The sequence below is a fragment of the Leptodactylus fuscus genome, chromosome 6 (genome assembly GCF_031893055.1).
Source record: "Leptodactylus fuscus isolate aLepFus1 chromosome 6, aLepFus1.hap2, whole genome shotgun sequence".
Classification (NCBI taxonomy): domain Eukaryota; kingdom Metazoa; phylum Chordata; class Amphibia; order Anura; family Leptodactylidae; genus Leptodactylus; species Leptodactylus fuscus.
Window position 1 is genome coordinate 105,007,909 of NC_134270.1, and position 72,089 is coordinate 105,079,997.

A 72,089-nucleotide genomic window follows, 5' to 3' on the forward strand; every position below is an offset into this window, starting at 1 on the left:
CTGGATGTGTTGAGAAGGAGAATGTAAAGATTTCCTGCTGATATTGTGGTACTGGGCAATTTACTTGAGCATCTATCTCTGTGTGACATTATTTCCCCTGAGACCTCTAAATGAGCAATCTAAAGCTCCAGCCGCCTGTGATTTATCAGGTAGATATAGAATAGGAAATTCACACAAATTTTCTTTATTATATCTATCACATGTAAAATTGGTTTGTAAACAATGTTGTAATGCAGTTCTCTGTATTAGCATTGAGCGTGCACCTGATATACTGTTTATGCTGGAAGGAGCTTTCCCATTGCTACACTATTGTCCACAGCTCAGTACAGCTCCAGTGCATAGAAACCTTTGTAACACTGCCAGAAGTGCTAGGCCGTATACAAAGCACTAATGTATCTAGAAAACAAAGATAATATGTCCTTATACAAGGCCGGTTTTAGACAAAATGTGGCCCTGGGCAAAATTAAAAGTGGGGCCTCAAATCTTGACATACCAACAACACCGTCATATTTAGTCATTTCAGAAGTCAGGGCTGCACTTCTAGTGGACTGACATAGTCTTTAAAGATTAGGGGAAAAAAAAATAAATTGTAAACATTTATATATTTGTGAAACCACTATGCATGTACCATTATACTGGGGAGAATTATTGCCCCTATACAGACAATTACCAATCAAAATATCATCATATATAGACCACTAATACCGCTATACTAGGCCCAGGTAGAACACCATCTCCACACTGTGACTAAATCCATGAGGTGATTGTGCACTACACATACTTCTATCCTAATGGGTGCCAGATGCTGCTTGTGGACAGGATTTCACACTGCTTCTATTCCAGCAATAGGAGCAACGTTGCAATTACCCAGAACCACCACTATACAGTGGATGGCACTGCTGTGCCACTCCTATTACTTGAAGCGGTGCTGCATTCGGTCCACTACCAATTATCAGTACATGGAGGCCGCTAGAACATTCGGCCCTCAGTTTGTGGCTGGAAAAACCCTTTTAAATAGTCATTTAACAAACCCTTACCTGCCCCCAGTAATAACAAACCCCTTTTTACCCATCTGCAATACAGATAAGTATCTTTGTATCGCCTTATGAGTTATTATAGTGCTCCCTTATAAACCAATCCCCCTTACTAATGATAGTTCCTAAATAATATATCCCCCTTATTAATAATAGTTTATCCAATCCTCATTAATAGTAGTACCTCCTTATTAACAATAGTTCCCCCACTGACCTTATCATTAATTGTTCCCCCTTCGAAATAATAGTTCCCCAAGCCTTCTTAATAATAGTCCTTCCTTTTATATACAGTCCCCTTATGAATAATAGTTCCCCCTGGCCTATAAGGCCCTCTTATTAATAATATTCTCCCACTTGCCTTATTAATAATTGTTCCTCCGAATATATATATAGATTATATGTTACCGGCAATGTATGAAATCCGTCATTCTATAGAATGCCTAAAACTAGCCGGCAATGCATGAAACGATTCGTCATTTCACCATTTCACACATTGCCTAGGCATTCTATACAATGCCGAACGAGAAGCTGGCAAAGTATGAAATGATAGGCGACCTTCGTTCTTGCTTCGCTTCTTCGGGCTCCTCGGCAAGGCACTAGTACTACCCTGTTTCCCCGAAAATAAGACACCCCCCCTCCCCTTCACCTTCTGGATCACATACAACCGACAGTCATGCCGGCGCTCCGCTAAGGAAGCATCAGCATGACTGCCGATTGTTCCCCGCTCCAGCCGCTGCATAAGACATCCCCCGAAAATAAGAAAGGTCATATATTTCGTTAGATAATTAATTATAAGAAACTGTCTTATTTTCGGGGAAACAGGGCAGCAGCAGAAGCAGCATCTCCGAAGCGGTGCTTCGCTTTGTATTAGCATCAGTAAGATTTCACTATGTCTAACTTTCTGGATTACAAATGATGAATCACTAAAGCCGTGTAAATACTTGAACAGGTCCCTATATTGTTATAGCTTATGTGTAGAGCTCTATGGGTGACTTTTCACCAAGTCCCCTCTGATTTGCAGAGCCAATAGGTGAGGAGGTGGAAATCAGCAGGCAAACAGTCAACTGTCAAATTGGCCATATACTTAACAGTTAGCTATTCTTCTCAATGGCTCCATATACATGTATGCTCAGCTCAGATGCAAGGTTAAGCTCCAACCATGTCCCTTTATGCTCCAGCATAATAATAGTGCCCTTCAATGTACAATACACAATAATAATGCCTCTTTAGTTCCTATCACATGTAATAATGTGTTGAACTAATTGGGAACATTATTATGCCCCCTACACAGTATATTGATATAATTATATATGATATAATGGGGAAGCCACTTGATATTATGTCCTCTCATCATATAGTGTTCCATCAAATATTCCCCACATAATACAGTGTCTCCTGAAAAGGACTTCAGAGGATATACACAAATAAAGGGGTGGACAAAGGTATTGGCATTGTTTGAAAAATCATGTGATGCTTCTCTAATTTGTGTAATTAACAGCACCTGTTACTTACGTGAGGCACCTAACAGGTGGTGGCAATAACTAAATCACACTTGCAGCCAGTTGAAATGGAATAAAGTTGACTCAACCTCTATCCTGTGTCCTTGTGTGTACCACATTGAGCATGGAGAAAAGAAAAAAGACCAAAGAACTGTTTGAGGACTTGAGAAGCAAAATTGTGAGGAAGCATGAGCAATCTCAAGGCTACAAGTCCATCTCCAAAGATCTGAATGTTCCTGTGTCTACCGTGCGCAGTGTCACCAAGAAGTTTAAAGCCCATGGCACTGTGGCTAACCTCCCTAGATGTGGACGGAAAAGAAAAATTGACGAGAGATTTCAACGCAAGATTGTACGGATGGTGGATAAAGAACCTCGACTAACATCCAAACAAGTTCAAGCTGCCCTGCAGTCCGAGGGTACAACAGTGTCAACCCGTACTTTCCGTCGGCGGCTGAATGATAAGGGACTGTATGGTAGGATACCCAGGAAGACCCCACTTCTTACCCAGAGACATAAAAAAGCCAGGCTGGAGTTTACTAAAGCTTACCTGAGAAAGCCAAAAACGTTTTGGAAGAATGTTCTCTGGTCAGATGAGACAAAAGTAGAGTTTTTTGGGAAAAGGCATCAACATAGAGTTTACAGGGAAAAAAAAGAGGCCTTCAAAGAAAAGAACACGGTCCCTACAGTCAAACATGGTGGAGGTTCCCTGATGTTTTGGGGTTGCTTTGCTGCCTCTGGCACTGGACTGCTTGACCGTGTGCATGGCATTATGAAGTCTGAAGACTACCAACAAATTTTGCAGCATAATGTAGAGCACAGTGTGAGAAAGCTGGGTCTCCCTCAGAAGTCATGGGTCTTCCAGCAGGACAATGACCCAAAACACACTTCAAAAAGCACTAGAAAATGGTTTGAGAGAAAGCACTGGAGACTTCTAAAGTGGCCAGCAATGAGTCCAGACCTGAATCACATAGAACACCTGTGGAGAGATCTCAAAATAGCAGTTTGGAGAAGGCACCCTTCAAATCTCAGGGACCTGGAGCAGTTTGCCAAAGAAGAATGGTCTAAAATTCCATCAGAGCATTGTAAGAAACTCATTGATGGTTACCGGAAGCGGTTGTTCGCAGTTATTTTGTCTAAAGGTTGTGCTACCAAGTATTAGGCTGATGGTGCCAATACTTTTGTCCGGCCCATTTTTGGAGTTTTGTGTAGAATGATCAATGATTTGACTTTTTTTTCATTCTCTTTTGTGTTTTTTCATTGCAAGCAAAATAAATGAAGACATTAATACCAAAGAGTTTGTGCTTACAATCATTTTCTGGAAGACAATGAGTATTATCTGACAGAATTGCAGGGGTGCCAATACTTTTGGCCAACACTGTAGTGTCCCCTAAAGTGGTCCTCACATAATAAAGTGTCCCAATAAGTGGCCTCCCATCATATAATATCCCCTTAATTGGTCCCCACATCATATATTACCCCTCAAGTGGCTTCCACATAATTTAATGTCCAATATAAAGTGCAAAGTGCAAAGCAATATATACAATGATTATATCAGTAAATTATGCATAATAAATATATAAAGTACATCTGAAATTGCAAAAAGTGCATATAAGTTGTACTCTTGTATGGGATCACAATAGCTATCTCAGCATGTAATACATGTAATTACATTACATACAGTCCTATGAAAAAGTTTGGGCACCCCTATTAATCTTAATCATTTTTAGTTCTAAATATTTTGGTATTTGCAACAGCCATTTCAGTTTGATATATCTAATAACTGATGGGCACAGTAATATTTCAGGATTGAAATGAGGTTTATTGTACTAACAGAAAATGTACAATATGCATTAAACCAAAATTTGACCGGTGCAAAAGTATGGGCACCTCAACAGAAAAGTGACATTAATATTTAGTAGATCCTCCTTTTGCAAAGATAACAGCCTCTAGTCGCTTCCTGTAGCTTTTAATCAGTTCCTGGATCCTGGATAAAGGTATTTTGGACAAACAATTCAAGTTCAGTTAAGTTAGATGGTCGCCGAGCATGGACAGCCCGCTTCAAATCATCCCACAGATGTTCAATGATATTCAGGTCTGGGGACTGGGAAGGCCATTCCAGAACATTGTAATTGTTCCTCTGCATGAATGCCTGAGTTGATTTGGAGCAGTGTTTTGGATCATTGTCTTGCTGAAATATCCATCCCCGGCGTAACTTCAACTTCGTCACTGATTCTTGAACATTATTCTCAAGAATCTGCTGATACTGAGTGGAATTCATGCGACCCTCAACTTTAACAAGATTCCCGGTGCCGGCATTGGCTACACAGCCCCAAAGCATGATGGAACCTCCACCAAATTTTACAGTGGGTAGCAAGTGTTTTTCTTGGAATGCTGTTTCTTTTTGGACGCCATGCATAACGCCTTTTTTTATAACCAAACAACTCAATCTTTGTTTCCAAAATGAAGTTGGCTTCTCCAAATGTGCTTTTGCATACCTCAGGCAACTCTATTTGTGGCGTACGTGCAGAAACGGCTTCTTTCTCATCACTATCCCATACAGCTTCTATTTGTGCAAAGTGCGCTGTATAGTTGACCGATGCACAGTGACACCATCTGCAGCAAGATGATGCTGCAGCTCTTTGGAGGTGGTCTGTGGATTGTCCTTGACTGTTCTCACCATTCTTCTTCTCTGCCTTTCTGATATTTTTCTTGGCCTGCCACTTCTGGGCTTAACACGAACTGTCCCTGTGGGCTTCCATTTCCTTACTATGTTCCTCACAGTGGAAACTGACAGGTTAAATCTCTGAGACAACGTTTTGTATCCTTCCCCTGAACAACTATGTTGAACAATCTTTGTTTTCAGATCATTTGAGAGCGGGCTGTCCATGTTCGGCGACCATCAAACTTAACTGAACTTGAATTGTTTTGTAGAAAGAAATGGTCCAAAATACCTTCATCCAGGATCCAGGAACTGATTAAAAGCTACAGGAAGCGACTAGAGGCTGTTATCTTTGCAAAAGGAGGATGTACTAAATATTAATGTCACTTTTCTGTTGAGGTGCCCATATTTTTGCACCGGTCAAATTTTGGTTTAATGCATATTGCGCATTTTCTGTTAGTACAATAAACCTCATTTCAATCCTGTAATATTACTGTGTCCATCAGTTATTAGATATATCAAACTGAAATGGCTGCTGCAAACACCAAAATATTTAGAACTAAAAATGATTAAGATTAATAGGGGTGCCCAAACTTTTTCATAGGACTGTATATCAGTAAATACTGGCACAAATATAGTAGCACACTGTGTAGATTATATACACAAAGCACATAGTCTTATCGATATCAATAATAGACCCACACCATGGAATGCCGTGACCTCCACCTGCAGCCCCAACGGGCGTTTCGTCCCCGCTTCGTCAGGGGGCTGCATTGTATAATCCTTGTATATATTGCTTTATGCACTTTATAATGTTATAATATGGATGTGATTCATTCTGTGAGCTATACATATGGAATGCCATAACCTTGCCTGATTTGGTTATACATCTTTATAAACAATTAAGTCTTTTTTTTTTTCTTTGTATAATTAATACATGCTAATGTTTGTGGATACAATTGTGGTTATGTTTTGTTTTTTTGGCTATACCATTCCTGTTAGGTTGGAATGATTAGCAGTTACTAATATCTAGTATGTAAAATTTATAGGTTTACTACCAATATAAGACATATTTAAGAAGTTACAAACATCTAACCTCATTCACACAGAGCTGACTGAAGACTGTAGATTTAGTGATGCTCCAACTCCATGCTCTGTGCACCTGTCTTCCACAAACATCATCAACCAAAGCCTCAATGATGAGGATGAAGCTGACAGCTCTGTGCTTCACCATTGTATTCAACTTTATTTGTGTCATAACAAATAGGGACCCCAAAATTCAGGACTGTTCTGCTTGATCTAGGTCCGCTGAGGGAGCCCCCACTATCATAGGTCCCAATGTTGGTGCCCTATGGGTAAAGCAGCTCTGATGATGCAGTGAGTTTTTTTTAACAGTTCCTTACTCTACTAAACTGACATACAATGTTCTGAACTTTTGACTTTCAGGCTCCAGATCTCACATCCACTACAGCTTAGAATGCTAGAACATCATATTTTAGACAATCATCTTGGCTATTGCATACAATAATTTGACTTGAAACTATTTAGCACAGAGGTTCTCAAACTTATTCTGTCTACCGCCCACTTCGAGAATTAATTATTAGCGCCCCCCCCCCCCAAATTTTTTTTACTTTACTACATCTTAAGAATCACAATCGCAGTCATTATGTTAATAATTAAATTATGTGTGTCATGTGAAAATAAGACTTTCTGATGAGGGTAATGTAAAACACCATTTTGTAATATTAGGAAAACTTTTATTCATGTTATTAAAACAAACATTTTAATTTTAAAACTAATAGTGTGATCCTATGGGATGACTGAAGGGCCTGTGATGTCATCAAAAGGTCCTGTAGACTTGGATTTACCTTGTACGGAGTTTCCTAAAGGACCTGGCTCCTCTGCCCACTAGCAGCCTGCTCTATATAATAAAGCTTTATCCTAGTGAACAGAGAGACCGGGTCCTTTAGCCCAGTAGGATTTAGACTACTTTATATAAGAAAGCAGCACTTATTCCACCCCCCCTCTATCTCACAGCAGGGATCTAGGTGATGTGTATGTGATGTGTATGTGTGGTGCAGACACAGGCTGGCTCCGTACACTCAGCCCCCCCCTCTCTCCCCCCACACAGCAGGGAGCTACGTCATGTGGCTCCCTCAGCAATGAGCAGGGGGCCAGGTGCTAGTGTCCATAATGAAGTGAATAAAGTAAGATAGTGGACAAACAAAGCAGTTTTGCTGAAGCAGTGTATTTAGGAAAAGTTTTAAATCCACATTAACAAGCAGTATAGATAGAATCATTGTTATGATACCACCCCTTTAAATTAGTCATCGCCCCCCTAAACCACTTCAACGCCCCCCAATCTTCTCTGAGCCCTTTACTGCCCCCCTATAGGCCTCCAGCGCCCACAAGGGGGCGTTTGAGAAAGACTGATTTAGCATATGATTAGTTATACAGATTCTTGTCATGTAGTTGCATTATTACCGTTTTGCTCCTAAAAATCCTAATTTAAATTTCTAGTATTTTATTAGTATTTTGTAAATCCACCTTTAGCTTTCAACACTGCCAGAATCCTTCTGGGCATGCTCTCCATGAGATTTGGGCATGTCTTGGCCAAAATCTGATCCCAGGTCTCATCTACACATTCCCAATTTTGGTGCATACTGGTCGACTCTTTTGGGTGCAAATACAGCTTTATCTTCAACTCTACCCACAAGTGTTCAATTGAGTTGAAGTCTGGGGACTGTCGGGGCCAGTCCAGCACCTCTACTTCATTGTTATTGAAACATTTCTTTGCTAATCTTTGCTTCAGATCTTTGTCCTGCTGGGACACTATGTCGTCCTTTTCATACCCATAGTACTTGAGTTTACAAAGTAACTTGTCTTGTAGGATACTCCAATATAGTTCAGCATTGATACCACATCCATCCTGTTCAAGTATCCAATGCCCTTGGCTGTGAAACAACTCCATATTAGACTTCCACCATCAAACTTGACAGTTCCTTCAATTTCTTGATCTGTTAGCCCTCTTTTCCTTTGTATCTTCCAGACCCATTTGAACCCATTAAAGCTCAGACTATTGACTTTTCTTTCAATGTTCCAACTCTCTTATTTCCAATCTTCTACTGTCCACTTTTTGTACTTGTTTTGTTAATTGGAGGCAACGCTTCTTATAACAATATTGGGGTTGAGGCTTCTTGAGGCTTTTTTTGGGGGGGGGCAACCATTTCAGCATTGTGTAATGCGATCACACGGTGCCTGCAAGGGCATCTGTGATCTTGCTATTATTTAGCATATGAGCCACCTCCACGGATGTATTTTTCACACCAGAACTGATAGACCTTGTGATGAGCTGACTTGTTGACTCCGATATTTTGTCTGGTTGTCCACTTCTTCGCTTTTGAATGGATGGACGGACTTCATTTTATACTCTACCAACTGTTATGGCACTTAAATGACACAGTTTGGCAATTTTTTTGGCCGAGAGAGATGAGCTGGATGATGCTGTTTCTTTTTTTGGGGGAAATCTTCTTCATGGCTGATCCTCGATTTGAATCAGTGACCTGGGAATCAACCTAACAACACACTGAGCTATTAGGGAATGTGAAAACAGGTTGTAATTTGTAGAATACAAGAAATAAAAGATTTTTCCACCACCAGGATCAAAACTGTAATAATGCAGTTACATGACAAGAATCTGTATAACTAATCATATGCTAAATATATGCAAGTCAAATTTATGTATAAGATCAGGGTCGGACTGGCCCGCCGATGTACCGGGGAATCCCCCGGTGGGCCCCGACTCCCGATGTGCATTTTTTCAGATACATTGGTCAGGGGCCCTGACCAATGCATCTGCATACCTCCCACGCCCACACATCACTCACTAACTGGGAATCCAGTACAGGATTCCTTGTTAGTGAGTGATAGCTGCTTTCAGCGGTATGTACAAATGTACTTACCGCTGAAAGCTGTCAGTCGGGCTGCGGTCGCGCGGACCACAGCCTACACTGACTGCAGAGTGACCTCTGCCCCGACACCCGACACAGACGCTGATGACTGACGTCATCAGCACTTGCAGCCAGAAGATGGAGGAGGACACGCGGCTGCTCTTCGTGGGACGTGAGACTTAAGGTAAGTTTAATACTCGGGGTGTGGGGGGGCCTACTGTGGGGCAAACAATACTGTGTGTGGGGGCCCCTACTGTGGTGCATATAATACTCTGTGGGGGCCCAAAATGTATTATTTAATACTGCATGGGGGGGCCACTGTGAAGCATATAATACTGAAGGTGTGGGGGTATGAAACTGGGGGCAGAGATGGATGGGTACATGAAACTGGGGGAAGAGATGGAGGTCGGCAGATGAAAGGGGGCAGAGATGGAGGGGTATAAAAAACTGGGGAAAGAAATGGAGGGGTACATGAAACTGGGGAAATAGATGGAGGTCGGCGGATGAAAGGGGGCAGAGATGGAGGGGTATATGAAACTGGGGAAAGAGATGGATGGGTACATGAAACTGGGGAAAGAGATGGAGGTCGGCGGATGAAAGGGGGCAGAGATGGAGGGGTATATGAAACTGGGAGCAGAGATGGATGGGTACATGAAACTGGGGGAAGAGATGGAGGTCGGCGGATGAAAGGGGGCAGAGATGGAGGGGTATATGAAACTGGGGAAAGAGATGGAGGGGTACATGAAACTGGGGGAAGAGATGGAGGTGGGCGGATGAAAGGGGGCAGAGATGGAGGGGTATATGAAACTGGGGAAAGAGATGGAGGGGTACATGAAACTGGGGGAAGAGATGGAGGTCGGCGGATGAAAGGGGGCAGAGATGGAGGGGTATATGAAACTGGGAGCAGAGATGGATGGGTACATGAAACTGGGGAAGAGATGGAGGTCGGCGGATGAAAGGGGGCAGAGATGGAGGGGTATATGAAACTGGGGAAAGAAATGGAGGGGTACATGAAACTGGGGGAAGAGATGGAGGTGGGCGGATGAAAGGGGGCAGAGATGGAGGGGTATATGAAACTGGGGAAAGAGATGGAGGGGTACATAAAACTGGGGGAAGAGATGGAGGTCGGCGGATGAAAGGGGGCAGAGATGGAGGGGTATATGAAACTGGGGAAAGAGATGGAGGGGTACATGAAACTGGGGGAAGATATGGAGGTCGGCGGATGAAAGGGGGCAGAGATGGAGGGGTATATGAAACTGGGGAAAGAGATGGAGGGGTACATGAAACTGGGGGAAGAGATGGAGGTCGGCGGATGAAAGGGGGCAGAGATGGAGGGGTATATGAAACTGGGGAAAGATATGGATGGTACATGAAACTGGGGAAAGAGATGGAGGTCGGCGGATGAAAGGGGGCAGAGATGGAAGGGTACATGAAACTGGGGGAAGAGATGAAGGTCAGCGAATGAAAGGGGGCTGAGATGGAGGGGTATATGAAACTGGGGAAAGAGATGGAGGGGTATATGAAACTGGGGAAATAGATGGAGGGGTACATGAAACTGGGGGAAGAGATGGAGGTCCGCGGATGAAAGGGGGCAGAGATGGAGGGGTATATGAAACTGGGCAAAGAGATGGAGGGGTACATGAAACTGGGGGAAGAGATGGAGGTCGGCGGATGAAAGGGGGCAGAGATGGAGTGGTATATGAAACTGGGGAAAGAGATGGAGGGGTACATGAAACTGGGGAAATAGATGGAGGGGTACATGAAACTGGGGGAACTGATGGGTTCACCTCCCTTAGGCTAATTGTAAAAAAAAAAGAAAAAGATTATACTGGACAACCTCTTTAAAGTGTCGCACATTAGCAGGTGTATATTAAAGGGGTTGTCCAGGCATAATTTTTTATGGTGTTTATCCTCAGGATAGGCCAGAGATACCTGATCTGTACAGGGCCGATACCCAGCCCTTGGACTGATAAGCTGTACAGAGCCACTTCTGGCACCAGTCCTATACACAAAATGGGGCCAGAAGCAGAAAGTTCAGTCTACTGTATATCAGCCGACACCTTCTCTGCATCTCAGCATTTATTGAAGTCAGTGGGAGCTGAGCTGCAGTGAAGGCGCTGGGTGACTAAACAGCGGATGGAGTTTTCTGCTTCTAGGCCTGCATTGTGTAAAGAACAGGGGCCAGAAGTGGTTCCATACAGCTGATGGGACCATGTGTCAGCCCCCTACTGATCAGGCATGTATGCCCTATACTGAGCAAAGGACGTAAAAATGATTGACATTGATTTGGACAAATCGCACATTTTAATGTTCAGTCTCATGGCGACGCCTCATTTCTGGAAATCCTGTACCTAATTAGTCTTTACAGTTACATGAGGCGCAGGACTCCCAGCAAGAAGGCGCTGGCACAAGACTGAATGGACATTAGCAGTGGACAACAGTGTGCCGGGGACAGATGAGTATGCTTTTTATTTATTTATTTTACACCTCATGCCTGCCACATTGGTTGCTCCTCTGCAGATCAGCTTTCCAGGAAAGAGCAGCTACATGTAATGGTAACAATTCTAGGAGTCACGCTGTGCACTTGCCATCCAGGGTGTTGCAGTAGGTTTAGGTAGTGCATTGTTCCACATGGTATAATGGGTGAGCAGCATGGCTCCCGACCTGTTATTACCTTTAGCCGCCCTGTCTCGGTACCGCTGGTCAGCAGGGGTCTAGATGGTGGGCCCCTAGAAACAATTCCACTGGTGGGCCCTAGACATCCCAGTCCGACCCTGTATGAGATAGCCAAGAAGATTGTCTATAAAATGATGGTGCAACATTCTACTTCTACCTCTGTAAAGGAATAATTTTTGGCAGCATTTTTTATTTTTTTTTGGAAATCTACTTTTTCTTCATAATTTTTCAACCAAGCACGCTGCCACAAATTTTTCTTCAAATTAACAAGTCCTCAAAAGGGGCTAATATTTCTACAAATATTGCTTTTCTATAAACATTGCTTTTTCTAAGATCACCGCCTTGTGTGTATGAAAAAAAACATGGGCAAGCATCTTCCTCCAAGCTAATCTTTGGAGTGTGTTAAATCTTTAAAAGCATAAAGGAAAGTGGAAGCCATTTGTATCTCCAGCCTACCCTATAGTTTCCCATAGACATACAGTACAGACCAAAAGTTTGGACAGACCTTCTCACTCAAAGAGTTTTCTGTATTTTCATGACTATGAAAATTGTAGATTCACACTGAAGGCATCAAAACTATGAAGTAACACATGTGGAATTATATACTTAACAAAAAAGTGTGAAACAACTGAAAATCTGTCTTATATTTTAGGTTCTTCAAAGAAGCCACCTTTTGCTTTGATTACTGCTTTGAACACTCTTGGCATTCTCTTGATGAGCTTCAAGAGGTAGTCACCGGAAATGGTCTTCCAACAGTCTTGAAGGAGTTCCTAGAGATGTTTAGCACTTGTTGGCCCCTTTTGCCTTCACTCTGCAGTCCAGCTCACCCCATCTCAATTGGGTTCAGGTCTGGTGACTGTGGAGGCCAGGTCATCTGGCGTAGCACCCCATCACTCTCCTTCTTGGTCAAATAGCCCTTACACAGCCTGGAGGTGTGTTTGGGGTCATTGTCCTGTTGAAAAATAAATGACGGTCCAACTAAACGCAAACCGGATGGAATAGCATGCCGCTGCAAGATGCGAGCCATGCTGGTTCAGTATGCCTTCAATTTTGAATAAATCCCCAACAGTGTCACCAGGAAAGCACGCCCACACTATCACACCTCCTCCTCCATGCTTCACAGTGAGAACCAGGCATGTAGAGTCCATCCGTTCACCTTTTCTGCGTTGCACAAAGACACGGTGGTTGGAACCAAAGATCTCAAATTTCGACTCATCAGACCAAAGCACAGATTTCCACTGGTCTAATGTCCATTCCTTGTGTTCTTTATCCCAAACAAGTCTCTTCTGCTTGTTGCCTGTCCTTAGCAGTGGTTTTCTAGCAGCTATTTTACCATGAAGCCCTGCTGCACAAAGTCTCCTCTTAACAGTTGTTATAGAGATGTGTCTGCTGCTAGAACTCTGTGTGGCATTGACCTGGTCTCTAATCTGAGCTGCTGTTAACCAGCATTTTCTGAGGCTGGTGACTCGGATAAACTTATCCTCCGCAGCAGAGGAGTCTTCCTTTCCGGGGACGGTCCTCATGTGAGCCAGTTTTTTTGTAGCGCTTGATGGTTTTTGCAAGTGCATTTGTCAACACTTTCAAAGTTTTCCCAATTTTTCGGACTGACTGACCTTCATTTCTTAAAGTAATGATGGCCACTCGTTTTTCTTTACTTAGCTGCTTTTTTCTTGCCATAATACAAATTCTAACAGTCTATTCAGTACGACTGTCAGCTGTGTGTCCACCTGACTTCTGCACAACACAACTGATGGTCCCAACCCCATTTATAAGGCAAGAAATCCCACTTATTAAACCTGACCGAGCACACCTGTGAAGTGAAAACCATTTCCGGTGACTACCTCTTGAAGCTCATCAAGAGAATGCCAAGAGTGTTCAAAGCAGTAATCAAAGCAAAAGGTTTCTACTTTGAAGAACCTAGAATATAAGACAGATTTTCAGTTGTTTCACACTTTTTGTTAAGTATATAATTCCACATGTGATAATTCGTAGTTTTGATGCCTTCAGTGTGAATCTACAATTTTCATAGTCATGAAAATACAGAAAACTCTTTGAGTGAGAAGGTGTGTCCAAACTTTTGGTCTGTACTGTACATGTTACTGTCACTCTGACGTAAATTCAGTAATGTATGCCTTAAAGAGGTAGAAAGGGGTGAGACAGAATCGGTTATTACCTGGGCTCATATGATTCTATGTATTAAGCCAATGTAATCTCTGATTTGTCATGAACATACTTGAGATGAACTGAATCTTTGGACCAAACTACACAAACAAACCCAAAATGTATTGTGTGTGCGTGGCAAATGTTGCATTCACTTCTGTAAGGCTGTCCTAAAATGCTAAAGACTGGGCCCATCTCATGTTGGAGCCCTTCTTTTGTAAGAGAGTGGCAGACCCATTTTCAACCACCTTAAACACGTTTCTTTGTTAGAGAGCCGAGCAGGCAGCTCATTCAGTATATATAAGGACTAGGAATGGTGGACCCTTCCTAACTCGAGGGCCCAATTGCAATGCCTGTAACTATGCCCCTGTATGAGCCTGTAGCCAAAATAGTTTCACCAGTCATTCAGTCATCTTCCTTCACAGCTGTGTTGTGAATGTATATCTACCTTGAGTCACTGCGGTCTACAAAATAAACATAGTCTATATAATGGAGCATGTGAGCCTGAATGGTCCCCTACTTCTGTTTTACAACACCACCAATAAAAGAAGTGTAAAACATGCCACTTACACCTTACTAGACCATGTAAGATAAAAATAATGTATTTAAATGATCACGACTGCAAATATAATTACAGCATGGAGATTGCTATCAAATTTATGATAATGACAAAGTATACAACAAGGCAATGAGCAAATGAGAAGATTGCACTGAACTCTAGGTAAATATGGTACTAATGGCCAAGGGATCACCAATTCACTCATCAGAACAATGTACCTAACAAATGCATTACCACCAGAAGGAGGTAAATTATGTGACTACGTATCTAAATGATGATGATCATATAGCAAAGTAAGATTAAAATAAAGAATGAACTTTGGAGTAGAGCAGGATCCAAAGTGCAGTCCTAGGCACACTATAGATTAGATTGGACATCCGAGAACTCAAGTACTAGGATGAGCTACAGTGCAGCAAAATATATGCAGATCCAGATAAAAAAAAAAAAGAAATTCTGGCCTCCATTATTTTATAATACTTTACTGAGTAATCCTGATCTCCCATACATAGCTTGGTTTGTACCTACTCATATTGATGTGACAATGTCACCAAGAATTATGGTAGTCATATTCACCGTATGAAAAAAATAATACCTGTGTCTTATAGTGCTATGCATACCGAGCCATCACCACTGGATCAAGAATAAACCAAGGCTCTCCATAATGCTGCACCTCCCTACATTTCCTCCCTCACCTCTGTCTACTGCCCAACCCGTGCTCTCCGTTCACTCAATGACCTAACACTTACATCCTCTATTATCAGAACCTCCCACGCTCGTATACAAAACTTCTCCCGAGCTGCACCACTTCTCTGGAATGCTCTACCCCGGACAATCAGATTAACTCCCAATTTCTAATGTAAACCCTTCCATACTATAATTAGAATCCCCAAAATTTAACCCCCCGCTCCCACATTTCCTCACATTTAACCTCCCGCTCCCACATTTCCCCACATGATATGATGTCATTTCAGGCTAACTTTATATGTCCAAGCTCCATCCACATGTCAAAGGACACGACTGGTGACGGCTCATAAAGTTTTATGTTTGTGTAATGACAGTAACCTCTATTACAACATTGTCTGACCTCTGTATAAGCAATGCCGCCCCTGCTACCTCTTGTGTCACCCCTCTACCTCATAGATTGTAAGCTCTTGCGAGCTGGGCCCTCAGTCCCATTGTGTGAAATGACTTTCTTTGTAATGTATCTTTCTGTCTGTACTTGAACCCTACAAATTGTACAGCGCTGCGGAATATGTTGGCGCTATGTAAATAGAATTTATTTTTATTAATATTATTAAACCAATAAAATGGATATGTCAGTGCAATCGTTTCACCGTGATGACCCCAATGCTTCTCATTTAAGTGTCCACTTAGAGTTACATCTTTAAAAGTATACTGGGGGAAGGGAATTTATTGTTCAGCATTTTATTTCCTACAATAATCTTAATAAAGTCCCAGATTGGCGTGAGCATACCTAAATCATAAGAAGGCACCCCTTATCAAATCTGGTGTACTCCTGGAGCTGGCATAGATTTCATGTATACTGATGCCAGTTTTCTAGACTGAGTAATAATAAATTTATCTAGCTGAAGTATCCCCTGTCCGCCTTGTTCGCTTCCGCGTTCCACCCACTTTCATCAAAAATTATTTCATATATTCTCATGACAGTGTTCTGGTATACGTTATAATGAATTTGTCTGGCTGAGATATTTCCACCCCAGTTCGTCTCACTCTCCGTCATATTCTGCCCAGTTTCACAGTAAGTGATGTGACTGGTGTAAATTTATAATAGTTTTCTGGCACGAGTTATAGCAATTTGTTACCCTCTCCCTGACCTGCCTTGCTCTCTGCTCTGCCCAGTCCACTTTAACAAAAAGTGGAGAGCGAGGGGCAAAAAGTCTGTTGTCGCGACTCTTTGCCACAAGGAAGGGTCATACTCCAAATATGAGCCACAATTACACTCATCTATGCCCAAAAACAGGTGTAGATGGGTTAATAAATCCCCCCCACTATGTTTATCATTGGGAATTAGTCCACTTGATGACAGAAAAATTTAGGATTTGCGTGTTGTCATGTTGGAATATAGACTTCAGTTCTGGTCACCAATTCATAGAAAAGATGTCTTTGAGTTGGAAAAGATACAATGTAGGACCAAAAAGTTAAAGGGGAACATGGGGGACCTAAGTATCAGGAGAGATTAAAGAAATGTATTCATTTAGTCTTGAGAAGAGGCATTTTTAGGCTAGATATAAATCTGTAAAGTCTACAAATTGGCACAGCAACATAGCACTGATGCTTATGGAAGTGTATTGAATACTTATTTCCTTTACTCGGGTCATCAGTCACCACTTTTCCCATTCTGTGGTTCAAATTAACAGACATAAGTATTTTTTTTTTTATCATACTAACTATACTACATTCATTCTCCAGTGTTTTTTAAGTCTTGAAGGCAACTTTAGTCCCAGTCAAGTGAATGTGGCTTCACTTCATTTATGACACGGTGTACACCAAGTCATAGCTGGCATACATTTCCCAAATCATTTACACCAGATTTTTGGCGTGGTGTAAATGATGATAAATCTGGTGGGGAAAAGGCCCTGCCCTTGTCATGTTCCCTTTTTGGAGAAGTGGAAAAAGCAGCACAGAAGTAAAAATGTTGAATTTTGCTTGCGCAATATGCAATCTGTGCAAAAAAATTGAGGCTTTTTAGTCTTTTATGCCAGAAAATATCTGTCCCATTTTCTTAATTTCTCTCCACATGCAAGCAGCGCTTTTCTCTCTGCATTTTTCGCCCTTTTCGGATAGAAACCAAGCAGAAACCCCATAGACTATAATGGGGTATGCGTGTTTCCAAGGGTAACCACTTTTTTAAGTGAATTAGATTTCCGTTTGGGGGGTCTCCAAGCCTAAAACCTTATGAAAGTATGGGTGGGTATCCAAAACAGTGCCATTGACTTTTTAGCACAATCTCTTAAAACTAGTGGAGGTAATCTCTGGGTTCAGTGTGGCTTGTGATCGTAAGAAGTGAAAGACCTGAGAAGTCCTGAAGGCCTCTGAGAGTCGTGGGCAATGAGTAGCATTGAAGTCATCCTGGATAGCGATCCTCCAATCACAGAGGAAGTCATTAAGAAACCTGAACCTTATTTATAAAATAGAGGAAGTAATGGCGAACTTGAACTTTGGAACCTCAAGCTAAACCTAACGCTTCAACATAGTTGGAGCATATAATTAGTCACTTTAGCATTTTCTGGAATAAGGTGAGAGGTTGAATGTAGAGTCCACAAGAGAGCCTGGAGTGAAGTTGGGGTGACCATAGTTGATTCCAAGGCCACCCACTGGGGGCAATCCAGCTCAATATAAATAGAGATGATTTGGGATAACCTGGCAGCAATGTAGTAATTATAGAAATTAGGACCTTATCTGGAATCTATGCACAAAAGAATCATTATCAGCAATGTAATCATCATTTTCCCCACTTTTATCAAACACATTATAATGGCTATTCACACCCTCAGAATTTCCACTTCCATCTCCTAGCTCCCCTACCAGAATGACTACCCCCTATCATGACTACATCTATCACCAATGGTCACCATGTCCTCCTCCACTGCTTGCACATAATGCTGACTGTCATCAAAATAAAGAGGCAGACTAGGAGAAATATATATATATAAAATAAATATTACATATATATATATATATATATATATATATATAGCTCAGCAGGTGAAACATCACTACCAGGGATCTGTGTCAGTGAGAAAAATGAAGGAGACACAGTTGACAGTCCAGAAAGGCTCTGTGGTAAATTATGTGTTATGAAGAAGGAGGAGGAAAACACGGAAACCTGTTCACATCCAACTCATCAATAAGTGGAGGAAGATTTTGACTAGGATAAATATTTTTCTCAGCAGGTGCTCTCCCTCCCTGAACCTGTCCCTTGCTCTGTTTTTTTTTCCACAAGTATTTTATAGCACATTTTATTTTAAAGTGTTTAATTATTAACAAAAAAATCTGAAAAATCTGAGTTTGTTTTTTTAGATGCTGTACTACTGTGAATATGTATATATGTGCACTTGCTCATTCAGAGAAATGCTTTAGAAATAAATATTTTACACTTATTAAAAAATTAGCAATTTCATTCTGGTTGAATCCAGTTTGTTACGAACTGATTCGCTCATCTCTCGATTCTTGGTAACAAACTTTTCAAAATGGGATTGGGTTTCCAGGATCTTAAGCTGCCGCTCCTGAGTGAATCAGTGCAACTCTGCTGCCCCCCCCCCCCCCCATAACTTTGATGGCAGCGCAAGGGGAGCAGGCAGGGAATGGGCAGTTGGGAAGTTGATCCTGGATGGGAGACTGAACGACGAGCTATGCTGTACACTCACACAGGACAATTGGCAAGTCTCCCATCATCAATAGGGCACCAGGATCTGGAGCACCAGACTTTTGAACTGATGACTCAGATCAGAGCTCCACTTATAACTTTATGGGCATGCTCTGAACATTGATACTGTTAAGACCTCTGACACAGCAAGGAGTTGTACAGTCCCTGCTTTGCCATATAAGACAGAGAGTGGCACACAGGCACCCCAGTGTGATGATGTCACTGCATCACGCTACCTGTGTTACACTAGGGGTATTTTCTGAAAAGTAATAGGATGCTGTGGGGGCACTTAGGAAAAGTCACTTGATATATAAAGCCACAGGGGAACCATGACACTAAATTTTTGGGGTTCTATTTAGGATCTATTGTTGAAAAGGCTGAGGAAACTATTATTTATGGGAGGGTATTTATAAGGAGGAACTATTATTAAAAAGGTTGTGAAACTATTATTTATAAGGGGGTGATTTTTAAGGAGGAACTATTAATTGTTACCCCAGCTTTATTATTATTTATGGCTGAGAGAATATTTATAAGGAGGAATTAAAAAGGCAGAAGGAGCTATTCAGAGGTTTGGCTTTCTGGTATGTTTTGGACTGAATTTGTTTGGCACTAACGGGAAATGCTATCTTCTCAGACTCAGAGTATAAGTGAAGGCCCAGAGTACATGACTAAAACGAACAAACTGTGTTATACTTTGTATGCGGTTTTTAATCTTTTGGTTGGTGCTTCAATAGGGTCCCAACCCCAATATGAAGAATAAGGAATTCGAGCACTCTTCTAGTTAAGTTGAAAAGTGCTTCAATAGTATTTTATACCCATGCAGAGTACTTACTGTACACAAAAGTAAATGCTATTAACTCACTTTCCAACTTAACCAGAGGAGTGCTTGAATTTCTTATTCTTAAAACTAACAAACTGTTATACTCACCTTTCCTCAGCTCTCCTAAGCATCTTTAAAGTGTCCAACGGCCCCCATCATTCTCTTACAGCCTTTGGCTGATGTCACGCGATCCAGAGTCACTGCCTGGGTCTCAGTGGTGGCAGTGAAGCCAACACCAAGAGGATTTGAACCAATGGGATGATAGAGGTCTGAAGAGGATGCTGGTGGACCGCCGAACATCCAGGAGAAGTGAGTATAGCAGTTTTTCCATTTTTACTCACCTCCCCTGGGTTTCCACTTATTATAATCTGAGATTTGAGGAGACCCCAAAGTATAATAGTGTTCATAGGTGGCGAACCCAAAAGATTCACGTTCGGGTCGACACTCTTGAAAAATTTGGGTCAAAACCCATTCTATCCAAATCGGTGTGCTCATTTTGCCATTTAAGTCTAGCACTTCTTTTTTTATTTTTTTTATGTACATTGTGAGCCCCATATAGGGATGTATACACACAATGTACTTTTTTTTTTATTCTTTTGCTCATTTATTTTTTTCCAGGCAAACATGGGGAGAACATACAAACTCCTTGCAGATGTCACACAAGCATGTTTTACAACTTTTTGAGAGCAGAATTCTGAAGAGCAGGCCTTGATAAATTGCTCTTACTGTATAAATTCAGCCTAAAAGGTTTCCACATATCTTATGAGACTCTTACCAGCCGCATCTCTGACTCATGACCAAGGGAACAGGTGATAGGTTGACTGGAGGTCTGATATTTTCCCACTTGGGTCAGTGATATGGTTTATGAACATAATTAGTGAACAGCTGAGTTATTAGCTGGGATCGTTGTGGTCTAATAATGGAGATCTTAAGGGAAATGTATTGTTTTGCTCTAAGAAAAAAGTAGAACAAATGAATAAACCACAAGTTTACAGTATACAATCAGAATACGCAGAGATATCACAGCCCCATAGCTGTTCTCATGCTTTAGCAATGCAATATGATCTAACACTGATAGATGCTATTTCCATAGTGTTTACTTTTCTATGGGTTTGCCATCTACTTCTGAGGCATGGCTTGAATCCTTTGCAGAAGAGGTATTTGAGACCTCTATGATCACTTACTGTATTTCAAAGCCCTGTTAATTCCAGGGTCCTGTACATATGAAATCCATTTATATGTACAACATAAAACACAAAAAAGTAGAATAAATGAAAGGTAACAGACGGGTATGGTGGGACCAAGCCAACCAAGGCTTATATTCTACAAGGAAATAGCAATTGAGGGTAGGTGCTGTTCATATGGTAATGAAGTAGCAGCAGGGTATTTTGGAGGTTGTAGGCTTTTGTGATGTTAGTTTTCAAGATTTTTTTGAAGATTTCAATGGGTAGGCTTGATTCTAAATGGGGTTGTTGGTGTAGCACAGAGGTGCTCACTTTTTCAGCATGTGAGCTACTTTTAAAATGACCAAGTCAAAAGATCTACTACACACTTCTTGTGGGCCGGGCCTGGGACGCAGCATTGTCAGATTGACATCGGATCCCGGAGAGGTAAGTAACATTGTTTATTATGTTCTCTCACCTCCCCTGGGGCTCCGATTATTATACTCAAAAGACCCCTGAATATAATAATAGTGGTAGTGAGATCACAGCCTGGCCCGGGCCTATTCACTACCGCCTGCCATGACCTATAGTACAAGGGGAAGCAGGGGCGGCAGTGAACAGGTCCGGGGAGGTTGGTAAATAGGTCGCTACCTGCTGGGAATACTCCAGCAGGTAGCGGCCTATTATAAAACAAACAAACATAAAGTTCTCATACTTACCGACCTCGATGCTGCTGCTGCTCCCTCTGCCGCCGCCACATCCTTTTCTCCTGGCAGACGTCTGCATATCAGCGTAGGCGGCATGATGACGCCGCCTACGCTGAAACGTAGACGTCTGAACCAGCGCAAGGAGAGCGGCAGCTTTCCTGCGCTGCTTCAAACAAAAAAAAGCAAAAAAAATAAATAGATAAAAAATGTCACAGGATCGACCCATACGTCCTTTGCGATCAACCGGTAGATCGCGATTGATGTTTTGGGCACCCCTGGTGTAGCATGTTTTAGTGTTCCCTCACACATGGTAGATTTTATTGCAAAATATTCTGAACTTTATTCATTATTATTATTATTTATTTATTTATACAGCACCATTAATTTCATGGTGCTGTACATTTGAGGGTTTACATATGGTACAAAATATATACAAAACAAGTACAATAATAACAGTGACCAATTGGCACAGTGGGATGGAGGGCTCTGCAAGGGCGTACAATCTATGAGGGAAGAGGGATAGAGACAGAAGCTGAGATGAGAGGCTGTACAGATGGTGGTGTGATGACAGTAGTGTTATTGAGGGTTGTAGGCCTTCCTGAACAGGTAGTCTTTAGGGCCGTCTTGAAGCTTGTGATTGTGTGGGTCAGTCTTATGTGTCATGGTGGTGAGTTCCAGAGAATGTGGGATGCACTGGAGATATCTTGGAGATGGTTGTGTGAAGAGTGGATAAGAGCAGAGTAGGAGGTCTTTGGGGATCGTAGGTTGTGTGTGGGCAGGTATCGGGAGATTAGGTCAGAGATATATAGAGGGGACAGGTTATGGATGGCTTTGTATGTCATTGTTAGTAATTTGAACTCTATTAGCTGGGCGTTGAGTAGCCAGTGAAGGGATTGCCTGAGGGGAGCGGCCGATGAAGAATGAGGGGGGGGGGGGGGGGGAGATAGGTGTATTAAGCGAGCAGTATAGTTTAAAGTGGACTGGAGGGGGGCTAGACTATTTGCAGGGAGGGCATGGAGAAGGGTGTTACAGTAATCTAATCTAAACATTTTTTTTTTTTGCACGGACACAAAGTTGCACATGCAGGACTTGGTGTCCATGCAAAAAAAAAAAAAAGATTTCCAGGCGGAGAGCCTGTATACAGACACTGGCAATTTGCTTTAAAAACCCATTCAAATAAATGGGTTTTAAAGCTGACCGCCGGCAAGCCGTCCCCTGTCCAGTTCCCCCACGGTTTAGAATGTGAATCCTCTGTGTCCAACAGTTCATGCTATCTGCGAAGACAACCTCTTTCTTCCACCAGCCCAGGTACAGATTTAAAAAGTGGTAGCACAAGTGCTCCCCATTATAACTCCACTGAGCTGGTGGAAGATTTTATTGTCAAATACAAAAAAGTTGTGTTCCAATATGAATGCAAGCAGCCCTGTTACCACCCTTTAAGGCTGTGTATTTATTTTTGTTGGTCACTACTTATGTTCCATCCTTGATTTTGTACATCTACCTACAGTGTTGGCCAAAAGTATTGGCACCCCTGCAATTCTGTCAGATAATACTCATTTTCTTCCAGAAAATGATTGCAATCACAAATTCTTTGTTATTATTATCTTCATTTAATTTGTCTTCAATGGAAAACCACAAAAAGAATTGGCAAAAAGCCAAATTGGATATAATTCCACACCAAAAATAAAAAAGGGGGTGGACAAAAGTATTGGCACTGTTTGAAAAATCATGTGATGCTTCTCTAATTTGTGTAATTAACAGCACCTGTTACTTACCTGAGGCACCTAACAGGTGGTGGCAATAACTAAATCATACTTGCAGCCAGTTGAAATGGATTAAAGTTGACTCACCTCTGTCCTGTGTCCTTGTGTGTACCACATTGAGCATGGAGAAAAGAGAGAAGACCAAAGAACTGTCTGAGGACTTGAAAAGCAAAATTGTGAGGAAGCATGAGCAATCTCAAGGCTACAAGTCTATCTCCAAAGGCCTGAATGTTCCTGTGTCTACCATGTGCAGTGTCATCAAGAAGTATAAAGCCCATGGCACTGTGGCTAACCTCCCTAGATGTGGCCGGAAAAGAGTAATTGACGAGAGAATTCAACGCAAGATTGTGTGGATGGTGGATAAAGAACCTCGACTAACATCCAAACAAGTTCAAGCTGCCCTTCAGTCCAAGGGTACAACAGTGTCAACCCGTACCATCCGTCGGCATCTGAATGAAAAGGGACTGTATGGTAGGATACCCAGGAAGACCCCACTTCTTACCCAGAGACATCAAAAAGCCAAGCTGGAGTTTACTAAAGCTTACCTGAGAAAGCCAAAAACGTTTTGGAAGAATGTTCTCTGGTCAGATGAGACAAAAGTAGAGCTTTTTGGGAAAAGGCATCAACATAGAGTTTGCAGGAAAAAAAAGAGGCCTTCAAAGAAAAGAACACGATCCCATGGCGGAGGTTCCCTGATGTTTTGGGGTTGCTTTGCTGCCTCTGGTGCTGGACTGCTTGACCGTGTACATGGCATTATGAAGTCTGAAGACTACCAACAAATTTTGCAGCATAATGTAGGGCCCAGTGTGAGAAAGCTGGGTCTCCCTCAGAGGTCATGGGTCTTCCAGCAGGACAATGACCCAAAACACACCTCAAAAAGCACTAGAAAATGGTTTGAGAGAAAGCACTGGAGACTTCTAAAGTGGCCAGCAATGAGTCCAGACCTGAATCCCATAGAACACCTGTGGAGAGATCTCTTGATGGCAGTTTGGAGAAGGCCCCCTTCACATCTCAGGGACCTGGAGCAGTTTGCCAAAGAAGAATGGTCTAAAATTCCAGCAGAGCATTGTAAGAAACTCATTGATGGTTACCGGTAGCGGTTGTTCGCAGTTATTTTGTCTAAAGGTTGTGCTACCAAGCATTAGTCTGAGGGTGCCAATACTTTTGTCCGGCCCATTTTTGGAGTTTTGTGTAAAATGATCAATGATTTGACTTTTTTTTCATTCTCTTTTGTGTTTTTTCATCGCAAGCAAAATAAATGAAGATATTAATACCAAAGAGTTTGCGATTGCAATCATTTTCTGGGAGAAAACTAGTATTATCTAACAGAATTGCAGGGGTGCCAATACTTTTGGCCAACACTGTGTATATATATATATATATATATATACTATATACTATACTATATACTATACTATATATATATATATATATATATATATATATATATATATATATATATATATATATAGTAATTGTAGCAGCAACAACAACTGGGTATTGTCCCATAAATTGCTCGGCAGAAACTCCTCTTTAGCCAAAAGGGTTCCTAATAGAAAAAAACTATCCGCTCTGCCAGCAACTTGGGTAGATGGAAAATGTCCTTTTATTGGAAAAGCAGTACACTACGTATTGGTTCTTACAGGAACCTTTCTCAAGTGCAAATGAACATTCATTTGCACTTGAGAAAGGTTCCTGTGAGAAATGATACATATTGTACTGCTTTTCTAATGAAAGGACATTTTCCATCTACACAAGCTGCTGGCACATCGGATTGTTTTTTATATATATAAACTTGATGGACTGTTGTCTTCATCCAACCTCATCTACTATGTAACTATGTAATATATACACCAAAACATAGATCTACAATACCACCATCACCTCAGCCCTTGATTCTGTGGCCCCCTACACGAACACCAGAGCCCAACCAATCAATAGATAACCCAGGCACACCGACCTGACTAAAAAACTGAGACGTGCCTCGTGGGTTGCAGAATGCCTCTGGAAGAAAAGCCACTCCAAGGAAGACTTCCTCAGTTACAAAGAGGCAGTTCTCACATTTAAGAATGCACTCACCTCCGCAAAGCAGGTCTACTTCACCACACTCATATCTGCACTGTCTCGCAACCCCAAACAGCTATTCTCCACCTTCAACTCCCTCCTCCGTCCTCCTGCCCCCCTTCCGACATCACTTATCTCAGCTGACGACTTTGCCTCTTACTTCAAAACTAAAACTGATACCATCAGAGACAGTCTCACCCTACACCCCCGACAACCCCTCTACCCAACTACTTGCTGCTCCTCATCCCTGACCTGTTTCCCCACTATCACTGATGAAAAACTCTCCTTCCTAATCTCCAAATCCCACCTCACCTACTGTGCGCTTGACCCCATCCAGTCACGTCTCATCCCCAAGCTCACTGAAGTCATTACTCCAGACCTAACTCATCTCTTCAACCTATCTCTAGCCAATGGATCCTTCCCCTCAGCCTTCAAACATGCCACTATCACTCCTATACTTAAGAAACCGTGCCTCAACCCGTCCTCTCCAGCCAACTATCGTCCCATCTCACTGCTCCCGTTCGCCTCAAAACTGCTTGAGCAACACGTCCACTCTGAACTTTCCTCCTATCCCTCATCCAACCTACTCTTTGACAGACTTCAGTCAGGCCTCAGACCCTGGCACTCCACTGAAACTGCCCTAACAAAAGTCACCAATGACCTTCTAACCGCCAAAGCCAAGCACCATTACTCTATCCTCCTCCTCCTTGACCTCTCCTCTGCCTTTGACCACTCTCTCCTGTTAGAAATTCTCTCATCCCTTGGCATCTCAGACCTGGACCTTTCCTGGATCTCCTCATACCTCACTGACCGCACATTCAGCGTCTCCCACTCACACACCACCTCCTCACCACACCCTCTCTCCGTAGGTGTTCCCCAAGGATCAATCGTCCTAGGACCCCTCCTTTTCTCCATCTACACCCTTGGCCTGAGCCAACTCATAGAATCTCATGGTTTTCAATACCATTGCTATGCCGATGACACCCAAATATACATCTCTGGACCAGATATTACCTCCCTGCTGGCCAGAGTTCCAGTTTGCTTAGCGGCCGTAGCCTCCTTCCTCTCCTCCTGCTTTCTCACCCCTGAAACTACCAAGATGCTCGTCCATACCCTCATAATCTCCTGCTTAGATTACTGCAACACCGTTCTCCATGGACTCCCAGCAAACACTCTCGCCCCCCCCTCCAGTCCACCTTAAACTGCGATGCCCGCTTAATACACCTCACCCCCCGATCTTCATCAGCTGCTCCCCTCTGCCAGTCCCTTCACTGGTTACCCATAGCCGAGCAAATTGAGTTCAAGCTATTAACGTTAACATTCAAAGCGATCCACAACCTGGCCCCTCCATATATCTCTGAACTAATCTCCCGCTACCTGCCCACACGTAACCTCAGATCCTCCAACGACCTCCTACTCCGCTCTGCTCTCATCCGCTCCTCACACAACCGCCTTCAAGATTTCTCCCGTGCATCCCCCATACTCTGGAACTCCTTACCAAGACACATAAGACTGATTCCCACAATCACAGGATTAAAGAAGGCCTTGAAGACTCACCTATTCAGGAAGGCCTACATTCTCCAATAACACTATCACCACACCGCCATCTATACAGTCTCCCCCTCTCCTTCTGTCTCTACCCCCTTCCCCCATAGATCGTAAGCACTCGTGGGCAGGGCCCTCTACCCCACTGTGCCAGTCGGTCATTGTTAGTATTATATCTACTATAAATCTTTATATTTTGTGCATTGTATGTAAACCCCCAAATGTAAAGCACCACGGAATTAATGGTGCTATATAAATAAACAACAACAATAATAATAATAATAACAATAAAAATAATAACATATATATACATACACATATATCTATCTATCTCTATCTATCTATCTATCTATCTATCTATCTATCTATCTATCTATCTATCTATCTATCTATCTATCTATATATCTCCCTATATTATAAAAATGAATTTCTGTCTGTCTGTCTGTCTGTCTGTCTGTCTGTCTGTCTGTGCTCTAATGCGAACCAAACGACTGGACCGATCTTCACCAAATTTGGCACAGAGATACTTCAGATATCCGGGAAGGTTTAAGACGAGACTCCAACTCGCTCGGACGTACCGTTGCTGAGATACAGCATTTCAAACACAGTGCCCCCCCCCTTAGCCAATACAAACCTGCAAGTCTTTCACTCATATTCCAACTGCAATACACACGGTCACTCCACATACACAACCCAACACTGATATCCAAACTGAGATACACGCATCAGAGGATTAGATACACAGATCAGCACACAGTATCACACACCAGAGGATTAGATACATGGGTCTGCACACAGTCCCACAAACCAGAGAATTAAATACGCACTTCTGCACACAGTTCCACACACTGAAGGATTTGATACACGCGTCTGCACACGGTTCCACATACCGAAGGATTAGATACAGGCGTCTACACACAGTTCCACACTCCAAAGGATTAGATACGCGCGTCTGCACACATTTGTACACGCCATAGGATTAGATACACGCGTCTTCACACAGTTCCACACTCCAGAGGATTAGATACGCGCGTCTGCACACAGTTGTACACGCCATAGGATTAGATACACGCGTCTTCACACAGTACCACATGCAGTAGGATTAGATACGTGCGTCTACACACAGTTCCACATGCCGAAGGATTAGATACGCGCCTCTTCACACAATACCACACAGGGAAAGATTAGATACGTGTGTGTGCACACAGTACCACACTTTGGAGGATGAGATACATGCCTCTGCACACAGTACCACAAGCCAGAGAATTAGATACGCGTCTCAGCACACAGTACCACATGGGGGAAGATTAGATACGCGCGTCTACACACAGTACCACATGCCATAGGATTATATACGCGCGTCTGCACACAGTACCACATGCTGGGGGATTGGATACATGCGTCTACACACAGATCCACACACTGTAGGATTAGATACGCACCTCTTCACACAATACCACACAGGGGAGGATTAGATACATGTGTCTTCACACAGTTGTACACGCCATAGGATTAGATACACGCGTCTTCACACAGTACCACATGCAGTAGGATTAGATACGCGCGTCTACACACAGTTCCACACGCCAAAGGATTAGATACGCGCCTCTTCACACAATACCACACAGGGGAGGATTAGATATGTGTGTGTGCACACAGTACCGCACTTTGGAGGATTAGATACATGCCTCTGCACACAGTACCACAAGACAGAGAATTAGATACGCGTCTCAGCACACAGTATCACACGGGGGAGGATTAGATACGCTCATCTACACACAGTACCACATGCCATAGGATTATATACGCACGTCTGCACAGAGTACCACATGCCGGGGGATTGGATACATGCTTCTACACACAGTTCCACACACTGTAGGATTAGATACGCACCTCTTCACATAATACCACACAGGGGAGGATTAGATACACGTGTCTTCACACAGTTGTACACGCCATAGGATTAGATACACGCGTCTGCACACAGTACCACATGCCGTAGGATTAGATATGCGCATCTACACACAGTACCACATGGGGGAGGATTAGATACGCGCATCTGCACACAGTACCACATGCCGTAGAATTAGATACGCGCATCTACACACAGTTCCACACTCCAGAGGATTAGATATGCGCGTCTGCACACAGTTGTACACGCCATAGGATTAGATACAAACGTCTGCACAGAGTACCACATGCCGTAGGATTAGATACACACGTCTACACACAGTTCCACACTCCAGAGGATTAGATACGCGCGTCTGCACACAGTTGTACACGCCATAGAATTAGATACACGCGTCTGCACACAGTACCACATGCAGTAGGATTAGATACGCGTCTCTTCACACAATACCACACAGGGGAGGATTAGATACATGTGTGCACACAGTATCACACTTTGGAGGATTAGATACATGCCTCTGCACACAGTACCACAAGCCAGAGAATTAGATACACGTCTCAGCACACAGTATCACACGGGGGAGGATTAGATACGCGCCTCTTCACACAATACCACACAGGGGAGGATTAGATACAGGCCTCTGCATACAGTACCACATGCCAGAGAATTAGATACGCGTCTCAGCACACAGTTCCACATGGGGGAGGATTAGATACGCGCATCTGCACGCAGTACCACACGCCAGAGTCATTAGATACGCGCGTCTGCACACAGTTTCACTTACTGGAGGATTAGATATGCGCCTCTTCACACAATATCACATGGGGAGGATTAGATATGTGCATCTGCACAAAGTACCACACCAACAAGGATTAGACACTTGCATCTAAACACAGTACTACACGGGGAAGGATTAGATACAGCTTTACTCCAGGTATCCATAACAACTGATCACAGGTTTTTCACTGACATCCAAAATGAGATACACATAATCACATGACGCTTATGGACATACACACAAACCACATACAAAATACACCAGTGCAAAATTGGACAATTCTTATGGGGCCAGTACACAAACATAAAATGTAATATACCCGTGCGAAGCCGGGTCCTCCCTCTAGTATATATATATATCTCCCTATATTATAAAAATGAATTTCTGTCTGTCTGTCTGTCTGTCTGTCTGTGCTCTAATGCGAACCAAACGGCTGGACCGATCTTCACCAAATTTGGTACAGAGATACTTCAGATATCCGGGAAGGTTTAAGACGAGACTCCAACTCACTCGGACGTACCGTTGCTGAGATACAGCATTCCAAACACAGTGCCCCCCCCTTAGCCAATACAAACCTGCAAGTCTTTCACTTATATTCCAACTGCAATACACATGGTCACTCCACATGCACAATACAACACTGATATCCAAACTGAGATACACGCATCAGAGGATTAGATACACAGATCAGCACACAGTGTCACACTCCAGAAGATTAGATACACGCGTCTGCACACAGTCCCACAAACCAGAGGATTAAATACGCACTTCTGCACACAGTTCCACACACTGAAGGATTTGATACGTGCGTCTGCACACAGTTCCACATGCCGAAGGATTAGATACACGCGTCTGCACAAAGTACCACACCCCGGGGGATTGGATACATGCGTCTGCACACAGTACCACATGCCAAAGGATTGGATACACGCATCTGCACACAGTTCCACACACCAGAGCATAAGATATGCACGTCTGCACACAGTGCCACATGTCGTCGGATTAGATACGCGCGTCTACACACAGTTCCACACTCCAGAGGATTAGATACGCGCGTCTGCAGATAGTTGTACACGCCATAGGATTAGATACACGTGTCTACACACAGTTCCACACACCAGAGCATAAGATATGCACATCTGCACACAGTACCACATGCCGCAGGATTAGATATGTGTGTCTACACACAGTTCCCCACGCCGTAGGATTAGATACGCGCCTCTTCACACAATACCACACAGGGGAGGATTAGATACGTGTGTCTGCACACAGTACCACACTTTGGAGGATTAGATACATGCCTCTGCACACAGTACCACAAGTCAGAGAATTAGATGTGCGTCTCAGCACACAGTACCACACGGGGGAGGATTAGATACGCTCATCTGCACATAGTACCACATGCCAGAGGATTAGATACGCGCATCTGCACACAGTACCACACAGGAGAGGATTAGATACGCACATCTGCACACAGTACCACATGCTAGAGGATTAGATACACACATCTGCACACAGTACCACACGCCAGAGGATTAGATACGCGCGTCTGCACACAGTACCACATGCTGTAGGATTAGATATGCGCGTCTACACACAGTTCCACATGCAATAGGATTAGATACACGCCTCTTCACACAATACCGCACTTTGGAGGATTAGATACGTGTGCCTGAATACACTACCACACTTTGGAGGATTAGATACATGCCTCTGCACACAGTACCACAAGCCAGAGAATTAGATACGCGTCTCAGCACACAGTACCACACAGGGAGGATTAGATACGTGCGTCTGCACACAGTACCCCACGCCAGAGGATTAGATATACGCGTCTGCACACAGTAACACATGCCGTAGGATTAGATATGCGCGTCTACACACAGTTCCACACGCCGCAGGATTAGATACTTGCCTCTTAACACAATACCACACAGGTGAGGATTAGATACGTGTGTCTGCACACAGTACCACAAGCCAGAGAATTAGATACGTGTCTAAGCACACAGTACAACACGGGGAGAATTAGATACGCGTCTCAGCACTCAGTACCACACGCCAGAGGATTAGATACGCGCATCTGCACACAGTACCACATGCCGTAGGATTAGATACACGCGTCTACACACAGTTACACACGCCGTAGGGTTAGATACTCGCCTTTTCACACAATAGCACACAAGGGAGGATTAGATACGCACATCTGCACACAGTTCCACACACCAGAGGATTAGATAAGCACGTCTGCACTCAGTACTACATGCCGTAGGATTAGATACACGCGTCTGCTTACAGTTCCACATGCCAGACGATGAGCTATGCACGTCTTCACACAGTTGTACACGCTATAGGATTAGATACACGCGTCTGCATACAGTACCACATGCTGTAGGATTAGATACGCGTGTCTACATACAGTTCCACACGCTGTAGGATTAGATACGCGCCTCTTCACACAGTACCACACTTTGGAGGATTAGATACATGCCTCTGCACACAGTACCACATGCCAGATAATTAGATACGCGTCTCAGCACACATTACCACACTGGGGAGGATTAGATACGCGCATCTGCACAAAGTACCTCACACCAGAGGATTAGATACACCGGTCTGCACACGGTACCACAACGCCAGAAGATTAGATATGCGCATCTGCACATAGTACCACATGCCGTAAGATTAGATATGCACGTCTGCACACAGTTTCACTTACCGGAGGATTAGATACATGCTTCTTCACACAATGCCACACAGGGGAGGATTAGATACACACATCTGCACACAGTACCACACTCCAGAGGATTAGATATGTGCATCTGCAAACAGTACCACACCAACAAGGATTAGATACTTGAGTCTAAACACAGTACTACACGGGGAAGGATTAGATACAGCATTACTCCAGGTATCCATAACAACTGATCATAGGTTTTTTACTGATATCCAAAATGAAATACACACAATCACATGACGCTTATGGACATACACACAAACCACATACAAAATACACCAGTGCAAAATTGGACATTTCTTATGGGGCCACTACACAAACATAAAATGTAATATGCCCGTGCGAAGCCGGGTCCTCCCTCTAGTATATATATATATATATATATATATATATATATATATATATATATATATGTTATAAAAATGAATTTCTGTCTGTCTGTCTGTCTGTGCTCTAATGCGAACCAAACGACTGGACCGATCTTCACCAAATTTGGCACAGAGATACTTCAGGTATCCGGGAAGGTTTAACCCTGCTGTTCTGTTCGCATTTGCTATACACTTGTACTGTTCCCGGGTCAATATGACCCGACCTATTAATTCTTGATTTTTAGCTACTCTAATTGTTTTATTTGAATACTTCTTTCATTGAAATACTGTATGTGAACATGTTTGATCATAAACAAAAGAAAAATTTAAATTCAAACTTAATTTTATTTTATTTTTTCATAAAAAAGGTTATACAGGCTTTTTGCAATTATCTTCGATTGTTGACATTCTGCACACAAATAATAAAGAAGCTTTACGTTACTATTACTAAAACATGAAATTTATCTTTTTGAAAACAAATTTTCTAAATCAACAAATGAAAAATCATAAAAACTTCAACCATTTTAGAAAGAAAAAAGAAAAAACTGAACATGTTCATGCGTTTTTACATTGAGCACAATAATAAGACACATGTCCTTTACACAGATATTTTGAACATCCAGCACATGTCAGATTAGTCTTATTGTCACAGGAGGATGGACAGAAGCTCCATCTCTTCCTTTGTTTGCTGGTAGCTGTGCTGGTGGAGGCCGTGGATGTGGAGTCTCTTTCTTGAGCATGCTGGACACTTTTTACAACGGCTGCTGCTCCCTCACTTCTGGGGGTCACTTTGCTGCTCTCAATATATGGCCTCACCAGGGATTTTCCCAATTCCTCAAGAAATAATCTTCTTTTATGCAGCTTATTCCGGTTCCAATCGGTGTCGATTTCTCTCCGTAAGACAAATGCTTTGTATGCAGAAACGTCCAGTATGTTATAAAATAAAATCATTGGCCACCGATTGGTTTTGCGTTTGCATGTATATGTTGATATTACTTGGTCTAAAGTATCAACTGCTCCCTTTGTGGCATTATAATCCAAAATAATGTCAGGCTTTCTGTCTTCTCTATCACTTACGGCATTGTCATGGTGCATTGTGCTCATGAGAATTACCTGTTTGGTTTTTCGGAACATAAGAAACAACAGTTGTATTTCCAGAAAAATAAAAAGTAGAACTGTACACCTCTCTCTTGCTAAGGATACCTTGCGGTAGTTCAGGTTTGTTTTTTCTCATAGTACCCAGCATGGTAAGTTGTTTTTTCTTCAACATCTGGCCTAGTTGATAGGATGTAAAAAAGTTGTCACATGTGACATTTTGTCCTTTTAGTCCATGAGTCAAATCTAAAACAACACGCATACCCTGATTTTTTTTTTTCAGGTCTTTCATCAGGGGCTTTTCCTGTATACACTTGAACATTTAGAGCATATGAACTTTTTCTGTCGCAAAGTGTCCAGATCTTGATGCCATATTTTGCTGGCTTACTTTGTATATATTGTCTGAATGGGCACCTACCTCGGAATGCCACCAGTTGCTCATCAACAGTTGCATTTTCACCACTGTTATACAATTTTGGTAGACTCTCTACCCATTGATTCCAAACATTTCTAATAGGGGCTAGTTTATCTTTAGCTCTTCTTTCCATTCTATCTGTTTTAGAATCAAACCGCAGTACTCTCGAAATGTCATGAAACCTTTCAAGACACATTGTAGCTGTAAATATGTAGCGACCGGTTTCGCAATTCCACAAACTTTTACCCTTTGAATGATAGACAACCAGTCTCCTCTCTCACAAACAGACTAGATAATTACTTGCTTACTGATAAGAACAGTGAAACCACCACCATTTGGAGATGAAGAACACATAAAAAAACATAACTTTTGCAGTCAGAAATAATCAGAGACCTGTAGAACAGTATAAAATGCTATCGGGTCATATTGACCCGAACAGTACAAGTGTAACAATCAGCGTGTAGCAAAACGTAAACAAAAAAAAAAGACAAAAACAAAAAAAAAATGTAGAGCTCAACAAATGAGGAAAAGTCAAGGAACCACTAGTTTCAAATCCTAATTAAAAAAAATCTGCAGGGTCTCAAAAATCATTTCGGGTCATATTGACCCGAACAGAACAGCAGGGTTTTAAGACGAGACTCCAACTCACTCGGACGTACCGTTGCTGAGATACAGCATTCCAAACACAGTGCCCCCCCTTAGCCAATACAAACCTGCAAGTCTTTCACTCATATTCCAACTGCAATACACACGGTCACTCCACATGCACAATACAACACTGATATACAAACTGAGATACACACATCAGAGGATTAGATACACAGATCAGCACACAGTGTCACACTCCAGAAGATTAGATACACGCGTCTGCACACAGTCCCACAAACCAGAGAATTACATACGCGCTTCTGCACACAGTTCCACACACTGAAGGATTTGATATGTGCGTCTGCACACAATTCCACATGCCGAAGGATTAGATACATGTGTCTGCACAAAGTACCACACCCTGGGGGATTGGATACATGCGTCTGCACACAGTACCACATGCCAAAGGATTGGATACACGCATCTGCACACAGTACCACATGCCAAAGGATTGGATACACGCATCTGCACACAGTTCCACACACCAGAGCATAAGATATGCACATCTGCACACAGTACCACATGCCGCAGGATTAGATATGTGTGTCTACACACAGTTCCCCACGCCGTAGGATTAGATACGCGCCTCTTCACACAATACCACACAGGAGAGGATTAGATACGTGTGTCTGCACACAGTACCACACTTTGGAGGATTAGATACATGCCTCTGCACACAGTACCACAAGTCAGAGAATTAGATGTGCATCTCAGCACACAGTACCACACAGGGGAGGATTAGATACGCTCATCTGCACATAGTACCACATGCCAGAGGATTAGATACGCGCATCTGCACACAGTACCACACAGGAGAGGATTAGATACGCACATCTGCACACAGTACCACATGCCAGAGGATTAGATACACACATCTGCACACAGTACCACACGCCAGAGGATTAGATACGCGCGTCTGCACACAGTACCACATGCCGTAGGATTACATACGCGCGTCTACACACAGTTCCACACGCAATAGGATTAGATACACTCCTCTTCACACAATACCACACAGGGGAGGATTAGATACGTGTGCCTGAATACAGTACCACACTTTGGAGGATTAGATACATGCCTCTGCACACAGTACCACAAGCCAGAGAATTAGATATGCGTCTCAGCACACAGTACCACACAGGGAGGATTAGATACGTGCGTCTGCACACAGTACCCCACGCCAGAGGATTAGATATACGCGTCTGCACACAGTAACACATGCCGTAGGATTAGATACGCGCGTCTACACACAGTTCCACACGCCGCAGGATTAGATACGTGCCTCTTAACACAATACCACACAGGTGAGGACTAGATACGTGTGTCTGCACACAGTACCACAAGCCAGAGAATTAGATACGTGTCTAAGCACACAGTACAACACGGGGAGGATTAGATACACGCGTCTGCACAAAGTACCACATGCCTCAGGATTAGATATGTGCCTCTTCACACAATACCACACAGGGCAGAATTAGATACGTGTGTCTGCACACAGTACCACACTTTGGAGGATTAGATATATGCCTCTGCACACAGTACCACAAGCCAGAGAATTAGATACGCGTCTCAGCACTCAGTACCACACGCCAGAGGATTAGATACACGCATCTGCACACAGTACCACATGCCGTAGGATTAGATACACGCGTCTACACACAGTTACACACGCCGTAGGATTAGATATGCGCCTTTTCACACAATACCACACAAGGGAGGATTAGATACGCACATCTGCACACAGTTCCACACACCAGAGGATTAGATAAGCACGTCTGCACACAGTACCACATGCCGTAGGATTAAATACACGCATCTGCTTACAGTTCCACATGCCAGACGATGAGATACGCACGTCTTCACACAGATGTACATGCTATAGGATTAGATACATGCGTCTGCATACAGTACCACATGCTGTAGGATTAGATACGCGTGTCTACACACAGTTCCACATGCCGTAGGATTAGATACGCGCCTCTTCACACAGTACCACACTTTGGAGGATTAGATACATGCCTCTGCACACAGTACCACATGCCAGATAATTAGATACGCGTCTCAGCACACAGTACCACACTGGGGAGGATTAGATACGCGCATCTGCACACAGTACCTCACGCCAGAGGATTAGATACACCTGTCTTCACACGGTACCACAACGCCAGAAGATTAGATACGCGCATCTGCACATAGTACCACATGCCGTAAGATTAGATATGCACGTCTGCACACAGTTTCACTTACCGGAGGATTAGATACGTGCCTCTTCACACAATGCCACACAGGGGAGGATTAGATACACACATCTGCACACAGTACCACACGCCGGAGAATTAGATATGTACATCTGCAAACAGTACCACACCAACAAGGATTAGATACTTGAGTCTAAACGAAGTACTACATGGGGAAGGATTAGATACAGCTTTACTCCAGGTATCCATAACAACTGATCATAGGTTTTTCACTGATATCTAAAATGAGATACACATAATCACATGATGCTTATGGACATACACACAAACAACATACAAAATACACCAGTGCAAAATTGGACATTTCTTATGGGGCCACTACACAAACATAAAATGTAATATACCCGTGCGAAGCCGGGTCCTCCCTCTAGTATATATATATATATATATATATATCTCCCTATATTATAAAAATGAATTTCTGTCTGTCTGTCTGTCTGTCTGTCTGTGCTCTAATGCGAACCAAACGACTGGACCGATCTTCACCAAATTTGGCACAGAGATACTTCAGGTATCCGGGAAGGTTTAAGATGAGACTCCAACTTGCTCAGACGTACCGTTGCTGAGATACAGCATTCCAAACACAATGCCCCCCCCCCCCTAGCCAATACAAACCTGCAAGTCTTTCACTCATATTCCAACTGCAATACACACAGTCACTCCACATACACAACCCAACACTGATATCCAAACTGAGATACATGCATCAGAGGATTAGATACACAGATCAGCACACAGTATCACACGCCAGAGGATTAGATACACGCATCTGCACACAGTCCCACAAACCAGAGGATTAAATACGCGCTTCTGCACACAGTTCCACATGCCGAAGGATTAGATACACGCGTCTGCACAAAGTACCACACGCCGGGGGATTGGATACATGCGTCTGCACACAGTACCACATGCCAAAGGATTGGATACACACATCTGCACACAGTTCCACACACCAGAGCATAAGATATGCACATCTGCACACAGTACCACATGCCGTAGGATTAGATACGTGCATCTACACACAGTTCCACATGCCGTAGGATTAGATACGCGCCTCTTCACACAATACCACACAGGGGAGGATTAGATATGTGTGTCTGCACACAGTACCACACTTTGGAGGATTAGATACATGCCTTTGCACACAGTAACACAAGCCAGAGAAATACATACACGTCTCAGCACACAGTACCACACAGGGAGGATTAGATACACGCATCTGCACACAGTACCACATGCCGTAGGATTAGATACGCACCTCTTCACACAATACCACACAGGGGAGGATTAGATACATGCCTCTGCACACAGTACCATAAGCCAGAGAATTACATACACGTCTCAGCACACAGTACCACACGGGGGAGGATTAGATACGCGCATCTGCACACAGTACCACATGCCAGAGGATTAGATACGTGCATCTGCACACAGTACCACACGCCAGAGGATTAGATACGCGCGTCTGCACACAGTACCACATGCCGTAGGATTAGATATATGCCTCTTCACACAATACCACACAGGGGAGGATTAGATACATGTGTTTGCATACAGTTCCACACTTTGGAGGATTAGATACATGCCTATGCACACAGTACCACAAGCCAGAGAATTAGATACGCGCATCAGCACACAGTACCGCACAAGGGAGAATTAGATACGCGCATCTGCACACAGTACCACACGCCAAAGGATTAGATACGCGCGTCTACACACAGTTCCACACGCTGTAGGATTAGATATGCGACTCTTCACACAATACCACACAGGGAAGGATTAGATATGTGTGTCTGCATACAGTACCACACTTTGGAGGATTAGATACAAGCCTCTGCACACAGTACCACAAGCCAGAGAATTAGATACGCATCTCAATACACAGTACCACACGCAAGAGGATTAGATACGCGCATCTGCACACAGTACCACATGCCGTAGGATTAGATACGAGCGTCTACACACAGTTCCACTCGCCGTAGGATTAGATACACGCCTCATCACACAATACCACACAGGGAAGGATTAGATACGCGCATCTGCACACAGTTCCACACACCAGAGGATTAGATAAGCACGTCTGCACACAGTACCACATGCCGTAGGATTAGATACGCGCATCTGCTTACAGTTCCACATGTCAGATGATTAGATACGCACATCTTCACACAGTTGTACACGCCATAGGATTAGATACACGCGTCTGCATACAGTACCACATGCTGTAGGATTAGATACGTGCGTCTACACACAGTTCCACATGCCGTAGGATTAGATACGCGCCTCTTCACACAATACCACACAGGGGAGGATTAGATATGTGCGTCTGAACACAGTACCACACTTTGGAGGATTAGATATATGCCTCTGCACACAGTACCACATGCCAGATAATTATGTGTTACGCGTCTCAGCACACAGTACCACACGGGGGAGGATTAGATACGTGCATCTGCACACAGTACCTCACGCCAGAGGATTAGATACACCTGTCTGGACACAGTACCACACGCCAGAGGATTAGATACGCGCGTCTGCACATAGTACCACATGCCGTAAGATTAGATATGCACGTCTGCACACAGTTTCACTTTCCGGAGGATTAGATACGTGCCTCTTCACACAATGCCACACGGGGGAGAATTAGATACACACATCTGCACACAATACCACACCAACAAGGATTAGATACTTGCGTCTAAACACAGTACTACACGGGGAAGGATTAGATACAGCTTTACTCCAGGTATCCATAACAACTGATCACAGGTTTTTCACTGATATCCAAAATGAGATACACATAACCACATGACACTTATGGACATACACACAAACCACATACAAAATACACCAGTGCAAAATTGGACATTTCTTATGGGGCCACTACACAAACATAAAATGTAATATACCCGTGTGAAGCCGGGTCCTCTCTCTAGTATATATATATATATATATATATATATATATATATATATATATATATATGTTAAAACATTGAGAACCCATGAGTCCCAGACAGGTACAGGAGGTTAAACTTCCAGGCTCAGATTCCTGATTGCTTTTAAAAATCTTGACGCTAAGAGACAAGCAGAATATTTACCATCAGTCATATCATTAATTGTTGTCATGTGTACTTTAAGAGTATTAAATTTGAGGCCTTTTTGAAACCCTCACTTGGTATTTCTACTGAATACAATTCTGAATCGCTGAGCCAGGAAGAAAATTTAGATACTATTTTATGATAAGTCTTATTGGTAGAGTCCTTACAGGCTGCAAATACAGTATTTATTACTGATGTAGACTGTATCCAGTGGTGTAACTAGGAATGGCGGGGCCCTGTGGCAAACTTTTGACATGGCCTCCCGACCAATCCCCATTGACCAACCCTCATCCTGCATTCTTGCACGCACTATTATGTACCATAGTGGCCCCTGTACACAGTGCTATGCCCCATAGTGGCCCCTGCACACAGTATTATTCCCCATAGTGGCCCCTGCACACAGTATTATTCCCCATAGTGGCCCCTGCATACAGTATTATGCCCCATAGTGACCTCTGCACACACTATTATGCTCCATTGTGGCCATTGTACACAGTATTATGCCCCATAGTGGCCCCTGCACACAGTATTATGCCCCATAGTGGCCCCTGCACACAGTATTATGTCCCATAGTGGCCCCTGCACACAGTATTATGCCCCATAGTGGCCCCTGCACACGGTATTATTCCCCATAGTGGCCCTGCATACAGTATTATGCCCCATAGTGACCTCTGCACACACTATTATGCTCCATTGTGGCCATTGTACACAGTATTATGCCCCATAGTGGCCCCTGCACACACTATTATGCTCCATTGTGGCCATTGTACACAGTATTATGCCCCATAGTGGCCCCTGCACACAGTATTATGCCCCATAGTGGCCCCCGCACACAGTATTATGCCCCATAGTGGCCCTTGCACACAGTATTATGCCCCATTGTGGCATAATACAATTATTATTATATTCAATTATTAATGCAATTATTACCTCTCCCAGACTCTGGTGCAGTCTCTGCACACGTTGGCCATCTTCAATGACATATGGGGCGTCACTTGATCTGGGCTTGCGTCGCGACGCATAATAACACAAGTCCCAGCCCATGTGACATCAGGGACGTCACACAGGTAGGCCTGAAGCCTGCCCGAAGCCAGGAGAGGTAAGTAACACTGTTTTTTTATGTTCCCTCACCTCTCCTGGGCCTCCGATCATTACACATAATAATATTTATAATAATACTAATAGTGTTTATGGGGCCTGCGGCCTCACATACCGATCCTGGCTCCTGCTCTCAGTGGCCTTCGCAGAAGGAGAAGTGACGTGGCCGTGAGCAGGAGCCAGGATCAGTATGTAAACAGAGCCCGTAACGGCCTAAAAAAAAGGGGTAGTGGCTGTCTCTTGGCCCCCTAATGTCCTGGACCCAGCGCTGCACCTCCCATGAGGCGACCTGAAGCGACCGCTTCAGGCGGCGCTATGCCGGGGCCCCGGGGGAGGGCAGCATTTTTGCTGACCTAAGCCAGTCCAGGACAGCTTAGCGTCACCGTCTCGGCAGCCTGGCACGGGAAGCGAGCGGTGGATTGGGGCGGCCCTGTGGACACACAGCCCCTCACGCTTAGCAGAGAGCAGGTCCTCTCCCCAGGGGTGAACCTGCCCCTCTCGCCGCCCGAAGTGAACGACAAAAAGCCGCCCCCCCCCCGGGAGGAGGGGGCGTGGCGGAGCGGAGGGGCGGGACTTAGCGAAGGGGCGGGGCTTAGCGCAGTTCACAGGCAGAGAGCAGGCACGCTGAAGACCTGCTGAAGACCTGCTCTCTGCCTGAGCGTGAGGGGAGGCTGCCAGAGCAGCGCTGCTTCAGTGGCCTCCCCAATCCACCGCTACGTGCTAAGCCAGTCCAGGACAGCTTGTCCTGGACTGGCTTAGGTAAGAAAAAATGTCGCCCTCCCTGGGGCCCTGCCATAGCGCTGCCTGAAGCGCTCGCTTCAGGTCGCCTCATGGGAGGTTCAGCACTGCCTCTCCCTGCCTGTTAACACCTCCCACTCCACTCGGCCCCACCCCGCTTTCTGACGTCCGCCTCAGGCGGCACAAACCCTAGGTTCACCACTGCCTGGACCCTATGGCAGCCGCTACCGTAGCTACCCCGGTAGCCTGTATCTTTTAATCTTGACCCATAACAAACCAGGCTGAAAGATGGAGTTTGTTCAGTTCTGAATGGAACAAGTCTTTCTAAATTAACAGATCTTGATCTGGGGAAGAGGCCACAATGCTTATTGTTTAAAATTTCCAAAATAGGGGAAACCAGACCCCTGGGGCCAAAATGATGCTATTATTATTACTAATGGTCCGTCCTTCAATATTTCTGAAGAAGTCTCTGGAGGAACAACGTGTCTCCAGCTCATGGAAAATGCATTCACTCCATACGGGTGTTCTTGAATATTTAGAGAATAGAAAGGCCACCAGAGGAACCTCAGACCTAACACTGGAACTTCTGTGGAGTAAAAATGGAGTATAAAAACACCAGGAAGTAGTGAAAAAGGGGGTCCTTACACCATCAATAATGCTAATTAACCGTTTCATTGCTACCTGGAAGACCAGTCCTAAAATGAATTGAAAGAGGGGCTACAGACCCATCTGTGCTGCCGCAGGACAAATAGGAAATTGAGTGAGTATATATATATATATATATATATATATATATATATATATATATATATATATATTTATAAAGGGAATGGTATTGAACAAGAGAAGTTGTACTTTAGGGTCAGTTCACACGTGAACTGCCCGCACGGGTTTTGACACCGAGAGAGACGCGGTGAGCGTCTCTCTCTTGTCAAAACCCGCCTGCCGCGACCATCGCGGTCGCGGCTTTCCCCTCCGCTGTTGGCTCAAATGAATGAGCCGACATAGGAGGGAGCTGCTGGGGGCGGAAGCCGCACGGCTGAGCCTGCACGGCTTCCGCCTGAAGATAGGGCAGGTCGTTTCTTTTCTCCGCTAGAAAAAAAAAAAAAAAAGCTCGGCGGTCTACATAGACCACCATTGTAAAGGGGCGGATTTTGAAGCGAAATCCGCTGTCAAAATCCGCCCCTTTGCCCACGTGTGAACTAGCCCTTACGGTGTCCATACACTTTACACAAAATAAGGTAAATGTAACTGTGCAGTGCCCATGTATACAGGAAAAGATCTGTGCAATGTCTATGTGCAAAAAAAAAAAAAAAAAAAAAGATCAGATTTACATATACAGAGAGAGAGACAAATCCAATGAAACCAAATCTTTTGGAATTTGTTTTAGGCAAGCCAGCTTCACACAGTGACAGAGGAGGAATGCTATGTCTCCTTGATTTCTTAATTACCATTTCTTAGGGTGGCCAGCTACTGTATATATAGCTACTTTAAGGAATGCTTGTTAAGACATAGACAGGTATACAACTATAGTAGTAACTATAGTATATGGTATGTAGTTATGCTGTATATAGTAGCTATAGTAGCCATAACAAATTAGGCCCAGTATACTGAAGCTTAACAATCATTGCTCCCCCTGCTGCCTGTGTTCTTCACCTACACCCGCATATCTTAATATAATGCCGTCCCCTTTGTGGATTCCCATAGGGGGGCACTAAGGTACACGATTTATGGCCCTCAGTAAGAAGTATTTAACCCTACCTGGTTCCTTGGACCTCCTGTATCTACTATTCCATCTCAGCTATGACTGAAGCACCTGTGGGGGTGGGGGAGGGTTATTGTTCGCAGGCATTACTGTTGGGTGTCCGCTGCACAATACTACATGATTAAATAAGTACTATTATGGTGAATGTCGGGAAAAGGTTAAAGTGTATTTATTTTCCTGCTCAGGTTGACAGTGTCAATTACTAAAGTGGGGTTTAGTGTTAGCCTATAAGTAGACTAACTCTAATCTCTCATTATTACCCCGCTAACCACAGCTACCAATGGTTCTACGAAGAGCTGGGTACAGTCCAGTAGAATGGAAAAACCTAAAACAATGGATTTTTCCTGCCTTGGTAGTGCCAGGTTTCTGCTAATTTACTGTATCTGGATGCTATGAAAAATGTATTTTTTTTTCCAATTATTTATTTATTAAAGTAAACAGGATGGGGAGGGGGGAGGGCAGTAACTAGGTTGAAGAATGGCAAAAACGTCAGTGTTTTACAGTCCCTTCAAAGTGGATTCTAGCAAATTCCATCCACACATCGCAGAAAAATACCCACAAAGAAATGCAATCGCATTTTTGGAAATCACAGTATGTCAATTATACCTACAGAAATGTTGGCGGTTTCTCTATAGGTATAATTGAAGCAGAAAGTCCACAGAGGAAAACTCTGCGAACTTTCTATGAAGTGCTGCGGGTACAACCGTGATGCTTTTCCGCTGTGGTTTTTCCTGCAGTAATTTTTGGTTGTGGCCTGCTATGTGGACCTTTGCTGGGTTTTCCCAGGAACATAATTATATTTAATTTTGGAGACAATTAAAAATTAATAATTTTTGCTGATGAGTAATTAAATATTTTGCAGAGTTTTAAAGGTTTTCTCTACTGTCTTAGTAGTGACATTGTTTGATCGGTTGATCAGTTGACAATGGATATGACCATGAGTGCACAAACTTTCTTTGGTCTGGTACATGTCAGAAAACCAGCCATGATTTCCTTATAACGGGGAGGTTATCAGACACTACATGCATACGAAAAATAATCTGGCTACAAAAAAGAAATCAAAATTGGGTTTCTGGCAAATGATTGTAGAAAGCTCCTGCATTCATGGTCGTATCCACTGGCAGCCTATGAAGACAAAAGAATGTGACCACTAAGATTAATTAAGAATAATTTATATTTGTACAAATGTTTAACTTTTAATTGTCTACAAATGTAAACATGGTTATTTTTATGGGTAAACCCTTAATGATTTCAGCCTGTCCTGAAGGCGTAAAATAAAAACTAGGACTTCCATTAGCAGAAGGAGGTTTGTTTGTTTTTTAAATTGTTTATTTATGAAAATTTGTAACAATAAAGAAACACAACATGTCTACCAAGCCAGAGGAGATCACAAAGAACAGTACAATAGAAAATGACGAAATTACAAATGGTAAACTAGGTAGAAACAAAAAGAAAAGGGGAGACAGGGAAGACAAACACAAACCAGACAAGACAAGGCTGGGGAAAGGGAGGGAGAAAAAAACAGAAGTTCCAGAAGGCGGTGGAATCACAGAGGCTGGGTGGCCCAGAACGAGTCCCACAGGTCCCAAACGGCGTGAAACCGCTCCTCCTCATCGTTAAGCACGGCTGTTAGGTATTCCAGGGAGCGTGCATTCCTGATCCTGCAGTATAACTCCTCCAGGGATGGGGGTGCTGACTGACGCCAATATTTAGCAATCAAACACCGGGCAGAAGTGAGAAGAAACAGAAAAAGTCGCAGGGCCGGCTTGCGCAGTTTCAGTGGAGGGAGATTAACCGGTTAAGGACCAGGCCCAAAAGTATGTTAAAGACCAGGCCTCTTTTTTCAAAACTGACATGTGTCACTTTAAATGGCAATAACTTTGAGACGCTTTAACTTACAAAAATGATTTTGAGATTGTTTTTTTCGTAACACATTATACTTCATGTTAGTGGTAAACACTAATCAATATTTTTGCATTTATTTATAAAAAAACTAGGAAATTTGATGGAAATTTGAAAAAAATTGCAATTTTCAAAATGTGAAATTCTCTACTTTTCAAGCAGATAGTCATACCATCCAAATACATGAATAAATATTATCTCCCATATCTCTGCTTTATATTGGCATCATCTTTTGATTGTCTTTTAATTTATTTTGGACGTCACAAGGCTTAAAAGTGTAACAGCGATTTTCCAGATTTACAAGAAAATTCTCCAAACCAATATTTTAGGGACCACTTCAGTTCTGAAAGTAATTATAAAGGCCTGTATAATAGAAACCCCCATAAATTACCCCATTTTCAAAACTGCACCCCTCAAATTATTCAAAACAGCATTTGGGATGTTTGTTAACCCTTTAAGCATTTCATAAGAATAAAAATAATATGGTAGTGAAATTTAGACATTTCATTTTTTTTCACTAATACATTCATTTAGACCTAAAATTAACACAATCACAAAGGGTTAAAGGAGAAAATGCATCTGATAGTTTATTGTGCAATTTCTCCCGTGCACAGAAATACCCCACATGTGGGTATAAACTGACTTTTGGGCACACGACAGTGCATGGAAGGGAAGGAGCGACACTGGGTGTTTGAACAGCAGATTTTGCTGGAATAATTTTCAGGCGCCATGCCTCATTTGCAGAGCCCCTAGAGTACCAAAACAATGGAAACCCCCCAAAAGTGACCCCATTTTAGAATCCACACCCCTCACAGAATTCATCAAGGGGTATAGTCAGCATTTAGACCCTACAGTTGTTTCACAGATTTTACTAACATTGGGATGTGTAAATGAAAAATTACTAAAATGTCACTTTATCTCCAAAGTTTTCATTTTCACAAGGGGTTAAAGGAGTAAAAGCCCCCCACAGTTTGTTAAACAATTTCTCCTGAACACGGCAATACCCCATATGTGGCCATAGTATGCTGTATGGGAACATGGCGGGGCTTGGAATGGAAGGAGCGCTATTTGGCTTTTGGATGGCAGATTTTACTGGAATAATTTTAGGTGCCATGTCTCATTTGCAGAGCCCATAGAGTACCAATACAGTGGAAACCCCCTAAAAGTGACCCCATTTTGGAAACTACACCCCCCACAGAACATATCAAAGGGTAGAGTGAGCATTTTGACCCTACAGCTGTTTCACAGATTTTATTAACATTGGGCCTTGAAAATGAAAAATTACTTTTTTTCCAACAAACTGTCAATTTAGCCCCAAATTTTTCATTTTCACAAGAGGATAAAGGAGAAAAAGCTCCCTAAAGTTCGTTACACAATTTCTCCTGAACACAGAAATGCCCCATATGTGGCCATAATCTGCTGTATGGGAACATGGCGGGGCTCAGAATGGAAAGAGGGCTATTTGGCTTTTGAAGGGCAGATTTTGCTGGAATATTTTTCAGATCCCATGTCGCATTTGCAGAGCCCCTAAAGTATCAATACAGTGGAAACCCCCTAAAAGTGACCCCATTTTGGAAACTACACCCCTCATAGAATTTATCTAGGGGTAGAGTGAGTATTTTGGCCTCACAGGTGTTTCACAGATTTTATTAACATTGGGACGTGAAAATGAAATATTACTTTTTTTCCCAATGAATCGTCCATTTAGCGCCATATTTTTAATTTTGCAAATAGTTTAAGAATTAAAATCCCCCCAAAGTTTGTTACACAATTTCTTCTGAACACGGCAATACCCCATATGTGGCCATAATCTGCTGTATGGGTACATGTTGGGGCTCAGAATGGAAAGAGCGCTATTTGGATTTTGGAGGGCAGATGTTGCTGGAATAGTTTTCAGGTGCCATGTCGCATTTGCTGAGCCCCTAAAGTACCAATACAGTGGAAACCCCTCAAAAGTGACCCCATTTTAGAAACTACACCTGTCAAGGAATGTATCAAGGGGTATTATCATTTTGAGCCTAAAATGCTTCCCAAAAATTAATGTACAAAATGAAAATTGAAATTTTTAAAAATATGCCATTTCGGTGCCCAATACGTTGCACCCACTTTGTGTTGTCAGAGACCTACACTCCTAAAACTATTAAGGGGCCATCCCGAGGGGCAAAAAATTATATATGTGGGTGTAAACTGCTGCTTGGGCACACAGCAGGGCTCAGAAGGGAAGGACCACTGTGCGTTTTAGCTTTTGGGGTAGAGATTTAGAGGGACCCTCTGGGCACCATGTTGTTTTTGCAGAGCCCTGGAGGTGCCAGTAAACTGGAATTCACCAAGAAGTGACCCCATTTTGTAGGGGCAATTTTAGGGTCTCTGCAAATGTGACATGGTGTCCAAAAACGAAGAATCTAAATCTGCACTCCAAAAGCACATATTGCTCCTTCACATCTGCGCCCTGCTGGGTACCCAAATAGCAGTGTATGCCCACATGTATGACACTGGTGTACCCCGGATAACGGACTTAATGCCATATGTGGGTATAAATGGCTGTTTGGGCACAGCCGGGGACAGAAGGAAAGGAGCGCTATATTGGTTTTTGGAGCACACCATGCCACTTTTGCAAAGCCCCTGAATTGCCAATAAAGTGGAATCTGCAGACATGTCACCCCATCTTGGACACTAGCCCACTGATGGGATTTATCAAGTGGTGTAGCGAGATTTTTTTAACCCTTGAGTGTTGCATTTATTTAGTTTCCAGAAATGAAATCGCAACTGATAGAGAAGTTAAAAATGAAAATTTTACTGATTTGCCATTTCAGTGTGCAACATGTTGTGCCCGACTTATGTCAGCAGAGACACTCCAAAAACTGTTAAGCGGGTATCCTGGGCACAACAGCTTTCAGAGCGTTCATCTCTGATACAAGTCGGGCATAACATATTACGCACTGAAAGGACGTATTCCTGGAAAAATGGTCATTTTCACCTTTCACAATCCGCTTCGTATTCATTTATGGACAATAAGTTATAGCAACACTTGGGGGTTAAAAATGCTCTCTGTACCCCTGGAGAAATCCTTCAGGGGTGTAGTTTCCAAAATAACATCTCATATCAGGGGATTCCACGTTACTGGCGTTTCAGCTCTGCAAAAGTGTCATGGCATCCAAAAACCAAACCGTCTGCGCTCCAAAAACCCAATAACCCTTCTTCCCTTCTGTGTCCGGCTGTGCCCCAATATCAGTTTATACCCACATATGACATTACGTACGTTATCCCGGGTACACCAGTGGCATACATGTGGCATAAACTGCAGTTTGGGCGCACAGCAGGGCGCAGAAGGGAAGGAGCGCGATGCGGCTTTTGGAGTACAGATTTTGATGTTTGGTATCTGGACGCCATGTCATGTTTGTAGAGCCTGTAAGGTACCAGAAAAGTGGATTCCCCAAAGGAGTGACCCCATTTTGAAAACTGCACCCCTCAAAGAATGTATCAGGGGGTGTAGTGAGGATTAGTATGCCAGATGTGACTGCACAGTGGATGGCGAAGAGGGAATATATAAGCGGTGCGGAGGACATTGCAGACACCAAATTCTGTACTATGTCCCAGTAGCTCCTATGATTGGGGGAGTCACTCTGGGGGTCACTTTAGGGGTCACTTCTGGTGTCCGTTCCCTCATAAGCTGTAAATATGGGGTGTCCCCTGATATCCGCTCGCACAGCTTATATATTCCCTTCCTGCCGCAGCCAGTTGTGTTCTAATAATTTGGCGATTTTTGCGGACTTTTGTCTTCACATTATTAGATGCTATATTTTCTTTATTTTTCTGGTGACGCGGCCATATAAGGACTTGTTTTTTGCGGGATGAGATGCATTTCGTAATGACACCGTTTTTGGGTGTCTACATCTTATTGAATACATTTTATTAACCCTTTTTTGCTGGATTTAAAAAAAAAAATCAATCCTGGCATTGAGTTTTACTTTTTTAATTTTGCGCCATGCAGCGTAAAGTATAAGTAACATGTGTCCTTTATTCTGCGGGTCGGTACGGTTACGGCGATACCTCATTTATGTTATTTTTTTATGTGTTACTAGTTCTGCAGAGGAAAAACACATTTAGGGACATAAATCAATGTTTTTTGCATAGCATCTTCTGAGAGGCGTAACATTTTTATTTTTCGGTTGACAGTGTTGGTTGAGGGCTTATTTTTTGCGGGACAACCTGCGCTTTTTATTGGTACTGTTATCGGATGCATATGACTTTTTGATCACTTTTTATAGTATATTTTGTAAGGTGAGACAGCGAAAAATCATTACTTCCGGCGAGTTTTTTTCGGGGTTTTTTTCCGGCGTTCGCCGTGTACATTAAATATTATTTCAGTTTTATTGTATAGATTGTTACGGACGCGACAATACCAAATATGCATTGTTTTTATTACTTTTTAGTTCTTTTTTTATATAATTCATTTTCTATAGAGAAAAAGGGATTTTTGGGCTTTATTACTTTATTAATTTTTTTCATACACTTCATTTTATTTTTTTTTTTATTTTTTTTTTACTTTTTCATGTGTCCATTTAGGACACTTCAATCAGCAATACTGTGCTGATATAGAATGCCATGTGAGACACAGCATGCAGATGTCCCACATGGCATTCCGTAGCAGGATGTCAGGCTGTGTAGACGCACAGCCTGACATCAGAAGGTCCTGGCAGGATCACCAGGTATGTGGGGGCTCCGGGCAGTCTGGGGTCACTGGCCAGACTCCAGACTACCTTTTACTGCTATCGGCACCCTCCGATCTCGCCGCGGGGGGTGCCGATCTGATTCAATTGCTGGCGGATGCCTTTCGATCGCGCCGTGATGTTTCACGGCGCGATTGAAAGGGTTAAAACGTCCAGTCGGACTCAGTTCCGACTGGACGTTATTGAGGAAGGGGTTAGGTGTTAGTAACACCTAACCTCCGTCCTCCCCGCACCCCTCCCCCCGCCAAGAAGGTACCTAAAGACAGGACGTATTTTGACAATAGTCCGGTCTTTAGGTACCTGGACCGCAGGCCGTAAATTTACGTACGGCGGTCCTTAACCGGTTAAGGAGATAGGTTTTAGGGGATAGAGGGAGGCAAATGCCGAGAACCCGGCACAAAAGGTCCGGAACCTGAGTCCAGTAAGGGAGCAGGGAGGGACAAGACCAAAACAGATGAACGATGTGTGCAGGGCGTGCACCACATCTCCAACAGCAATCCGGAATAGAGCTATCAAAGGAATGGAGGAGAGCCGGCGTGTGGTACCAATGCATCAACATTTTAAAGAAGTTTTCTTTATGAGTCACACAATTCGAGGTCCTGAAACCCCTGCTCCAGATAAGGGACCATTCAGCAGAAGGAGGTTTACACTTACATTTCCACCATTTTTTCTTGATAAATTTGTCTGATGTTTCTGACCATGCCCTTTTCCTACTTAACCCCACTTACTTTCCTTACCATTTTTGACGGCCATTTTTGGCGGCCATAGCCGCCGGGTGTCTACTGCTTTAAGCAGTAGACAACCGGCTCTAATGCCTCCGATCGGTCCCCGGACCGATCGGAGGCATTAACCCCTCCGGCGCCACGGTCAAAGGCGCCGGAGGCGCCATTTTCCCAGCGGCGCATGGGCGCCGCCATTTTCCCGAAATTGGTAGAACTAAAAAGTACACCCGGCCCCGCAAAAAAAAGACGCCCTATGCATCCCCGTACACTGATGTATAAAAAGTTACGGCTGTTGGAATATGGCGACTTTTAGATAAAAATTTTTTTAACACAGTTTTGGATTTTTTTTAAGGGGTCAAAATATAAATAAAACCATATAAATTTCGTATCCCTGGAACCGTACCGAAACACAGAATACAGGGGACATGTCATTTTGGCTGCACAGTGAACGCCGTAAAACCAAAGCCTGTAAGAAAGTCGCAGAAATGCATTTTTTCTTCAAATACACCCCATTCTGTATTTTTTTCCTGCTTCCCAGTACATTATATAGAATAATTAATGGTGGCATCATGAAGAAAAATTTGTCCTGCAAAAATTAAGACCTCATATGGCTCTGGGAGCGGAGAAATAAAACAGTTATGGGGTTTAGAAGGAGGGGAGTCAAAAATGAAAAACGAAAATCAAAAAATGCCATCGGCGGGAAAGGGTTAACATTAGATTTATAAACAGATTCATAATTTCCTCCCCACTAAATACTACCTTAGGCTAAGGCCACATGGGAGGATACGCAGCGAGAAAAACCGCGGTGGGATCGCATCGCTATTCTTCCTGCAGCGCTGTAAACAGAACGTTCACAGAGGTTTCCTCCACGGACTTTCTGTTACCATTATATCTACGGAGAAGCCCGTGCCGGTTTAGGAAATCACAGCATGTCCACGGATTTGCATGAATCCCATCCACTTTGTTTGTACTTTATAACGCCACAATTTTTCCCTTTGCATTTCTGCAGCAGGCAAATCACGGCATTTCCAACCCATGGGGCCCTGGCCTTAGGGTCAAACTGTTGGAATTCCCACTGATCACCACAAGAACTGGGGTCCTGTTTCCCTCATATGAACAGAGCACGTTGAGCCTTTGTATTGTTACTACTTCTACTATTATGAGACTACTACTCCGATATAGATGAATAGAAAGACATCACACATACAGAACCTGCTGCTTTATTCATATAGAGCAAATGGAGTTCCCATATTGGGATTGGTGGGGGTCCCAGCAGTCAAACTTCCACGTATCCTTTGTTTTCTGAAATGAATAGAATACCCCTTTAACTGCCTTTGCTACTCCTCTTTACTTACTCGCTGTCCGGAGGCTGCAGAAAGGAGAACAGCTGTTTGTGTAAAGTTCAAGGCCGGTCGGAAGCAATGCACTATGTAATGACGGCTGCTAATTGAGACAGTCCTAATAAAACAACTTGTCCCTAGTAGATTTCCTCATTACTTGTGGTTCCTTGCACTGACATCTTGTGTATAATAAAGATCCCATTTGTTGAAGCACACATGGCTAATGTTTTCTTTGCTGAAGTAAAGCCTCCGTAATCTATTATAATTGTATTTTTATGCATGTGGAACAGTTATTTGTCTCGGAAGACGGCTCCCATACTAACATTAACATCACCTTAAAGGAAATAAGCTAATATAAATTATACTTATTTTTTCTCAAATAAAAATTTATTTTGCAGGTCTTTAATCCCTTGCCATTTTTAAGATCTCTGCTTGCTGTCGTGTAGCTAGCCACGTGACAGCAAATCAATTTGTGCTGCTATTATCATAGAGAACAGATATATTCTAGAAATATAATGAAAAGGGTTATGTCAAGATTAGAGATGAGCGAACAGTGTTCTATCGAACACATGTTCGATCGGATATCAGGGTGTTCGCCATGTTCGAATCGAATCGAACACCGCGTGGTAAAGTGCGCCAAAATTCGATTCCCCTCCCACCTTCCCTGGCGCCTTTTTTGCACCAATAACAGCGCAGGGGAGGTGGGACAGGAACTACGACACCGGGGGCATTGAAAAAAATTGGAAAAAGTCATTGGCTGCCGAAATCAGGTGACCTCCATTTTAGACGAATAGTGGATTTCAAATCCGGGTCATATGAGAATGTGAACTTTGTGACTATGAGACAGGGATAGCTGTACAGGCAGGGATAGCTAGGGATAACCTTTATTTAGGGGGGAATGTTATTAAAAATAACTTTTTGGGGCTCTATCGGGTGTGTAATTGTGATTTTGTGAGATAAACTTTTTCCCATAGGGATGCATTGGCCAGCGCTGATTGGCCGAATTCCGTACTTTGGCTAATCAGCGCTGGCTCTGCTGGAGGAGGCGGAGTCTAAGATCGCTCCACACCAGTCTCCATTCTGGTCCGACCTTAGACTCCGCCTCCTCCAGCAGAGCCAGCGCTGATTGGCCGAATTCCGTACTCTGGCCAATCAGTGCTGGCCAATGCATTCTATTGGCGTGATGAAGCAGTGCTGAATGTGTGTGTTTAGCTCAACTACACCGGTGGAGTAGTTGAGCTAAGCACACAGATTCAGCTCTGCTTCAATCAGCGCTGGCCAATGCATTCTATTAGCTTGATGAAGCAGAGTGTGCACAAGGGTTCAAGCGCACCCTCGGCTCTGATGTAGCAGAGCCGAGGCTGCACAAGGGTTCAAGCGCACCCTCGGCTCTGATGTAGCAGAGCCGAGGGTGCGCTTGAACCCTTGTGCAGAGTTTTTTGGTCAGAGTTTTTTGGTCAGGATTATGAGGTGAAATCCGCCTCAAAATCCACCTCCAAAAAACGCCTCACCATACAGTCCTATGCAATCCGCTTGTAATTTTTTTCCGCTTGCGTAAAAAAGAAGCAACATGTCCATTCTTCAGGCGGATTACACCTGAAAAAATCAACGCAAGTCAATGGGAGGTGGAAAATCTGCTTCACGGATTTTGCTGCGTTTTTTGATGCGGAATTCACAAAAACCATGGCAAAAGAAGATAATTCATGGTCACATTTCAAAAACACCTCTAAAAAACACCTCAAAAAATGCCACACGAATTTTACTTACGCTAGGTTCACACCTGCGTTCTACTCTCCGTGCTGTGTTTTCTGTCTTCTGCATGCCAGAAGACGCGAAGCACAGACCGGGTCCGGCCGTGAGCGGCGGTGAGCGTTTTATGCTCTCCGCCGCGAAACCGGATTTTTTAATCCGGACACAGAGTACTGCATGTCCGACTCTGTGTCCGGATTAAAAAATCCAGTTTCGTGGTGGAGAGCGCAAAACGCTCACCGCCTCTCACGGCCGGACAGCTTTCTCAGCCATTCAAATGAATGGGTGAGAGAGTCCTGCAGGTTTCCGACTCCTGCTCTGTTTTATGCAGGAAACGGAAACCTGCAGAACGGAGAGGACAACGCAGATGTGAACGAGATGTGGATTTTTCCTGACTAAAATACCAAAAAACTCAATGTGAACTCAGCCTAAATGGAGTAAAATCTGCTCTTGGAGACCTGTATCTGTGACATTCAGTCTTGGTCATCCTGCCCATCTTGTGCAGGTGGGTAAGGGCTAGTTCACACAGGGCTGCGCCATACTGAAGGGAAGGCTGAGATCATGAAGTCTCTGCTTTACCACAACAAATGTAGCTCAAAAGTCAGGGAACAATGAAATCTGTGCATTCTCATGTCTGATATCCTTTTGCTTATGACCCAGGTTTAGGATGAGATCCCTGTCCTTCCAGGTCAGCATGTGAGCAAATAAAGGGCACGGTGGTAGGCAAGGCTGTAGAGGCTTTGCCAACACCTGATGGGCTCTCTCAACCCCGAAAGCTGTGGAGAATGGTGCATGAGGAAAAATGGTGCAAAACCACTGTGCAAGGAAAGTCTCTGGTATCTTGCCATAACCTCCCCCGCTCCCCCGCCCCTCCTCAGGGAATCCAATACTCTGAATATTGTTTTAACCATGTTGCCCCACCCTGAAGTCATTTTTCATTGGAAGTCTTACCCAGTAATTTACTTTTTAAGTAAATAATCATACATTTTGTTTCTTCCACCAAAATTCATAACCTTACATTTGGCTACATTAAGCTTCAATTGCAAATATGGAAACCGTAATCGGTAAACCATCTTCTGGATCAATAATAAATGTCTTAAAAAGTACAGGACCTGCTTGAACTGAGATCTATTGTGAAGGATTGTCCATTCATTTCAATGTGTCATACAGCATGTCATATAGCACAGTTCCTGCCGAACTAACGTGTAGCTAAGTACAGCATCCCTTGTCATTTATCAGTAAGGCCCCATGTAGCGAGCTGCGGCAAGAACCATGGTGGAAACACATTGCGTTTTTCACGCAGTGCTTTTTTCAGAAAGTCCACAGTTTTGCCATCTACTCTGCAGCCACTGTAATACGCCACGGTTTTTGCAAATTGAGATGTTTTTGTTATGCGGGGCCATTGTCTAAAAGTTACTTTTACTATAAGATGTATCAAAGAAACAATCCAGCTTGTACACCATGAATTCCTACTGTGTTTGTAATGCAATAACAGGAATAAAAAGTTTTATGCTTAGTACTTAGTAATTCCCCTGTGTAGCATTGATAGGGTTAATGAGGTACAGCCTTCCACCTTCGTAAATCATATTTCTAGTGTCACTAAAACGCAGTAGTCCGTGAAAGTAGAGTTGAGAAGCGTGCACAATTATTTAACGCTTCAGGTAATCACTCTTCCATTAAACCTAACATCCGCATGTTAATACGCTTTGTGCTTTCTACAGAATATCCTCGCTCGCTCCCAAACACCAATCGTTCTTGGAGATGAGAGACACAAAAACAGTATTTAGTGGCTGGATTTCCGCCTGTATTTGAGCGATATTGAAGGAAATAATGGAAGTGGAGGCAGTGATTGCAGTGTGAAGTGGTCCTTTACCGCTCGGCACAATCATAGCCGATATCATAGGGAGAGCAAACACTCAAACAGAATCAGGATCACACTGAGGGATTAAGTAACACAATTCAATGTGCTCGATAGACGTTCATTCACACACAGTCTTTGACCACGACAGGCTCTTGTCTGTCTCCTTTTTCCTGGGACAGTGTGTGAACCTCATTTTTGGGAGTTTGCTTCTACATAGAACAAATATGTCGACAAAAGAACTCATAATGGACCGCCATACTGTTAAATCATTATGTGTCTCTGTCAGTTCCTCCCTCTCCTTATACTAGGGAAGGACAGCTTTACTGCCCCCAAAATATAATATATTTGTACCCTGCACCATGTGGGGCATATACTCCTGCACATGAGAAAGGAGCGAAGGAATGCCAACCCCATACTTTATTCTCTGTCAGACTAATCTGTCACATTGCTGAAATTGTGTCTGGCACCAGATGGAAAGCAAATGCTAAGTTACATTTTTCACAGTCTGTTTTTAACAGTGTTAAAGGGAAACTCAGTCTGATCGCAGAGATCACTAGGAAGTCTGTCAGACCTCTGGTGAACCTGCCTGTTCTAGAAAATGTTTCTGCTATTGCCAGGCTACAGTTATAGAAGAAGGTGGGTGACATATGTCACTATGCGAAGCGGAGGGGGAGGACACAGTCTCAGCACCGGTTCTTAATGCGCATGCGCGGCGGGATGCTAATTTCCGCGTGAATTCTAATCATTTAAAGAACCTACATGGAGTGCCAACACTATCTACTCTGCGCTTTAATACATTTCACGAGCCCCTACAGGAATTCTTCATTGAAACACCTGTAAGGATACGTGTGTACTGGTTATACATTTGAGAAAGGGGTACTCCCTGAAACGCTGTTTTGAATGCGTCGTGTGTAAAGAATTCCAATAAAGTGCATGTTTAATTCAACACCTCTGGAGTAGCGCAGTGTTCATCCATTGGTCAAGTGTTCTCCCTAGTCGTTTCTCCCCGAGGGGGTGCTAGATATTTCTACTGCTGCTGTTGTCTCCAGGAAAACAAGCCATCAGGCTGTCAACAACTTCCCACCACCGTAGGTAGTGATAGCAAGGAGTTGCTTGGTACACCAATCATTACGCTACCGTAAAAATAAGTGTCCTGCTTGATCTTGTCACAGATTCCGTGACTTATTCACCTCCAGGGTCTGCAGCTCCAGTCGTCTCACGGATTAGACTCATTCATCTAAGGCTAAACAGTGGTGGGAAGATGTGGAACTAAGCAGCAGAAAATGAAGAGGAATCTGATATAGATGTCTGACTCAAATTATTCATTTTCCATTGTGTGAACTTAGCTTAAGTGTCCAATTGCAGAAACTTGTTAACAATCACCTTACCTTTTATTTTTTCCATTGATGTATTTGAGGGCTTGTTGTTTGTGCGATGAGTTGTTTTTTACAATGGCATCATTTGGGCACACAGTTATTCTACTGTTGTGATTAACTACAGTTAATCTACTGTTGAGCTATAGAAGAATTAAGAAAAAAACAACAGTTCAGTACAAGTATAAAAAACAACATAAAATAGTTGTACAAGAATTGGAGTACCCCATCTGACAGTAGGGGAGGTGTAAAATAGAAACAATAAAGCATAGTCTCCTGTTTCCTATGCTCTGTTGCCTGCCACCTTTACCATCTAGTGTTGACACCAACTTTTTAAATTTGTTTTTATTGTCGTACATATAAGGGGGTCAGACCTTATGGGTATATGATCATATGAGTGTTATATCTGGGGTCAAGATTAATGATGACATGTAAAAACAGATGAACCCGGCAGGTTAAGTTGAACAAGACTTTATTCACAAAGAGGTATCTGGTATGGTGTTACAGTTGTAATAGAAACAACAGGCTTGGAACTTATGCATATGTCACTGTCAGGATACGGAGTCGCCGCGGTCTCCTTGCTGCGCGGCATCTCCCTGGGAGACGTGTTAGGAGTTCTATTGGGTGTGCTTAGGTCATTAAGGGTTAATCTTTTCCTTGCCTTCAGTCTCCATGCCGTTAGCCATTAGGTGTGTTCTCTGCTGCTATTTAAACCCCACCCAGACATGGATCCTTGCCAGCCATTCACTTTGTGGTTCCTGGTCCCCCTGCTCAGTCTGATTCCCTGTCTGTTAATATTCGGTCTGTTCTCTTGGTTAATCTGCCCGGCTTGTATTTTTGACTATTCCTTGTCTTTTGATTTGGTACCTTTATTATATCTCCTGGCTCGACCTCTTGCTCGTCTGACCTCGCCTTCTCTTCTGTGTCTTGCTGGGACTTGTGGTCCTCCCTGGTTCCATGCTGTTTAGTCTTTTGTTTTGCATTGCAGTTACACTGTGCTTTCTGTTTAGATGTGACCCCCGTGACTCCAGTCCCTAGGACTTTCAGGGCCTCCTCTCCCCTTATCCTAGCCGCCGGATAGAAGGTTAGGAGCCGTGGTAGGCGCACTTCAATTAGGAAGTGCATGGGTCTGCCTCATCTCAGATATTACAGCATAGTTAAAGCTGCAGGGCCTGCGACCCCTTTTGTCATTAGTTGCACAGTGTTGCTTTCCCAGCTGTGTCACTTTGCACTTCCTGCCCCTGACTCCAATCCTTACAGTCACATAACTTATTCACATAGCTGTTTAATAACAGTGAAGTGAATGGGTCTATTCACATATATGTTTTTGATGGCCAGTAAAAACTTACACCCTCTATCTTTGTCCCTTCCATGGACATTAGGTCTGTGAACAATGGCACTGTTTGGGACTATAGCCTTAATGTGTACAGAAGCCAGCCAATTAGCTTAATGATAATAGAACAGTCTCTAAATAGCCCTATAATTTTATGGCAATCACCATTTAGTACAAATGACATGTTTAGGGGGTTTTCTAGTTGTAACAAAACCCAAGGTCATACTCTATTGTAGTCGTTGGATCCCTACATATACTGCAATGTATGATGGATCAGTGAAAATGGCATACGTCAGGTGAAATATGGATGTTTTTCATATCCATTTTGCACTTCTGTAGCCTTAGCCTACATTCATGCAACCAAGGTTTAAAGGGATCCTATAATTTAAACTCATTTTTTTTCTGCCTATCACGTAGGAATAGCCTTTCTTAAGGCTATTGTAACATCTCTGCCTGTTCAGGCCTCTGCGCCACCCTCTGCTCGCGTGCTGCGGCGCAGGAGGCGTGTGCAGTTTGATAATCTGCTTAAAGTTTTTAGTTGCACTGTGTGAACACGGCTCTAGTTCTTAATTGGATTTGCACCACACCCGTCTTCTGCCAAGGTTGCCTCTGTTCATTAAGTGTTTGATTTTGTCTTGCCCTGTGATTGACAGCTTCCTTCCTATCAGGTTCAGGGCGGGTTCTTCCTCCCCTATTTAGTCTTGGCTCACAGTCACACTGGTGCCGGTTATTGCCCTAGCTTTCTGGTTTTTCTTGCTGTTATATTACTTGTATTCTTATCCTTGACCTCTGGCTTCCTTACTGACAATTCTTTTGGACTCTGATTGGCACCGCATCGCTCTCCTGTTACCGAACCCTGGCTAGCTGACCTCCCTTTGTTGTTGTTCGTCTTGTCTGCGTTTTGTGTTTCACGTACTCAGGGAGGGACTGTCTTCGTGGTTGTTGCCTATTACCTAGGATAGGGTCTGGCAATAGGAAGGGCAAGTGGGGGGCTTCAGTTTAGGGCTCACTGTCCCTTGTGCCCCTTCCTCCAGGGTTCACCAGCAGCTTCTGGGGAATTATCGTCTGCTATTCCCTAACAGCTATTCTTATCCTATCTTTAGATGTTTTCTCCGAGCCACTGTTTGGTTAAAATCCCATTTTTCGCTGGTATACAAATGAGTTCTCTCACAGCACTGGGGGCGGGCCCCAGCGCTTAAACATCAATAGTGGCATCCCCAATGCTGCAAACTCTCCTCCATCTTCTTCAGGAATGGGGTCTTCACACGTCTTCTTGGTTGGTTTCAAACTTCTAGGCCTTGGGCCTAGGGCAAAGCCGACTGCGCATGCCCGCCGGCCACAAGAAAATGGCCGCTTACACAGTATTTTAAGCAGGCATTTTCTTGTGGCCGGTGGGCATGCGCAGTCTGCTCTGCCCGAGGCATAGAAGTTTGAGGCCAACCCCCGGAAGAAGACACGTGAAGACCCCGTTCCTGAAGAAGACGGAGGCGGCCCTGGAGGGTTCTCTCGCAGCATTGGGGACACCCCAGTGCTACGAGAAAACTCATACCATACTCATACCAGCGAAATACAGGATTTTAACCGAACGACAGCCTGGAGCAGACATCTAAAGGTAGGAGAAGAATAGCCTTTCCTAAGACTATTCCTACGTGGTAGGCAGAAAAAAATTGAGTTTAAATGATAGAAACCCTTTAAAACAGCCCTTGCACCCCAGAGGCACAAGTTTTAATGGATACCCTATACATTTCAGTGTATGTAGGGGTTTGTGAAAAAGGAAAAAAAATAGTACATGACCTATATTTTGTGGGTGCATTACAATGGACCGTGCAAATAATCTGAATAGACTCCATTCATTTGAACTAAATTTAATGCTGCAGTGTGAGATCTGTTAAAAAAATTGATGTCACACAGCCGTTATTCACTGTCTGAATATAACTTAAGGCTTTATTCATATGACAGTGAAAAACAGCCGCTACATGACCTACATGACTGTTTATGTGACTGACCATTTTTCACAGTCTTTTTTTTTTTCACTCAGGCTAGGTGCAAAAGAGGTGCAAAATAACCATAAGAAACATCCTTTTCTCACAACCATCTTGCACCCGAACAGCGCCCATTTTTTTTTAACATTAAAGTTTATTAAGGGTTTTTCAAAGAGTTTTACAAAAGGAAAAGGAGGGGAGGAAAGGCAAGGGAAAATCAGGGGAACAATGGGAAAGAAAGAAGGAAAAAGGGGGTGGGGGAGAAAAACAAGGTAAGGCGGACTCTGACGCAGCAGAGTTAAAATGAACAATGCGAGTCAAGTAATCACAATAATGGAGAAAGAGAGAACAGCAAGAACCGTAATATGAAAATAGAAACAAAAAACAGTGAACTGTAATATGAAAATACAACCATGTGAGGGCCGGAAAAATGAATGCAAGTAGGAATAGAAGAAAACAGACAGGCATCACAGGGGTAAAGAGGGGAAAAGGGCGCGGAAATCCGGGGAGTGATAGAACATGTTCCACAGAAGTCAGGTCTGATGGTGAAGTCTATCATCAGGACGAAGCATTGCCAGCATGTCCTCCATTGTACGGATGTGGAGGAACTCTTTAAGCCAGGAGAGGAGTGGTGGTGGTGGTGGGGGGGGATTGGGACTTCCACAACCTCGTGATAACTGAACGTGCTGCTACTAACATAAACCCCAGAAGCTTGCAAATAGGTTTCTGGAACTTACGAGAGAAAAGGGAGAGAAGTAGAGGGGCCGGATCATCTTCCAAAACGACTCCCGTGACTGAGAAATAACCCCTCTCACTCCATCCCAAAAAGGGTGAAGAAGGGGAAATCCCCACCAGATGTGGGCCATCGTGCCGCGGTCGGTGAGACACATCCAACACCAGTGTCCATTTTTACTGATCCTCCCTACAGCTAAAAGTAGGACGTCCTCTATTTTTATGTACATTTTACATCCATTATTAAGCTGATCAGACGTTGGGTCAAAAAGAGACTAATTGGGGCCTACACGGCGGCTCAGTGGTCAGTACTGGGTCCTGGTGTTCAAATCCTGCCATGGGCAAAAAACCATCTGCAAGGAGTTTGTATGTTCTCCCTGTGTTTGCATGGATTTCCATCCCATATTAATAAAAAAGACATACAGATAGGGGGAAAAATGTACATTGTGAGCCCTATGTGGGGCTCACAATCTACATTAAAAAAAAAGAGAGATTAATTAAATTCATCTTTTTTTCAGTAAAAAAATGTTAAAAAATGAATGACAAAATGGAATGGATGAAAAGCAGCTGCTAAAGTGGATGTGTACTTCTGTTTTAATGGCTGTTAGAGCTATCAAAAACACCACTACATGACAGGATGGACTTGGCGGCTTGGGACCCAGGATGCAACTCTAGACAAAGGTGCCAGGAAATTGATGCATTTACAGGCCAATGACCAAACCAGAAACCCTAGGGAGGGCAGAGAAAGTAAACCACAAGCCAGAGTTAAAGTTGCTGGTGAAATTACATTAGTTCTAGTCTTGTACCTAGAGGGAGAAACGTAATAGTTCCATTCATGTATTACAGTAGTTACACCCAGTACATAAGAAGCACTATTATAGTACAGTGCCTTGCGAAAGTATTCGGCCCTTTTGAACTTCTCAACCTTTTGCTAGAGATGAGCGAGTAGTGTTCGATCGAGTAGGTGTTCAATCGAATACTACGGTATTCGAAATATTCGTACTCGATCGAACACTACTAGCTGTTCGAAGTTTAAGGTTCGATGCAGAACCAGCGTTGATTGGCAGAATGCTATACATTCTGCCAATCAATGCTGGTTCTTCTCTTACCTTTAGAAGTCTTCTCCGTGCAGCGTCCCTGCAGCGTCTTCCGGCTGGAATTAACTTTGCCTAGGCATCCGGCCTAGGCAGAGCCGACTGCGCATGCGCAGGCATGCCATCACATGCGCAGTCGGCTCTGCTCAGGCGTTGGGCCGGGCAGAGCCGACCGCGCATGCGCAGTCGGCTCTGCCTAGGCCCCGATACCTAGGCAGAGTGAATTCCAGCCGGAAGACGCCGCAGGGGTGCTGCGCCGGGAGAAGACTTCAAGGAGAATCCAGCCCGACCGTCACTCGTGGACTTGGTAAGTATAATTTTATCGAATTTTGCGTACCCCTGAAACGAGCATTTCCCACCATAGGCTATAATGGGGTTCGAAATCCTTTTGAACAGTCAAACAGTGTGCAGCTGTTCAAATCGGATTTCGAACCCCGGACATTTTAGTGTTCACTCATCTCTACCTTTTGCCAAATTTCAGGATTCAAACATAAAGATATAAAATTTACATTTTTTTGGAGAAGAATCAAAAACAAGTGGGACACAATTGTGAAGTGGAACGAAATTTATTGGATATTTTAAACTTTTTTAACAAATAAAAAACTGAAAAATTGAGTATGCAAAATTATTCGACCCCCTTGCGTTATTACTTTGTAGCGCCACCTTTTGCTGCGATTACAGCTTCAAGTCGCTTGGGGTACGTCTCTATCAGTTTTGCGCATTGATAGACTAAAATTCTTGCCCATTCCTCCTTGCAAAACAGCTGGAGCTCAGTGAGGTTGGATGGAGAGTGTTTGTGAACAGCAGTTTTCAGCTCTTTCCACAGGTCTGGACTTTGACTTGGCCATTCTAACACCTGGATACGTTTATTTGTGAACCATTCCATTGTAGATTTTGCTTTATGTTTTGGATCATTGTCTTATTAGAAGATAAATCTGCGTCCCAGTCTTAGGTCTTTTGCAGACTCCAACAGGTTTTCTTCCAGAATGGTCCGGTATTTTGCTCCATCCATCTTCCCATTAATTTTAACCATCTTCCCTGTCCCTGCTGAAGGCCCAAACCATGACGCTGCCACCACCATATTTGACAGTGGGGATGGTGTGTTCAGCGTGATGAGCTGTGTTGCTTTTATGCCAAACATATTGTTTTGCATTGTGGCTAAAAAGTTGGATTTTGGTTTCATCTGACCAGAGCACCTTCTTCCACATGTTTGGTGTCTCCCAGGTGGCTTGTGGCAAACTTTAAATGAGACATTTTATGGATATCTTTGAGAAATGTCTTTCTTCTTGCCACTCCTCCATAAAGGCCAGATTTGTGCAGTGTACGACTGATTGTTGTCCTATGGACAGACTCTCCCACCTCAGCTGTAGATCTCTGCAGTTCATCCAGAGTGATCATGGGCCTCTTGGCTGCATCTCTGATCAGTCTTCTCCATATTTGAGATGAAGGTTTAGAGGGATGGCTGGGTCTTGGTAGATTTGCAGTGGTCTGATATACTCTCCATTTCAATGTGATTGCTTGCACAGTGCTCCTTGGGATGTTTAAAGCTTGGGAAATCTTTTTGTATCCAAATCCGGCTTTAAACTTCTCCACAACAGTATCTCGGACCTGCCTGGTGTTTTCCTTGGTCTTCATGATGCTCTCTGCGCTTTAAACAGAACCCTGCGACTATCACAGAGCAGGTGCATTTATATGGAGACTTGTTACACACAGGTGGATTCTATTTATCATCATCAGTCATTTAGGACAACATTGGATCATTCAGAGATCCTCACTGAACTGAACAGTGAGTTTGCTGCATTGAAAGTAAAGGGGCCGAATAATATTGCACACCCCACTTTTCATTTTTTTCTTTGTTAAAAACGTTTAAAATATCCAATAAATTTTGTTCCACTTCACAATTGTGTCCCACTTGTTGTTGATTCTTCCCCCCAAAATTGAAATTTTATATCTTTATGTTTGAAGCCTGAAATGTGGCAAAAGGTTGAAAAGTTCAAGGGGACTGAATACTTTCGCAAGTCACTGTAGTTATATACTGTATTAAGGGTAAATATGATAATTACATTCTTATACACTAGCGTTAGTATTATAGTATTTATACTCTTGTTTATATGGGCAGCATTATAGCATTTATATTCTTGTACATAGTGAGCAGTATTACAGTAGTTATATTCTTGTACAAAGGGGTGTATATTTTTGAACATGGGGGAAGTATTTTAGTCATATTATTGTACATAGAAGTATTATAGTTGATATATCTTTGTACTTAGTGGCAGTATTACAGTAGTTACATTCTAGTACATAGGAGTTAGTATTATAGTAATCACATTCATCTATATAGAACACATTTTTATTGTAAGAACAAACATAAATACAATTAAACAAAAATGTGTTAAGAAATTGCATACGTCTTGTGTATGTATAGTTTGGTCGAACAGAAATTAGTAAAGCAATGTTAAAGAGTGCACACCTCTTGCGGGAAAAGATTTACTCATAAAACTCTCAGTGGCTTGCGTATATATTACACATCAAGGACCCAGGAATAGCTACCAGAGTCAGAAAATACTCCATCTCCAGTGGCTTACCCCTTAGATACTATGATCAATAGCAATCAAGGCATCTGTAACGTTAGGGGGCAAGATTGCGCTCTAATCACAATACATTGCAATACATTGCACTGGGAACAAGAAAAAAAATTGTAAAAAGTTTACAAGGTATAAAGGAAAGTTTAAATAATACAAAAGCATATCAGTATTAGGCTAAGACCCCATGTAGCTAGCCGCAGCCAAAAAGGCACTGCGGAAAAGACTGCATTTTTTTTTTTGCAGCGCTTTTCACAAAAAGTCTGCAGAGCTTTCCTCTGTGGATTTTCTGTCCCTATTATACCTATTCGGAAAACGCCTGAATTTCTGTAATTGACATGCTGCAATTTTTCATAAGCGCAATGGCTTTTGAAATCGTAGCATTTCCGCTGTGGATAGTTTTCTGCAATGTGTGAATGGGATGAATCACAATTTCATCCATTTTGCAGGTAATGTAAAACGCAGCGTTTACTTTTGAACAATGTTGTTTTATTTGGTAAAAGAAGTTAAGCATAGTAAAATCCAACATAAATATGTCAGGGTCTGGGGTTGCTAGGTGGGGTGGCATAGACACACAAGTCCAGTTTCTTTAGTCCAAAATAAAGAAAGAGTTTTATTTTCACTAAAAAATCTAGTGCAGCAACAAAAGGAGACAATACAAAAATAAATACCTGCGCGGCTAGGCTCTAACTAAACATAGAATAGGTTATCTCACCTAGAATAACAGAAATCAAAAACCAGTTGAGTTATTCAGAACACAGCTCCAAAAATATGACCTCTCCCTTTCACTCTCCAGCCTAGCTCTGCCAAAGTGTTGCTGCTGGAGCTCTTTCTTAAGCCTCCTTGATGAGGAGACTCTCTACAGCTAAGTCGCTGCCAGAACAACCCAAAGTGTGGACTGGAGGGGGGTGGAATGACAGGTCCCATTACCAACCTACCTGTCATTCCTAAAAATCCAGCCCAATAATGAGCATTTACCAAAATGCTCAGCAGACAACAGTTGTCTGCTGAGAACAAACATTCCTTCTGGAATTTTCTCATCTCACCCACCTTAGGAGTCTGGGTGAGATGTACACCCCTTCCATTACCTGGCCATCCATCAGCTTACATATGGTATCACTTGGACAAATTCCCCATGTCGTTTTTAATGCAGAGAACGCATAAAAATGCATAAAAACAAAATGAAAGAAATAATGGTTGAATAAAGAATTTTACATTGTTTTTTCACATGGACCCCAAAAAAACATTAATGAACGCTAATCAAGACATTATATGTACCCCAAAATGGTGCCAAATGAAAGTACAACTTGTCACGCAAACAATAAGCCCTCACATACCTATGTAGACAGAAAAATAAAAAAGATATGAATTTCAGAAGATGGAAAATATAAAAACAAAAGTCATTAACGCTCAAACTATCCTGTGTCCTTAAAGGGATAAAATACAGAATAAAGATCCACTCCTCTATAGTATATTCACGTTCTTGTGTGCCAGTGGTAATATTTAAGGGTTAAAATTATTAAATATATTGTTCCCCTATCAAATCAGATGATCACACTATGTCGGGGTCTGTCAGAGATGGCAACCTTAAGATTTTTTTTTTTGATTTTTTTTTTTGATTTTTCAAAAGCTTTATTGAAAGTTGTTTAGATACAAACATAAGAAAATGCGTAACAATAGTTAGAATGTAACAATCGTAATAATTACATTGCAGTGAAACAAGAATGATGGGTGTTTACAATAAATTTCTTAAGGAAAAGTGAAGAGAGTATGTTGACTAATGATGTTCCAACCGGTCTTGATATTGTATCAAAATTGTACGAGAGAGGTGACCAGTCAGAACTAGGAGGGGAAGGAAGTAAATCTGCAGCTATACAACCGGTGTGTCAATGAAATTCAGGCACGTATCTCTGATATCAACAGAAGAGTACAGAATGGGGAGTATTATGTGTCTGTCAGAGAAATTGGCATAAAAAATTGACCCACTGGAAATGGGTAAGTCAATAGTAATGTTTCTATAGTTCCTTGCAGAAAGACGGGTCCAGTAAACGGGGCACCACCTAGTAAAGGGGGGCGAGATCAAGGAAGATCTGTGCAAGTTATGGTCTGAGAAAGGTGAGGGTAGAGGGAGAATAGGATGGAGTGGGGAATAAGAATGGAGACATGTAGTTAGTGAAGAGATAGGATGAGATCTGAAAAAGAGATTGAGATTGGGGTTATGGGAGGGTGTGAGGGCCCCTTCACACGGCGTATACGCTCACTGCTTTGGAGCGTGTAAACGTTCCGTAGCAGCGGCGTCTAAAGCACTTCCCATTGTTTTCTATGGGAGTCGGCAGACGCGCGCTCCCCATAGAAATGAATGGAAAAAGCAGCCCATTCATTTCTATGGCGAGCGCGCGTATGCCGGCTCCCATAGAAATCAATGCGATCTGCTTTTAGACGCCGCTGCTACGGAACGTTTACACGCTCCAAAGCAGTGAGCGTATACGCCGTGTGAAGGGGCCCTAAGGCTGTACGGAGAGGAGTGAATAAGTAGGAGGGGGGAAGGGGGGGTTAGAGGGTTAGAGGGGTAGTGGGGTAGCCCGCTGGGATAACCGCTCCAGGCTGTGGCACGGGTGTAAACCATCATGTGGTATTGTTGGATATCTGCTACAAGTCTAGCTCCTTCCAGGGAGACCACAACTTCAGGGATTTATCATGACGCCTATTTTTCCAACTGGAGAGTTCCTCGAATCTCATAATTTGGTTTACTTTTCCTATCCACTCAATTTTTGTGGGCGGAGAGGGGTCTAACCATTTGCATGGAATCAGTGAGTTAGCAGCCGAAATTAGGTAGGAAATGATATTTTTTCTAGAGGCTTTATAGTCTGTAGAAGGTAGGGATAAGATCACTATTTCTAGGGTAAGTGAGAAGTTTGAGGAAGTGCATCTTCTGATTTCTAATTGAATGTCAAAAAACTCACTGAACCTGAAGATATTGTGTCCACCTATCAAAACACTTTTCACTGAAATATACTAGGAAGACTCTGGTATACTGTATAAAACTTAACCTTTAATGGAATAAATAATTAAAAATATCAAAAAACGAGTGGTCACTGTTTTTTTGTCACACTCCGGACCAACAAAATTGCCGTAGCAGATGAATATTTGCCTATAGACTTTGGCATAACATTCCCACTCACTACACCTTCTGAGGGGAACAAATTCCAATTACAGGGGAGGGACTCTGGCTAGCTTCCATCAACTAGCAAAGCGCGTCCTTTGATTAAAGGAATCGGCGCACCTTACTGGCATATAGCCTATGGAATAAGCATAGCTTACTGACCCTTCCTCCCTGTAAATAGCATGTCATAGCAAATCTTATGGGAGTTCAATGTAATAGCGTAGGATTCCAAATGAAACACTCAGTCTTCTCCAAAGCACTCGCACCTGAGGATACTGGCCTAATGCCACACCAACAGGACTCATGACAGATGAAAAACTGAATTTGGATCCACTAAACTCCCCATAGAGAAGCTACTTTTGACATGTAACTAAATAGCCCTGTCATCATGGTTCTTCCCTACGCGTTTCCACTGTTCAAAGTATCATCAGGGGCTGTCTCAGGGTATTCACTGCAACAATAGATAAGACTGTGTAGCGTGACCGCAGCGTGACTGCTCTGATGCCGGCGGTAACACACGCTGTAAACGAACCACCTTATAAAGGACCAAGCTCCTCCCCTCCTCTCCACCACCTCCAATCAGAGGGCTGACACGGACATACCTCCACGCATGCGCGCTGTTCAAACCCCAAGCGCTCGTACAAGATCTCCATACGGGACAGTCGCGCATGCGTGAATGAGGGCTCTGCTACATACAATACACAATACACATACTGACACATATAAGTCACTGCTCACTATCAGCATGCGCTCGTAAAGCTAAGTACGAGCGCCGTGAGGATTTCACAATGTTGATACAATGTTGATACAGTCTCTCCTCCGTTGACTAGATACAATGTGCCAGTGTAAAGCGATACATGTAAGTATATTCTGGGCTATCTCTGTTCAACCCAGGATTACTGGATCTCAATAGTCCCCCAAATATAGCCCACTGGGATCACTATTCTCTTCTATATCTCAATGCCCACTTCACACTAGAGCCATTACCAAGGTATACCCACTAGTGCCAGCAAGAGGATCCTATGGAGGAGCCCCCGTCACTCGATAACACCAATAGTCCACACGTGGCAAACCACAATACTATTAAAACAATTATTACAGAAATTATAAGCTATTATCCTATGAATGTTAACCCTTTCAAGACCCACCCTCCTAACCCTTTTAGAATGTTGTATATAAAGAGGACCAATACTCCCATGCCTCAGAAAATGACCCTATGGGGAATGACATCAGTGACAGTTATCACAAAGGCCACTATTTAACCTGTTTTTACTTTTGGGTGATAAAGCAGGTAAAATCCATCTGCTCATTTAGGCCTTTTGGTTGCAACATGTCTAGCCTGTATATCCACTCTGTTTCCTTCCGTAGCACAAGATTGTCCCAGTCGCCACCCCTCCTGGGCGGCCTGACCACCTCTACCGCTTGAAACTTGAGGCCAGTTAAATTGCCCCCATGGTACCATAAAAAATGTCGTGCCACTGGTGTGTCACGTTCATTCTGGATATCGCATACATGGTCCCGGATCCTGTGTCTAAATTGCCTTATGGTCTTTCCTACATAGCCCATGGAACATGGGCATGTCAGTAGGTAGATCACACCCATTGTAAGGCAATTCGCAAAGTCCCGACACATAAAACTTTTCCCCGTGGAAAAATTCACAAACTGCTTAGATGTGTCAATGAACTCACAGGCGGTACAGTTGCCACACCTAAATGTACCTGTCATCTTACTCCTGCCTAACCAAGTCTCATTGGTGACCTCTGGTACCAAGTAACTGTGCACCAGCCTATCTTTAAGGCTTTTACCCCTCCTGTAGGTAATTTGGGGTTTAGACCCTACCAACTGACAAAGATCTGAATCAGCTTGAAGGATCCACCAATGTCTTTGAAGTACCTCCTGTACTCCTCTATGCTGATCATCAAAGGTACCCACTATTCTCATGGTTCCGTCCTCCTTGTTTTTATTTTTAGGAGTCAACAGATTCTTTCTGTCTGTACTTCTTGCTTTCTCGTAAGCTTGTCTGATGGTGTCATCGGGGAACCCTCTTTGTTTAAACCTGCCCGATAATTCAATGGACTCCCTCTTGAAATCTTGCTCCTCCGAACAGTTCCTTTTAACCCTTAGAAATTGACCAACAGGGATCCCTTTGTTAAGCGGGACCGGGTGGTAACTGTTCCAATCCAACAAACTGTTCGTAGTGGTCTCCTTGCGGAACATAGTCGTTATAATCTTTCCATCCTTTGCTCTAGACAATCGCAAGTCTAAAAAGCTCAAGGTATGTCTATTGAATTCTGATGTAAATTTTAGACCTAGGTTGGTTTTATTCAGTTCCCCTACAAAGGAATCAAACTCCTCTTTAGATCCTCGCCACAAGATAAGCACGTCATCGATAAATTGAAGCCAAAGTTCGATGTTCATTGCCCATAGTTGATTCTCCTCTGAAAATACTACGGTCTCCTCCCACCAGCCGAGGTACAGGTTGGCGTATGTGGGGGCCACCGGGCTCCCCATAGCTGTACCCCTCAGCTGGTGGAAGGACCGCCCCTCAAAGGAGAAGATGTTACGTTCAAGCACAAATGATAGGAGTCTAATGATAAAATCATTGTGTGGTTGCAACCCTACCCCTCTAGATCTTAAGTAGTAGCGAATTGCCTCTATTCCCTGCACATGAGGAATAGAGGAGTACAAAGCCTCTACATCAAGGCTGGCAAAACATACATCATCCTCCAATGTGATCCCCTCCATTCTTTTCAGGACATCCATTGTGTCCCTTATATACGAAGATAAGCCCAAAACATAGGGCCTAAGCACTTGATCAAGATATATGCTAGCGTTTTGGGTCAAGCTACCTATTTGGGACACAATGGGACGTCCCCTTAGGGAATTAACCCCTTTGTGGACCTTGGGGAGTGTATAGAAGCACGCCATGATAGGATGATGTGGTGTTAAAAACTCTTTCTCATTTTTATCAATCAACTTGGACTCATAGGCTTCTTCTAGGATACCTAACAATTCAGTCTTGAATCTCCCCAGTGTTTCCCTCGGGACCACCGTATAGCATTCCTTATTCTCAAGGATTGACAAACAAATCTCGAGATAATGGGGTCTATCTAAAGCTACTAGATTCCCCCCCTTGTCTGCCGGTTTCAGGACTAAGTCCTGCTTTTTCTCCAATGACAACATTGCCTCCAACTCCTCCCTAGTCAAATTAGACCCCTTAGTGTAACCCAAGTTCAATTTCTTCAGGTCTTCTGTCACCAGTTTTGTGAAAATATCAATGTGCGTGAAATCATTAGGAGGAGGCTGGTATCGATTGACCGGTTAACATTTTGAGAATGGGCCCACACACGGATCTCTCTCTTTGTTCCCCTCAGAAGGTGTAGTGAGTGGGAATGTTATGCCAAAGTCTATAGGCAAATATTCATCTGCTATGGCAATTTTGTTGGTCCGGAGTGTGACAAAAAACAGTGACCACTCGTTTTTTGATATTTTTAATTATTTATTCCATTAAAGGTTAAGTTTTATACAGTATACCAGAGTCTTCCTAGTATATTTCAGTGAAAACTAATTGAATGTCATCCCAAAATTTCTTGATAGCAGAGCATTGCCACCAGATATGTAATAGGGAACCTAC